This window comes from Tetrao urogallus (genome assembly GCF_951394365.1).
Source record: "Tetrao urogallus genome assembly, chromosome: 20".
Lineage (NCBI taxonomy): Eukaryota > Metazoa > Chordata > Aves > Galliformes > Phasianidae > Tetrao > Tetrao urogallus.
Window position 1 is genome coordinate 8892692 of NC_136833.1, and position 70257 is coordinate 8962948.

At 51.2% G+C, this 70257-nt stretch overlaps 4 protein-coding genes across 4 annotated transcripts; 2 read left to right on the forward strand and 2 right to left on the reverse strand.

The window, feature by feature from the left end:
- Positions 1-248: 248 nt before the first annotated feature.
- Positions 249-14322, reverse strand: HEATR6 (HEAT repeat containing 6; the record flags this gene model as incomplete). Its single annotated transcript, XM_079545322.1, has 20 exons — positions 249-799; positions 1282-1486; positions 1646-1742; positions 2404-2528; positions 3497-3619; positions 4798-4932; positions 5935-6021; positions 6597-6719; positions 7457-7812; positions 8018-8117; positions 8658-8864; positions 9154-9331; positions 9441-9724; positions 10542-10679; positions 10754-10855; positions 11116-11230; positions 12208-12323; positions 13299-13439; positions 13830-13937; positions 14113-14322. 20 exons carry the CDS (start codon positions 14320-14322, stop codon positions 249-251), a joined length of 3501 nt encoding a protein of 1166 aa, XP_079401448.1.
- An 8568-nt stretch (positions 14323-22890) lies between these two features.
- Positions 22891-24847, reverse strand: DYNLL2 (dynein light chain LC8-type 2; the record flags this gene model as incomplete). Its single annotated transcript, XM_079545110.1, has 2 exons — positions 22891-23028; positions 24695-24847. 2 exons carry the CDS (start codon positions 24845-24847, stop codon positions 22891-22893), a joined length of 291 nt encoding a protein of 96 aa, XP_079401236.1.
- Positions 24848-36754: 11907 nt separating this feature from the next.
- Positions 36755-38701, forward strand: SRSF1 (serine and arginine rich splicing factor 1; the record flags this gene model as incomplete). The annotated part of the gene is made up of 5 exons (XM_079545158.1): positions 36755-36948; positions 37227-37411; positions 37633-37805; positions 38076-38262; positions 38679-38701. 5 exons carry the CDS (start codon positions 36755-36757, stop codon positions 38699-38701), a joined length of 762 nt encoding a protein of 253 aa, XP_079401284.1.
- A 10288-nt stretch (positions 38702-48989) lies between these two features.
- Positions 48990-59609, forward strand: VEZF1 (vascular endothelial zinc finger 1; the record flags this gene model as incomplete). The annotated part of the gene is made up of 7 exons (XM_079545324.1): positions 48990-49022; positions 53278-53975; positions 54458-54521; positions 55479-55662; positions 56471-56535; positions 56590-56683; positions 59182-59609. The coding sequence occupies 7 exons, from the start codon at positions 48990-48992 to the stop codon at positions 59607-59609; spliced, it is 1566 nt and encodes a 521-aa protein (XP_079401450.1).
- Between the last annotated feature and the right edge of the window lie 10648 nt (positions 59610-70257).

A 70257-nucleotide genomic window follows, 5' to 3' on the forward strand; every position in this document is an offset into this window, starting at 1 on the left:
TTCAAGGGGTAACACTGTTACAGGTACAAACAAAACCAAGTGAAAACAACTGCCAGAGTTCATTGGCAACAAAAATTTCAAGAACTGTGCAGTGAGGTGCTATGAATGATGTAAGTTTGCAATCCATTGCTTAACAGCCTCAACAGGAAGCCATTCTTTTGGATGCTCTGCACAAATTAAAGCAGCACATTTCCTCTCTGCGCACCATCGAAGTGCAAGATCCTGGTCACTGCAACAAGCTCTCCTTTTTAGGCTTCTGCTAATTCAGTGGCACCAGCGTGGTTTGTCAGGACATCTTCTAGATAAACGGACACTCTCCCTCCAGTTTTGCACTCTGGATGTTTCTCTACCCCGTGCAGATGTTCAATGGCTCCTTGCAGTAGTCTCTCTCTCTCACACAAGTCTGTGTGCGTCCCTGCTTCGTTGTCTTCTACTCCAGATTTCATATATTGCACCACATAGCATTTGATGGCATCACCATTTGCTCTGATGGTTTCCCAGATGAGCGGCAGGTCTGTGTCTGTTGCCAGACTCAACAAATGAAGCAGAGCCTGGCAGATCTGTGTCCTGAGGCTGGCGCTGTACTTGAATTCCAGGAAGTCCTCGGTGTCTTCGCTTTTCTGCAAGGCTTCCACCAAGGCACCCCAGATCTGGCAGAACTGCTCCGTGGCTCCGTAGCATTCCCTCCTGCTGGGGATTGAGAGGGCCATGGCCGATTTGATGCGGACCTTGAAATTTTTGCATGACTTCACTACCGAGGAAAGCACACTGAACGCCTGCGCGGCCCAAGCAGCCTCTCCTGCAAGTAAATGAATACTAATGATAAAAGCAAATCCACAAACCCGTTTCAGTCTCTCAAAATATAGAAGAAAATGGTGACTGTGACACCTAAATATTTAACAGCTTACGTGTTCTGTATTCTGTAATTAGATCAGTGCAAATAAGGAGCTATGAAAATAGTTTTGAAGAAGTTAACCTGCTGACGCTTTTCCTAGAGTAAAAACAACATTTGGTTTTCTATTTTCAGTCCACAGCCACGACCCCATTCCTTTCTAACATGACACATCCAAGTGAATGTAGCACAGTGATGACCATATTAGCATTTTCAGGATCTGAACCTACTTCACTGGTCAGAGTTCTGGGAAAGATGCACCTCTGGGTATGACAGCACAATTCAGCTCGGTTTGCTTTCTCCCCTCTTCTGCAACATTCCTAACAGAGACCTCATCAACCCCACAACCTGCTGTACAAAGACCGAGCCACGGGGACAAGGCTACTCACCAAGTGGCAAAGCACTGTTCTTAAACACGTTGCCCAGTGCGTAACAAGCATTCCAACGCACTTTCATAGTGGCTTCACTCTGAACAGTGGAAACAAGGGCCTGGAGAGACTCCTCAATGGCTTCCCTAAACCTGGGGTGTGCTACGTGACAGGGCTGCAGGAAGTGAAGCAGATTCCCAAGGGCCCTGACTGCATTGCTCTTTACCTGGAGAGAAAAAACAGACACAAACATCAACTCTCAAAGGAGGATGCTGACCCGCAGCTCCCTGCCTGCTGGGGCAGAACACCCTGCAGGCAATGCAGCCAGTGCCCTTCTCAGTAAGAACGCAACCACGATCCTCCACCCTCCTTCCCTAAGCCATACCTTGTCTTTGTCCTTGGATGCTTCGGTCGCAGACCGTAACATCTTCAACAGTAGGAGATCAGAGAATTCCTCTTGGAAACTTTGTCCCATTGTTTCCCTAGCAGAAGAATCACAGTGTGAAAGACTAGCTCTGAAAATCCACTCTCAAAGATGATACAATCCTTTGTAAACTTGTATGAACAACCTTCACTCTTTAGAAGGCTAATATGTAAGGCAAACCTTACTACATGTGACCACTATGTTTATTAATTTAAAACCAAGCTATCAATGCAAGAAAGCCTGTTAGCAATGCATTAAGTCTGTAATAAAAGACAGAGGGCAATGAATTGCTCAGAGGCAATTCATTAGCAGGAATATATGATAACTATTTCTCCTGTTAAAAATGTAACAGTTGGTTGGACATCCTTCAGTCTTTGGCTTGAGGAAGTGTTAAATATTCATCAATTCTACTTTTGGGTTACGTTGAAAGTAAAGTTATCAAGGAACACACAGCTACACAAAGTGACACACAAAAACCAGAAAAGTAAGCTTGGCATTATACTTAGGAACTAATGACAAGAAAGACCTAAAGCCAAGCAGTCGAGTCCAACAGCAAGGGACAGGGATACTGCTACCACAGCCCTGCACACAGTAGAAATGCTGGCTGAAGGGAGGTTACAAAGCGCTCGGTTTTGACACAGCGGCTGTAGATTTTGTCTTTTTGATGCTAACTGCCCTCTGGCACTGCAGGCACTGAGAGGAGCTGTGCTTCTGCTTACATGTTGACAATCAAAGTGTCGGTGAGGTTGCCCAGGGACCAGGCAGCTTTGGCACGGACGCTGGGAGACTTGTCGTGCAGGGAGTTCAGGATAGCATTTGCTGTGTCTGCTACAAACATCACATCCTATAAGAGAGAAAAAAAACTGCAATTTGAAAAGTTGTTGGTTTTTTTTTTGTTGTGGTCGTTGCTGCTTGTTTTAAACAGGTGATTTCCTCAGTGCCATACATGTTCTGAGCTTTGATAGGGAAAATAGGATCTCCACAGAAATCGCCTCTATTAACATTTGGTTTTTGTAGGTCACAACTTTTAACATGTTTACTGTGCTTTCTGCACAGCTTTGTTTGATCTTTAATTAACGGTCCAAGCCTCCATGGTGACCAAGTTCACCACTCTCCTGGGTAGCAGTTGCTGAAAGGTTTCACTGTATAATTTAATTTCATTGGTGCTTTAGTTACTTTGGATTTTAGCATAATTACCTGGACTGCCATTCTTACACTCATTAAATCCCACTCTTAACTAAGTAATTGCTTTGCCAAGCTCCCTGCTGAGCTGCTTGTTTAATCTTCCTTTCCACAGCACTACAGATTTCATTTTCATCCCTTTGCCCACGATAAAGGATTTTCCTTTCAAAATATTTGGACTGAACTCTCAACAGCAGCTACTGCATAATTTTCTGTTAAAATCACCCATTTAAGGCCACATTGCAAAAATGAGTCTGCTACCCTAAGTGAGCTCAGGCCAAGTTGCCGTGGAAGCAAACCAGCTTGCTCCCTTCTCCCCAGCATTACTTCCTCGCTGTTCCTTTCCTCCTTTCCCACTTTGGTCTCCAAGAGCTTGGTGAAGGTCCTCTCCTCCTTTTGGGCTCCCTGATGAGGCAATCTGGGTTCTGCTTCATCTCACAAAGAACTGCACTGACTTGTGTTCCCATACCAGGCAAGGGACAGATTGGGGTAGTAAAGAAAAACGACGCATGCCGAAGACCAAAAGAATGAAGGAAGGCTCATTGCGAAAGAACTCGTGTCCCCATCTTACGGTTCATCAAACTCATTCTGAAATGGTTCACAGTAAGAAAAAGTTTAACTAGTTCTGACCTGACGAAGGCAAGAGAAGAGGATGTAGACCCCAAGGGCACGCACGGCAGCTGCTTTTACCAGTGGGGTCTCGCTGTGGTTCAGGCCAAGCAGCAGAGTGATGCACAGAATCTGCTGGTCGTTCTGAAATGGCAGACGGTTATGGCAGCAGAGAGGAAACAGAAAACAAAACTGTCCCACAGAGAAAAATAACCAACAAATACTGTGAGAGACCTTCATAGACAGGATCTATAGAAACTGTCATTCAGAGTGCACTCTTTTCTTCAAAGTAAATTGATGGGCATTTGAGGATGCCACGCAGGAAACTGGAAGGCTTCCAGAGAAAATGTTATCTGGTTGCTGTTAGATAGTACTGTGAAGGAAACTAAATATTAACTGTCATCCAAACGCAGAAGGTAAATGGCCCATCAGAAGTAAAACAAACTGGATAGGTTGCTTTTTCCTGTCTTACTTCACTCTTCCCACTTCACAAACAAGGCCAACAAGGTGAATTAAATTCATCCTGGACAGATTGTCAGCTTACCAGCCCGCAACAAAGATCTCTGTTTCATCAGAGCAAAGGGTCAGAGTGGGCACTGACTTGACCCCACGTGGCCACAGGGACAAGAGAGTGTACAAGATCAAAGTGCAGAGTGATGAAGCACATGCTGTACTTGGGAGAAGCCAGGCTGAGAATTCCAGAGGTACTGCTGCACTGGCAATTCTTGGGCAAATGAGACCTGGCAGGGTGCTCCCCATCAAGAAGGGCACAGTGACACAAAAGGAGCTGCACAATGCAGTGGTGGTACACTGCCAAGGCTTTCATGTTTAAGAGCATATTTCATGCTGCAAAAGGAGAGGAGGGCCAACACATTCATTTGCTTCTGCCAGGGCAAACACTGCAGCTTAATGTTTTAAAAACTAGCCAAGAGAAAAAACATGCATGTGAATTGATGAACAGCATCAGTCCATGGCTGTTAGGTCAGCTGTCCCTTCAACTGCTTAACCAGCAAAATAGCAACCCTTCACCCTTCCCTCGTGCAATGAAACTCCTGCCCTCCATCCCATGCTTCAATAGCCAAGGCTGAGCATTCACAGCAAGGCCAAAGAGCTTCTGTGACCCACAGTTTAATTGTTTTCTGAGACCAATTACTCCCAATACTGCCTTTTCCAGTCTTCAACGGTCACCGTTTACTCAAAATGCAAAAAACATTCTCTACCTTCTCCCTATAAAAGTAAAGGGTTTTAGATTTCCATCGTGCAGTAGTCAAGAAAATATCTCCATAGGTAAGAATGCCGGGCTCACAGGAGTGCTTAATTACCTGCAGACTGCTGAAAGCTTCTGGCAGGATGGAGGACAGAGCATCACAGGCACTTGTCTGAAGAGTTGCATGTTGAGAATTCTGGAGAGCACCAGGTAAAGGGCCATTCAACATCATAGTCCAGAAAGTTACAACCTACAGACACAGGTTTACCTAATTAAACTCAGCAATTTTGCCAAAGTTCTATAAGATTTTGTCTTTTTCTACCGTCATCCAGAAGACATACTTACAGCAGGTAGCATAATCTCACCTGAAAGTGATTACAGGTGTTTGGAACCCTAAAATAATTAGCACCAAAAATAAAACGTTTTCAAGACATTTTAGTGGTGCTATAAAGCACTTATTCACCAAGTTGTGTTTGTTCCTTCTCAAGGGCACATGCACACTCTTGGACTAGATTGCATGAGGTAGAACTACAGTTCCATTCTCAAAGCCACACAGGTGGGTATTTTCATTTGCCTGACAATTTCCATTCATATCAAGTAACAGGAAGCCAGCACTGCTGGACACATTTCCCACCTGGGAGAGTGACCAGTGACAAGCTTAAAGTTTAGCTTACTCTAAACAACTTTATAGCATTTCCCTATTTCACAGACACAAGTCCTAAACAGGTCTACATCACTACTACAATGCCAGTTCCTCGGCTCCAGCAAAGCTGTCTAAACAGCAGCCTCAGGCAGTGAACATCTCTGAGGTCACACACATGGCTGTGGCCACCCCCTCTCCGCATGTGAGCAGACAGAACATTTAGGCAGGCTCCAGTAGCAGTGCAAGCTCACCACAACTCTAACCGTGCATCTGTAGGTTTGATGTGACAGTAACGACACGTGCAAAGCCTGAACTGCTCTTCCAGCTTGCTGACTTATGTCAGACAGGAAGAAGAGGAATAAGGACAGGCAGAAAGGCAGTGTTAATATCATGTGAAAAGATCACTTGCCTACCAGCCAAAAGGAATGTCAAATTAACACAGAAAGCTGCCGAAATTCTACACACCAGCACCTCTAAAGCTGCTGGGTACTTTACTTCCTTTCTTCTTTCCTGTGATTGGTTTATCAGTTTCCACACCAGAAACTTTGCAGGGAATTCAAGAAAGGAAGCTCAGTGAAGCCGAATCTGAGCGGCAGCCCACACACTCACCATGCTGACTGGCACTCTCTTCTCAGGGGCAACAGCAGAGTCGGGTTTGTGCTGCTGTACTACACCTGTGCCCAGCTCCTCCAGAAGCTGCAAGGAAGCAGAATGCAATCAGGCCTTTATCACAGTGACTCAAGTATCACCAAACTACAGAAATCTTTATCAAGGACTAAACTTTAACTTTTGTTCCCTGGGTAAAGAAGATCCAGTATTAATTTGGGCTCTATTCTGTCTCTGCTAGTGAAGGAACCAAAGGAAAAGCCCTTCTTAGATGAAGTCTCCAGCTAAAGAAGCATAACAAATAGCTGGGCAAAGAGGAAATCTCTGAGCTTTCCTTTGGGTAACTACAGTTACTACAGACTACAGTTCAAGCACAAAGTGATGATAAATGAGGGAAGGGCCAGTGTTGTAGTCCATGCACTTCCCAGACCTCCTGGTGAACTCAGCCGAGTACCAAACCTCTGCTCAGAGTTCAAGACTGGAAGGTCACAGTGCATCTCTGGGAACGCAGCAGCCTGCCACTCTGGAAGGCACCGGCTCAGCACAGAGCTGCTGCATGGAACTTGCAGACTCTGAATATGCAGCATGACTCATCTGTGTTTGCAAAGCACACTGATGGACACAATTGACTGACAGAACAATGCTGGTCTTTCCTCAGCTCTTACTTTGGCTCCATGAAGCTGAATGGATGGATCCGTTTCTTCCATGCATTTGCAAGCCACTTCTCCAAGTTCTAGCAAATAGCTCTGAGCCATAGAGAAATACCCTTTCACAAGAAGAGCTAACACCTAAACACAAGCAAAAAATGAATGCAATTCAGCATTTTTTTCCTTCTATTAAAACAAAATACCCTAAATACAGAGAGCATGTTAACAGGCTAATCAACACAGCAATGACAGCAACATTATACTAAAGCATAATGTAACAGATACACCTCACAGCACAACTTCTAGAATACTAGAGCTAAATAAAATCCTTCCAATTCCATTATCCTGTTCAAAAGAGAGCCACAAAAGCACTATCAGGTAGCAACTCAATGAATTATTTACTATAAGAGAAGTCTCCTGTAGTGAAAAAAGCTACTGCCTGTAAGAGAAATACATTCTGCATCTCCTGCAACACTGCTGCTGTGCTCTGCAAAGCTGGATTTAACAAATATGCACTGTTCCAGAAGTATGAGACTCTCTGTGATGCACATTACAAAATATTACTATTTTGTGTGGTTACACGAAGAAAAACACATCCAAGTCCCAGCATTCACAAGTACTTCTTTAGTCATGCCCGTGCCACCCCACAGCTCTCTGCACCCTGTTCACCAACTGCAGAATTCTGTGCCACAAGCACAGAATCAAAACGTTAGCATTCTTTCAGTCACAACAGAACAGAAATGCTGCTCCAGCAAATGCTTTCGCCTACAGCACTCTGCATGAGGTAGGAGCAAAGGCAACCCACGAGACTCAGCAGGCCTGAGGCTATGTGATATTGTACAGGATGGCTGCTTTACAAGCTAAATGTTCATTCTCACCTGCAAGGATTCCAGTCGAACAGGAGATGGTTCATAAACACTCCCAGATGGAAAGTTAGCATCGCTGTCGGAACAGGGATCCTCTCTGGGCAGAACAATGATGGAAATGCAGAGACGAATAAGCCAGCATGGTTCTGGAGGCAAACATCCTGATGGATTCTCTGAAGGTCCCCCTTCCAAGGGCAGTGCTTTTCTCCACTGCTCAGAAAAATTAAAACGATGAGGGGTTGCACTACCACTGTTGCTTAGCCCTGAAGAGCTGGGCTGTTGTAAAAGTAGCTGCACCTCTGGTAAAGGTGCTTGGGCAGATACCACAGCCCCTAATAATGTGAGACTAGAAACTCGAACATTAACATCTGCAAGAAAGAACAGGGGGGGGGGAAGAGAAAGCCAGTCCATTAGCACCTCATTGATGCATCAGGATCCTTCAGCCATTTTCAAATGAGACGGATTGTAACGCACAATTTGGTAGTGCTCTAATTAGGTATTTATAACGTTGTAATTAACCAGTGCTAAATTAAGGACTAACCTATACAAAGAGGCACAATGCAGAACACAAACCTTTATGGCAAATGTATGGCTTTATCTGGTTCCAAACTCTCGTCAGCAACCCGGGATTTAAACGGCTGTATGGTGCATTTGAAACCAAATTTGCAAGGCACTGAAACATAAAAGAAGATACGTGGCATGGTGGGTAAGGTGTCTGGCCTCCAACAGATTTCATTTAACATTTGTAGTTTAGGTCATTTTTGACAGCTAAATGTCTGAGGGCAGCTGAACACAAATAATCCCAAATTATCTGTTGTCTGAAAATTGGTTGCAAGCTTCTCCTACGTGACCTGGCATAAAGATCAAGACATTCCAACAGCCCATGAAAAACTTTTCAAGAAGGCTGTCTGGATTCAGGTTTCAAAGCCAGGGGGAGCCTCCAGAGTCATTTCTTAGGTTCACTCACCTCAAAAAAAAAAAAAAAAAAAAAAAAAAAAAAAAAAGAAAAGCAGAACAAGAAAAATGCACTGAGAAGAAACTCTAGGAGTTTGTAGGAAGCCTCAGTCACTGTTGCCATGATATCACAAGGCTTCGGTCTATTTACCCTCCTTCACCCCGGTCCTTCCTTAGCAGCCACAAGAATTTCCATGCAATCTTTCTTCAGAAGTCTAGAGGCCAATTTCAGCTCTTGTGCAGCACTTGAAATATTTACCTTGATTATTTGAGTTAGTGTTTGAGAAGACGATTCTGCCACCAGGGCCAGCAGCAGGCAGCGGTGCAGCTCCCGGATGCTAGAAGCAATAGTTACAGAGAAGGGAGTGAAAGCTCTCTTGTGATCATTAGCATCTTCAGCAATAGAAAGAAACTGCTTAGAACCTTCCAGAATAGCTGACAGAACTTGAAGAGAACAGGCACGTGTCTGAAAAAATAAAACATCTTTGTTAGCTACAGCAGAGCTTCTAAGAATCCACTATTTTCTCGTAGGCCCTCCTAAACACTCATCTCAAGGATGGCACCACATCCTTAGTATGCAGTGTAACTTCAGGAGCTGTTACATCAGAAATGAGTAATGACTGTCATTGGTTTCCTCAACCCATACAGCCTCTTTGATTTCCTGTGGCACAGAGAGCAAGCAGCACAAATACAACTACAGGCCAGAGAAGACAATTCTCACAATACAACACTTCACCTCTTCAGGACCGTCTCACCTTAGGAGAAGGGTCCTTTAAAGCAATAGTCATCAGGGACACCGACTGCGGGCTGCCGATGCCAGGTGCATCAGGAACAAATGCTGACCAGTAGCCATAGAGAACTCTTTTTTCTACTGACTTTATAGCAGAGAGGAAGCACGCCAGCGCCCCTTGACGAACTTTGGCTTGATAAGATCTTAAAAAAAATAAACAAAAACATTAATAAAACAGCAGAAGTGTAAAGCAACGGATTTAAGCCAGTACTGCATGCTGCTCTGCTTTATGTTTACGTGAAGAACAATAACCTCATTTTGCTCTGCATTCCGCCTTCAGCATCAGAATATTCCGACTCGCTGCTGCTGACTCCTTTCCAGGCAGCACCAAGTGAAGGCAGGGGATCCTTTCCAGCAGGCACACATGCAACACCTGATGCACAAGCCCGAGGATCTGCACAAGGACTGCTCTCCACATTCAGTTTCAGCACGTCTGCTCCATGGTTTGATTCATTTCCTGCATCACACAAATCTTCTTTTCCTTCTTCTGCAAACTCTCCCTTTTTTTGTTTCCCTTTGGGCTTCTTTCTTCGGTTCTGTTGTATGAAGAAAGCTAGATTTTATGTAGATGTATATATCCAGGATGTGCAATCATTTTATAGTGGTACATCTTTTACAGAGGGAAACAAAATCCCAAATGAAAACAAAACTGCTTTAAATCCAGAAGAAAAGCAGAGTTCCATATGGTAAATCATGCCCTGCACGTAGAACATTACCATGTAACAGCTTTAGTTTTCAAGTGAGAAGTTTTGACACGAAATTTAATTTACCCAGAAGAGTTATCACAACTATTTAGTATCTTCTGTGCAACAATGTATGACTGCACTCACCTGCAGTCCGTGCAACACTGTACACAAAAAACAACCTGTGTAAGGATTAAGCAGAACAGATGAGGAAGCAAGGAAAAAGAGGGGAAAAAACCCACCAAAATAATGATAATTTTAAAAAAATAATAATAATTTTTAAAAATCAGTCAGTAGATGAACCTGACTTCTCTCAGAAGAAGTCAAATAATTGTCCAAGTGCCAGGAGACAAAATGTAATTTGTAAAAAACTCTGTCTGCAAGCACCAATTCCATGCCTGCAGGCCAAGAATTCTTGGCTGCAGGAGAGTAAATGACACACACAGCTTAAGTCAAGAAAACCCATCTCTGCAGAGCCATTTGTAAACTCAGGTGACAAAACCAAAGCATTTTAATTAGTTCAGAGATGTATAACTGATACCATAAAAGCAAAAAAATTACAAAATGTATCACACAGAACACAGAGAGCCTGTTAGCACCAATGCCACTCAGGTAACACGCAACCACAACAATCACATGAGTACAGTAAAGGAGCACAACTTCAGCTTACCCCTGTGGGCTTAAAGGCAGCTGGCTCTGGTTGCTCCTCTTTGACAGGTGACCTTTTGTCATACTGAGGTAATGGAGCTGGGTACAAGGCTGCAGGCATCTCTATGCTCAGCCCTGGCAGCCCGTGAAACATGCATTTCTGAAACAACAACAAAAATGTTGGTGTATTTTTCCCTTTCAGCACATGTCCTCAGTGTCAATTTAAGTAGTTACCTTTAATACTGCAAGGAGAGATCCAAGCTGGTCAGTTTGCATTATCTTCATCTTCCCACCGTTCAGAAGTGACTGGATTCCTTTCAGTGCATTCTGTAGCAGCTGAGAACAAAAACAGAATTATTTACTTTTCCTTCCCAGAACACTGAAGCTTCACATCTTTCAAGTGATTTTTTAAGCAGTTATGGCTTCGCTCAACATAGTTGCCATGACAGTTATTTACTCTGCCCAGTTAAAACAAATACAAAAAATAAACTATTTAAGCAAAATCTCAGTTGAAAATAGTCCAAACATCATACACTCCAAATTGCAGCATTCCAGCAGCCAATTTCCTAACCAGAGTATTCCAGACTCACACTTACCATGCAAAAGACAATGTCATCTACATTAGAGGTTTTTGAAGACTGCAGAACACTTAGGAACGTTTGAAAACAGACACTTCTGTAGGGCTCATCCAAGCACGGCTGTCCAGGCACACTAAATAAAAGTGAGAAACAAATCAGTGCTTCGCAGCTTTATAAAGCTACAGACTCAGATGCAAATTCCCTGCTAAGCTGAGGAGGAGGGCCTAAGACAGACCCATAGCTCTTTGAAAAGGATCAGCTCTACATCTAAAAAGAACAAAAGGAAACCTGCACAAAGACTTCCCACAATCCTAGCACACCTTACAGCTCTCTGCTTCTGTGGCTACCTTCTCAATTACTATGAATCTCCAGGCACAGCTCAACAAGCTTCCATGCCTACAAATGATGAAAGGCAAGAATTTGCATTTAAGGGCACCTAGTATGATTCTGTCAGTTCCCACATCTCTCAATTTTAATGTGCTGAAACATTTTAATGTCTGCTTGATTTAATGTACAAAGAGAGGGCAACTGCATCACTTTAATCTCTGCTGTCTTAGGTACCATACAGTAAAAGCTGGCCAATGCTGCAGTAGCTTTTGTCATTAAATACAATCTTTGTAATGGATTCCTAAGCATCTGTCTCCAGCACATTTAATTACTTCAAGCCATTACTGCATGTTTGGTAATATTCACAGGACAATTCAAGTATTGCAACTGATTTTCCTGAAATCAGAATCACAGAATAGCTGAGGCTGGACAGGACCATCTAGTCCAACATCCTTGCTCTAAGCACAGCCAAGCAGAGCAGGTTTGCACAGCACCGTGTCCATTCAGATTCTGAGCATCTCCAAGCACAGAGATTCTACAGCCTCCCAACAATCATTACAGGACCAGACAAAACTTCTTATTTCCTCCCCTAAATATTTCCTTCATAACACTATTTCTGGAAGTCTGAGACTTTACAGTTTCTATCCATACACGATATGGATTTATGCATATGTAGCTTACTGGTCCCCATTTGCCGTTCCTGGCACAGAGCAGACGGGTTGTCTGTGTTGTCAGACATCATCTAAAGCATCCACTTCCCCACCTGTAAGAGCCTGTATGCACCTGAGACACAGGTTTGCCATGCTGTGTACTGCTGCCCTCCTGAGTTCCACGTCGGACTGAGCAGGATCACTGAACTGTACCAGGAGTCCCGTCTTGCCCAGCAAATCCTGCAGGTACTAAAACAAAGCAGCCAAAGTCACTAATGCTCTTCCCTCAGCCTGCTGGCTCTGGTTGGTAGGTAAACATATCATATCTACGCTACAAGAAAAGACTCATCAGCTGCAACTTCAAATTCCACAGACAGATTGTGTTTACTAAAACGACACGATTACTATTTCCAAAGTTCTCCTGTTTTGTATTTTAAAAAAGCACCAAGTGTGAGCATAGTTCAGACTGAGTCACAATTTATGCCATCTTCCCAGACATAATTCTAAGTTAGTGACAACTGCTGTACCAAGCTTCTGCCATTTTCTAGGCTACAAACCCACGCAAGCTGGCAGCTCCAACACCGCTAGCATCACTACTTTGAGCTTTAGCCAAACTGCAGAAACTGCTCTGCAAACTGCCAAGAGCTGGTGAGAGCAAGAGAATTCATCATATCAAACACTACCTTACTCTGCAGCAAGAAGAAGCTCTGTGCAAACTTCAGCTATAACACTGGACAACCTCTGCTTTGAAATGGCTTTGAGACCACTGCTCACTGAAGACCAGATCTGGCTGCAGGACAAATTTCGGGATCCTCAATGGAGACTGCAGAGTGTCTGCAATTTGAATCTCCCCACGTTCCTTCTGGCTGTCACACAGACAGACCACAGTGCTTAGTCTGCAGACTGAGCCTGGTGCCCTCCTTCCATTGTGTGCCGCTGGCTCAAGCCAGATCCTGGATGGATCCTACTGCTGCTGCACGCAGGGACAGCATCAATGAGCACGGGAAAAATCTTGTTATATACTGACTATTAAAATACTTACCTAAAACACCTGTAATTCAACTTTTGCATAAATACTAGGCATGATTCTAATCTTAACCTAAAAGCTATGGTGATTTGAGAACAAGACACATTTTTATCTAAAAAGAAGAAGAAAAAAAAAAAGAAGAAACAGTAAAGGATGAAAACCTTTCCTGCCTACTTTCTCTTAGTTTGTAAACACACCTTCTGACATTTAGGTCCATTATTGTAAACAAGAGCTGCTAAGGCTTGCAGAATTTCAACGTGTGTCCAAGAGCTGCATTGCTTAAGCGCAGAGATGCAGTAAGACAGAAGAAAATTCAAGTTCTGTTCATCAACTACCACCTGTCGTAAGAGAAAAAGGATTATGGTCAAGAAAATAGCATTATCCTGTACTGATCAATGTATTTATATCTCCATGGCTACAGACTTGGGTAATCTGGCTGTTAAAATTACACATCATCACAAAATCAGAAATTTACATTTCAGAAACAGATCGGTGCACATGAGTGTCCTGTAACCAGCTGCACTCCCCACGAGAGCTGCCTTTCACAGTCACACTGGAGTCACAGGTCAGAACCTCGGCTAAGAGCAAATAAACACTGCACTGAAAATCCAAGCGTCCCCACATGAGGTCAGCTCCACAGCCCCACAGAAATGGCAAAAGGCCCCTCTGACTCAATGGGGGCCCAGGGAGATTGCACAGAGGGTTAAGGCACAGCCAGCTTCCCATACCTGGAATCTGTTAAGCAGGTGATGGATGAGCTGACAGACTTTGCTGACGAGATGCTCCTGATCGAAGGGAACCAGCTGGCAGGCCTGGGCGAGCAAGACACAAACGTCCTGGGAAAGAAAGCGCGGGTTTGTCATCGAGAGGCCGCAAGGCACGTGCGCCGCCGGGCCCCGCTCCGAGCCCCCGGCTCTCATGGAGTCACGCCGGCTCCAGCAGCGCTCGGGACCCGACACCGGACGGGCCTCAGGCGGCTGCAAGCCCCCCGCACGCGGCGGTGTCCGGTACCTGAGCGCTGGGTCCCACCGCCGGCGCCGGCCCGCAGTTCTCGGAGATAAGCTGGTCGAACAGCAGGTGCAGCTCAGTGCGACGGCCGCCGCCGGAACGGTCCGCGCCGGGCTGAGTCCGCAACGCACCCAACCGCGCCATGTAGCGGCGGAAGGAGCCGCCCGGCCCCGCTTCCCGCACCGGGACCGCCGCCGCCGCCGCCGCCGCCATCTTCCGCCCTTCCGGCACTGTCGCTATGGCAACGCGGAGCACTTCCGGGGATGCTACGGCGGCCGGGAGGGGCGGGAGGGGCGGGACGGGGAGGCCGTGGCGGCCGTGGCGGCAGGGGGCAGTGCTGGGCCTGCTGGGCGGCCGTTCTGCCAGGGCCCGTGTTTGGTTTTGTCCCTTTTGTCACCGCTTCGTTTTTTTTATTATTATTATTTATTATTTTAGAATCTTGTTAGCACATCTGTAGAGCTCTTCCTTTCGCGTTGCCTCCTGCTTCTGAAGCGCTGCTGCAGTTGGCGTTCTGGCAGCCCCTGCTTTACGAGCGTGACCCAAACCGCTGGGCCGCAAATGAGAGCTGAGCGAAACGCCGCCGGGTTCCTTCAGAGACACCTCTCAGCTGTGCCCGCGGTGGGCAGGTGCTCGGCCCCGGAGCCCCGCACAGCACAGAGCAGCCGTGAGGGAGCACCGCGGCAGGGCGCCGTGCAGATCCCTGCTCACAGCACAGAGCCTCAGAAGGCTGAGAAGCGTCAGAAGTGCAGCTCATAGAGAGAAGCACACAGCTGGGTAAGGATGGCTGGGACAGGTTGGAAAACGGCCTCTTTCTTCCCAGTAAGTCTGTGAAATTGTCATTAATTGTAGAGATGTGTTCCAATGTTATTTGACATCTTGATAAACCGCAAACGCTCACTGATAGGAAAATGGAGTGGCTGAAGTGTGGTGGGTTCTTTGTCCACCTGTAATTCTGTATGCTATAATTATGATTTGACATCGGTATTTTCAAATTGAATCAGTGGGAACTGAATTGCTCGGCTCCTTTGAAGTTTCCAGGGAAGAATGGAATGGGGCTCTCTATACTGCAGGGGAATCTCCTTCCCTATTGATCTCAGCAGCTGTATTTGGCTTAAAATCATGGAAACAAGGTGTCCTCCCCCCACTGCAGCCCCAGGGTCAGTTCTGGCTGGGTCCCACCAGCCCTGCTCCAGGTGACCACCAGAGAATAACTGGCCCATAACTCTCCTCAGAATTTCAGGGGGTTTCTTTGCCAGGCTCTCCAGGTCAGTCCTGCCTCCAAACTTACTGACATTTCACTTCTTATCAGTGTGATTTCAGAACGGATGAAACCCACGAATCAAAAATATCCTCCTGCCCAGGGAAGCAAACGCAAAATGCAGATTCTCCTCCTTAGGATGTTCATCTATGGAGATGCAATGAGTGCCCAACCGGCAAGGTGCCGCAGTTACCATTCTCCAAAGGCATGTGCAGATTCAGTACAGCACTTAGCTTTATCTCTGCTGGTGCCAAAGGTGTCTCCCACCGCTTTGTGGCTGTTTTCCCAAGCTGTGGGCCAGCTGACGGACAAACAGTGCTGGCTCCAGGCTTGTTTGCCCCTGAAGGACAGACACAGATACTTCAAATATTTTCCTAATCTCGTTTTCTCATGCAAGCAACTGCTGGCGCTGTCAGGGATGTCGCTCTGTGGCAGGATGGGGGACAGCATGTGGGATGGCCAGAGAAGCCCCCAGCACCCAAGGGCAGCAGGAGGGAGACCACCCATGCTGCTGGGGTCCTACTGTCCCATCAGGATCCTCTGCTTGTCTCCCTAACTGGTTCATCAGGATAATTCCTTCCCTCCAGTGAGGAGCATTACACCTCCTTCCAAATGGAAGCGCTGCACTCTGAGGTCACCCAGCCCTCCTGAGAGCCGAGGCTCAGATTTCCAAAGCTATTTCTGGGAAGGGCTACCAGACTTATTTAACGTGGCATAAATAGGCTGTGCTGGGAGCCACTGCTGAGGCTGGTGCAGTGATTCAGGGGCACAACAGGTACTGGTCAGCTGCGATCCGGCCTGTGCTCCTGCTCCCCAGCCTTTGTCTTTCCCAGATCTGGCAGAGGCTGAGACATCCCCATGCCACGTCTGCAGGTGCTCAGAAGTACCATAAAGGAACTCTAAGGAGCAGCTCAGATCACTCTTGTCTGCTGGGAGGGGAATGTGGGATCCAAAATGCAGCAAACAGCTGGGGCTGGGAAAGCGCTGTGCTGGCTGCCAGGGATGCACACCAACCATGAGCTAATCCCAACAAAAATAGGAGTGAAATCATAATTCATCTGCATAATTCATGTGCATAATTTTATCTTCGCTGTATTTTCTCTAGGGATGTATTCTAGAAAATGCTTGCTTTCTCCTCCCCTCTTGTCCTTCCAAAAAGTGCCATACATACAAATCATTGGAGACAGCGAGGGGTTGTAGCTTTGCTGGGTTACCAAATAAACGATAGATTTCTCTTGAGCTCCTGGCCTACGTCTTGGCAAGCGATGCAGGTTGAAGCTGTTGTATAGACAAGCAGGCTTGTAACAATCACAGGATTTTAATTGCTTTCATTGTGAACCCTGGCTGCTGATTGTATCTTTATGAAAAACTAACAGTTTGCGCTTGAAAATGCTAAAAATGTAAAACAATAATGGCAACTGGAGATAATTAATAGTTATTCTGAAGCAAGGATTAGACTCCAAGAAGACGCTCAGAAAGAACAGAAAGCATTGCCCTGTTTACTACACAGATTACAGCCTGCTTTTCACATGATGTCAGATCTGCCAGTTTAATTGCTTAATGATTTTCTGTAAAATATTTTAGCACCATGATGCCTTGAGCCAGCCCAGCTCTGCTGGAACTGCAGGTGTCAGCGCTGCTGGGGACAGTCACGACACAAAGCCCAGGCCTGGCACCAGGGCTTGCTGAGTCACAGCCGGCCCTGCGCTGTGTGAGCCACCAGGGACACGAGGGACACAGCACCCGGGACCTCACTGGAAAGGGCCAAGCTGTACCTGCCCTCAGCCCCACCGCTTCAGGGGATCCTCAGCAGCACAGGCCTGGATGGACCCCTCCAAACTGGCTGATGGGCCGGGTCAGCTGCTTCTCTACCAGGTCAGTGTGATCCCTTCAAGAAAAGAAGACTTTTAGAACTGGATCGACAGAGAGGTTTTATCTCCATCAAAGCGTTCTGGGCTTTCCTAAAAAATAAAATGCATTTATTTCTTCCCAGTGCTGTGCTGTGGGCTGGCTGCCAGCCATTGCTGCGTTCAGGCTGCAGTGGGGCCACATCCCACCTGCACCCAGACCCCAAAACCACCAGCATGAGATCCTGAGCTGGAATAAAACACGTAGCCTCTTGCTCATGGAAAGATGTCTGTGTAAGATGGGATTTCCGTTCCTCTGACTCAGCTTAAGCAGCACAGGGCTAAACCATGTTGTGGCAAAACATTGGGAAACACTTTTCCCAGGTGTGGTTTGGATGCCTGTGTCCCACAGCAGCCCCCAGCTGCTCTGCAGCCCCTGGCCCACACACACTGGTCAGAGGTGCTGCTGCGACTCTGGGAACAAAGGCCGCTTTCATGATGCGAGAGACTGCTGTGGCAAATTCCTGGGATGTTTTTATGGGCTGTAACCAATGCGACGGGAGAGAAGAGCTCCCAGCAGTCTCCTCCCCCTGAAAGCACTCAATTCACACCAGGCTGGGAGGAGGTGAAAGGAAAGGCCATGCACGTGTTGAAATGTGGGGGGATCGCAGCTCTCTCGCAAACTCTTTCAACCACTAAAACAGCTTCTGCAGGAAGTAAGATGAGGCCCTCCAGGGCCAAATGGAGCTGCTCCCGGAGCTTAACACAGGGCACTGAGCTGAGCCTTGGGCTGCTCCCCAGCCTCCTGCAGGAGAAGGGATGGGGCCAGAATGTGGCCCTGCAGGGTCAAACCCAAAGCTGCAGCCTGGAGCAGCTGGACACGAAAAGGAGGAAGCCTAGAAACCAGGAGAAATCCATCTGGAGGCTGCACAGGCAATCTGAATAGATCGGCAAGGACGTGACATGTTTTGAGACAGTGCAGATGCTGCGTTCTGCTTTACAGCAATTCCCACCCAGCACAATGCCAGAACAGAGGGACGTTTCAATCCACCCTTCCCCAGGCACAGCACTGGGCAGGGGAATATCTCCCTTGTTTCCCCCACCGGTGCTCAGTGTAGAACAGCCCTCAGGGAAGCTCGCAGGGGGGCTGGAGAAGTTGCTGACCTGAGGAAAAGCAGTTTTTTTGTCTCAGCAGTAATGAGTTATTATTACTTAGCCTCAGCTAGATGCTGCCTTAAGGGAAGAAGCATCTGATTGTCTTTTAATAAACACAGTTTATCCTCCTGTGAGGAACCTGCAGCTCCCATATCCATCCAGCGCTGAGGCATATGGCTTCAGCACAGGCTTTGTTGCTATGAGTCACAGTCTGGCAAAGGGTGTGGGAGATGCTGCTCAATAAATAGAACAAAGCAGGGAAACCTCGGGTGGGCAGGGATGGCACAGCCCTGCTTCCCGCACCAAGTGGCATCGGCTCCTCAGGATTCACCAGGCAGGGACTGAGCATGAGATAAAAATGATTTCCATGTTTTTCTCTCTTCATCTCAAACCTCCCACAGAAATGCTGCAAAAAAGGAACACGTCCTTCGGGTGTCAGGTTTATCAGCAACAGGCTCTGCTCCACGTGCTCGGGAAAGACTAAAGCTGCAGCCTGTGCTGCAGAGTGATTTTGTGGGCTGGAAGGACGGAGAGCAGACAAGCAGTCCTGGGCATCCCACAGGAATAGGCTGCAATGCCCAGCCCCTTCATGGGTGCACAGAGCTAGGAGGATCTCACCATCGCTGGGACCCTTAATAGAACACAGGCAGACACAGAGGAGAATATTGTGCCCATGCAGCAAGGAGGCAGGGCTGGCTCCTGCACCTTCTCCAGCTGCTTTACTCCAGGCTCCCTCCATAGAGAAATAATTGCTAGGTAATGACTAATAGCTACATACATGGAACACAGCCACCAAAAAGAGCCTGCACAGTGTTCAGTGCCACAAAACTGCTTTTGCAAGGCCACATCTGGAAGAAATACTCCATGCAAGGAATTTAAAGTTCTGGTTTGTGCAACAAAAAATAACGTGACACACTCCCCAGCCATAAACCACAGTTATCCACAGCAAATGCACACACATCTGCAGGCCTCGGCCCTGAGCCCACGAGCAGCAGCCAGCAGCACAGACCCTGCTGCCATCAGACGTCTTCTGAATGCCCATAAAGCAGAATGGTAACATATACTGAGTTCACGTTTAAATAGTGGGGCTTTTTTTGTTTTTTTTTTTCCCCCAAACATCTGGAAGCAGTTTATTCCTCCAGATGTTTCCCCCACAGATACATACCCTCCACTCACTGTTCCGGATCCAGATGCTTCCAAATAGCTCTGTGTTCTTGCTGAGGCTGAGCAGGCACCCCAGCTTGCTGCTGGCCTCTCCAGCACAGACACAGTTAATGCTCTGAGGCATAATGCAGGCCACCTGCACATGGTGGAAACTGGAGACGAATGTGGAGCACAGCAATGGAAAAATTCAAAGCCAAAAGCTGTGTCAGGCAGCGTCTGGGGAGAACAAGGGAAAGGCAGTGGGACACAAAGCTCTGTGTTAAAGCCTCTTAGCTGTGCAGGGACAGGTGAGCAGGGCTTGGTTTCCCTGCTAGCCTCACCACTAAAGGTGCAAGCTAGAGCTCCTATTAGCCTGAAGGGGGGTTTCTGCTGCAGTGACACATCTAAGGAAGCAACAAACTCATTTTCTACTTGCATGTGTCAGCTCCAAGGTATGGCATCACTCCAGGATTCCACTTTCCACCATGGACCATCGTACACCACACAACAACCATGGGATGTAACTACATGCAATGAAATAGGCTTCCCCATCGAATGTAACTACATGCAATGAAATAGGCTTCCCCATCGACAGAATAGCCCTGGAAAAGTTCATCAGGAGTTCAGATTAGCAGCCTCCTGGGCAGCAACTGGCATTCCTGAGTCAGTTTTTAACCATTAGGAGCCCCATGCACCAATAGGGATCAACTTCCCCAGCCCCACAGGGCTGCAGACGTTTTCCTGGAGTCGCAGCAATAACTCAGAGCCAGGCACACCAGGAATGCAGAGCCTCAGCACGGTTTAGCTTAAACTATAATTCCAGCTAAAAGGCTCACTGGGAATGCAGAGGGAGGAGCAGCACTCCCATCTCCTCCCAAATATAGAAACCTCCTCTGTTTTTCAGCACTGTCAGGTACAGGTTAGACAGGCTGCCTGTGTGTAGCAAACATACTGCTGCTTGCTTTGGAGTTCTTTCATTTTGTAGCTACTTAACATAAGCCTCACGCTTGTCTACAGCTCAGCTTTCTCTCATTTTACATGCCAGTGTTACAGTCCTGCAGCATAGCTGTTATACTGTTGGAGCTGACAAGAGCCCACAGATTTGCCAGTACATCAGGAAGACTACATGCTCAAACTGAGGTTGGCAGGAACAAGCCAGGGAGGCAAGGGCAGTATTGAACATGGCAGCTCCAGGCAGTTTGCAACACTTCCAGATTCTGCCTTGCTATGAAGCACAGAAAGGAACCCACCTTTCCTGCAAAGCAGGGCAGACACCTGAGTACACAGAGGAGCCAGAACCCCAGCTGCTACACTACCCCCAGTCTGCCTGAAGCCATTAAGAGGTCAGACTTAACGCCTTCATATCTAGGTTACTTGGCACAGAAGCACCTTTTAGGGCTGCAGCAGGATGCACTCCCCTCCATCTCTCCTTCTGGCACAGTGTTTGAGCCAGACTGGAGGTCAGTGCCCACACAGATGGGCCACATATGCTCCCCCGACCAAGTTACTTGCTGGTCCACAGAGCTGCCTCCTTTGGGTCATCGGCATCTTCCAGGGCACAGAACCTGTCACTCACCTTCCCCAGACAAGAGCAGTTTTTGCATCAGACAGCTGGCAATGAAGAAACCAGAGGCTGTTTAAATGTGTCAATTCACCTTTAATGTTTGAAAAAAATAAATGGTATTTGAGCCATTGCAGTTATGAAGGGAACATATCTTGCTCCACAAGAGACCGTGAACAGGTTCACATTAGACTCATGCTTGGAAAAAAAACAAATCCAAAACATTCTTTCAGTTCAAGAGTGGAGTTCTCAACAGACAAGACCACAAGAGTGCCCCAGACAGCCCAAGGCACGTTACCCCAGTGCAAACATTTCCATCAACATGAAGTAATGACAGCTACATTCTTTCTAGTTACAACATTGTTCTATCCATATTACAAAATTAGGCATACTTTGGATTTTGCACAGAGACAAGAAAGACTTTTACTTCAGGAAGTAGTCAACCTGGGTCATCCAGCCATTTCACAAAGAATAGCTCCCTTCACTCCGCCTTCCCACCCCACCAGTGACTGGTTACCAACACCAAACTTGTCCTAGAGACACAAGCTAGGCTCACAAGCCCAGTGATATTGCCTATACATCAGTCAACAAACCACTAATAGACTTTATGACAAGCACTAAGTATTTACTTGCCATCACACTGCCCTTCAGAAGGATTTCTCCCACCCAGATAAAAAACACTTCCTGCAGTTTTATCCAAGAGTCAGTACATACTAAGACAACATCACCGCTGAACCTATTGGAGACCAAGACATTTTTCTGCCATTGAAGCAGATGTCACATGAGTTTCCTTCACACAAACATCACATGTAAATATAACTTCTTGGTACTGTGCTTTAAGAACAAAAGCAGATATCAGAACATGGAGGACAGCCCTCCAGAAATAGCTTATCAGCTACAGAAATTAAAAAAAGGAGACAGTGGCCACTTACAAATCTTCCACATGACTAGCTTGTTTTAAAGGAGAGCATCAAGTTAAGGCAGTGTTGAGACAACTGGCTAAAAACATGCCAAATAAGTTGTTGTCAGTAGTCACCAATTTGATATCTACTCCATTTCAGGGATGGGCCACGTGGCCAACTTTAGATCTCAGCATCCAGGTCTAAAGACTTCAGGCAGAGGTTGCTGCTCGCTGCAGGAAGCAGCATCTCAAGGGGATGCTTCTTGAAGTCTTCTAGACCAGGCTGAGGTGCTTACAAGCCTAGGTCAATGTTTCAGCAGAGCCAAAAAATACAGTGATGGGTACTGAAAGAACACTGAGGGTGCCAGCTGCAAGTCTGTTTTTATCACAGTCCAGGGTGGAGTTCAACATGTGTGAAAGCCACAGAAATAAGAGCCACCCTACCAGCTTTCAGGTGGGTTGAGTACCTGCGCTGAGGTTACTAGGAGAGCCAGCTCTCTACAGTCTGCAGGGTGGGTACAGAGGCTCACACTGGCTTTGCTCCTTATTACAAGATTAACAGTCTAGTAAAACTCCATAAGGAAGTCAGGGTCTTTTTGGCCTGCCCAAAGAAGTTTTCCCAGCCTCAAAGAAGGAATTACCACTGAGGGAGCTGTTGTGGAACAGTTTTATTTCTTACCACGTAAAGGCCATTGTTTAAGCATTTACAGGTTTCCTAGTGCAATACAACCAAAAAAAAAGCAGTAACAAAAAAATGCCGCCTTCTTCCCAGGCAACTAAACAGAAGTAGAATTTTACTGCAACATATACACATTAAATATAGTATACAGTCCATGCAGCGGCATAGCCATGTTAAGGGGAGTCGTGGCTTCAGCCATCAGTGCATTACAGTCCAGATTTCTCTTGCTCCTACTTCCTATCCAGACTTGAAGAGAAGAATTGCAACCTGACCCAAGTAAAAATAGATGAAGTGCTTTGTCTCATGTGTTACGTAGCTGCCAAAGTTTCTGCCAACAATGCAGTGCCAAGTTGGGTTGTATTTCTTGTCAAATTCCTGAAGAAACAGAAGAGAGGCATTAAGGCCAAGAAAGCCCACATGAAAATAGCTCTAAGTACAAATTCTTAGCTGGTTCTGTTCACACTAACTCCTCTCCTCCCACCTGCAGCATCTTTAGATTTCCCACTGCAAGATGCCATTGTATTAAGTGAAGCAGTGACCGACACAAGCCAGGCCTCTGCTCTGCACCGGCTTGTCTGAAGGATCCAACACAAGCAAATTATCTCCTGAGATCTGGAACATGCATCAGCCTTGGGCAGAATGAGCAGACGTAAGAGCTCTCCTCAGTACAGCACTATACAAGCCCTTCATGTAGGTAGCTCAGGGGAATATTTCTACTCTCCCATTCCAATCCTACTAAAAAAAGAAAAAAAAAAAAGATTTTGGCATGTCTGCTCTAACAAGGCATTTGAGCTTAAAGGTCACCTAAGTAAAAGAAGAAGTCTGGTGTATGCTGTTTGGGACACTTCCTCATTAACAGGAGAACATTCCAGTGAAAGTAAGCAAGAAGATTCACAGGACACAGCTAAGATCTTTGAGGTAGAAGGTAGGCAAAAGGAACACTGGTTATTAATTTTTTTTAGTCTGTTTAGCAGGTGAGAGCACATTTTCTTCCCTCTAACAGGTAACACCCAGGAACACCCTTCCCTCGCCCATACAGAGCCAGAAGAGCACAAAGATTAAAGTGAGCCTTAGTCCTGAGACTCCTGCTGCTGTCTGAAACTCCTTGCAGGTAACCTTTGAAGTAGGTAAAAGCTTTCTTGTCAGGGTGTGAAGGTGCAACAAATAATTTCATCCAACACTCTTAGGAAATAAAGGCCAACTTTTTGGATTCTCTGTTGCATTCACTCACTTTGCACACTGCATTGCCTCAAGCACTTTGAGATAGGTCTTGCTTCAACAGATCAAAGTGATCTGAGAAGTTAGGAAACATCTTTGAATCCATTCAAGCTTAGATTACAAGCAAGGCCCAAAAGCTAACCCTGGAGCCAGGACTGTATTACCTACATAATCATTTTGCTCCTTCAAAACGACTTTGGCCATTTTTCAGAGAAGTGGCTATAGATGGAACTGACAGCTCCCCAGATGCTGTCAAGCAAGAAACAGAAGTTAATGGGCTCCCGCAAACAGGGAAACTTCATGAGCCAGGGGAACTGCCTGCACTGCTTTTAAAGCAGCTCGTTTGTACATTCCTGCCAGGCAGAACGACATTGCATCCTCCTCCACACCCACCACCCTGGAGTCTGGAACACTACAAACAGAACTGCTCATGCAGGGCTGCCCACTTCTGCGTGAAGCTTCGGAGTAATCCCATCCTGCACCTGTACTGCCAGTCAAGCAGAAGCAGTCAAGCAAAAGCAGCAGCATCCATGGAGCAAGCCCTAAATAGAGGCTGCAGCCAGCTCTTAAGGCTAGCAAATTGAGAGGGAAAGCACTCAAACTGCTTGCTGAGAGCAGCAATACACCAGGCCCTGCTCTGCCACAGTCTTTCTCTGACCTTGGAAAAGTCACTCCATCCTCTTGGGAATAGCAGTGAAGCAGCAAAGAAAACATCTTCTTCCAAACACTGAAGTGTGAAGTGTCAGACACTCAGGCTCAACACACACATACTTAAGAGCTGCAGGAAGTCTCAGGCAGAGCACCCCCCTCATCCCTTAGTTACCTTCTTTATATACGCTGCAATGTCCTTTTCTATGTTGTACTTCTCCATTGCCTGTGTGGCACAGTCAACAGCATCCTGCTGCATGTCCTCGGACATGTCTGCATTCTTGATGACAGCCTTTCTGTCAGACATCGTGAACCTAAGGCAGAACATAGATTCCTTTAATCCCTTCCCAAGAAAGGAGCAGCTGCCCATGCTCAGAGGTTTTCCTTTATGGCAAACTGCATCACAGGCCAATACTATGAAATCCGTTACACCCAGTGCGAGTTTATCAGGGAGCCTCTCACAGTCCCAGGCTAAGATCCTTCACAGCTGGAACAGTGAAGCATTGGCAGTGTCTGGAGGTTAGATCAGAGATAGCCCAACACCATCACCTGCATCAAACAGGCAAAAAAAAGCTGGTGTGGGAGGAGACAAGATCCGCAGAGACAGAGCCCTCCTACACATCAATAGGCTACAGCCCAGTCTGCCTTCCAGGTGCACCAACAGTTTGGAGCATCAACCTGCTTGGAGCCTCAGGAGCTGACCCCAGACCTGTCCCCAGCAGCAGCTTGCTAAGCATGACAACAGTAAAAGTACTTTCATTTTGCCCTTGACCAGCAGCTACTGTTGCTCGTTCCACTTGCAATGAACACTGTTCCACAGTCAGCCTATCACTTCAGCATTGCTGCTAAACCCCAGATTTCAGCTACTGCCACAGGACAAAGCAAGTCTGACAAACCAGAAACACCACGCTACAGCCTAACAGGGAAACAGGCTGGAGAAGCCAGCCACTGCTAGGGCCAGGGAAGGGTACCTCATCTTTCTTCCCCCACCTGTAGATCACAGCACAGGTGTGAGACACCAGCACTGCCCATCACCTCTATAAAGCAGGAAATGGTAACTCCAGTTGAGCATTTACCTCCTTCACTGTGAGCTAGTTGACATGCATGGAGCCACTGACATGCAGACTTACCACGGCCTTTCTATGAGGCAGTCAGCATTGGGAAGCCTCCTGTATGCAGTTCACATTATCCTAGAAAGCAGGGTCTGGCAATCCCAGCCCCACAGCCTTTCTTGAAGCAAGGAAAGGAGCCCAGTGCAGCGCTGCTGGCTGGCCTGCTCCAAATCCCACTCTGGACACCAGAGGCACCATCCCAGGGAGTGCCCAGTCAGGAAGCAAGCACCATCTGTGGGGCTGGTCAAGCAAAGGCCTATGCTGAGAAGAAGCACTGCTGCTCACCTCAGCAGCAGCTCTTACCAGAGTGCACTAAAACTTTGTGAAATAAGCTACTTACTGGCAAGAAGTACCTCCAATTAAGCCTGCAAAACACCCGTAAGTTTACTAGATCTCTCTACAATGCTGTGAGCCCATGCAATAGTACCAAGGATATTTTTAAGTTGTGAAACTACACATTCATAGCTTTACCAAAGAGTGAAGAAAATCTGCTGCATGCAATGATCGCTTCCTGGAACAGTCCCAGAAAACTGAAGGAGTAGCTTTGTTACAGCAATTAAAGGAGCCTGCTACCCAGAGAGAAAGAGAATCCAGTTACATAATTGCAGCCCTACAATTACAATACTTCAATTCTTTACTCAGTCTGCACTTGAAGTCTTCTACTGCAACCTTAATTTATACTATGTAGATGTGGTGCTTAATAGAGCACTGCTATTAACATACACTAATAGCACCAAGAGGAACGACAGGAACTGAGCTCAGACAGCAACAGAGCACACGCCTCTATCACTGCTCTGCCACTTGCAGTTTGTTCCCCTCTCTGCTGCGGTTCGAGACAGCAGGCTCTAGCATGGGGCCTAGAAACCCTGACAGGGCAAGACATGACTCAGAAGAACCAAGCTAACAGCCTGCAGGTGTGGATTCATTATCCAGGGGGCTGGCACCCCCTTGGAAGAGCCTTCTGCACATCCACCCCACAGGAAGTGACATAGCAGAGATTCACTCATGGATATTTCTCCCAGGAAAGCCTCTTTGAGGAACACCTGGCCTTCACACATCTGCGACACACAGAGTTCAGAGAACATCTGCCATTACATAAGCAGGCATCAAGCGACCTGCAAAAAGCATCTTCTGTCTTCATCATTCTGGCAAGGAACATCTCAGTGCAGAACAGTGCCTTCAATGGCCAACAGCACCAGAGTAAGAGCCCACCAGCCTTCAAGAGAGCTGCAGGGCCAGCCTACCTTCTCCAGTACCACTGCTCCAGGCACAGCAGCCTCCCAAGGGCAGTAATGGCAGGGCTGGAGGCCAGACCTCTCCCCACGCACCCACCTGAGTGCCCAGAACCGGGCCCGGGCCTCAGCTCCCTCCCCGGGTGTGACACGGGCATCCTTCCTGCACGGCAGCCCAACAGCACGAGAACACGTCTCAGCCTTAAGGCACAGCCGGCCCTCGGGGCCTTGCACCCAGCTCTGTTTGTGAGGAGACGCAAAGCAAGGCGCTTAGCGGGGCAGGACGGGCCCCAGGAAGGCGTAACGGCACAGCTCTGAGAGCCACCCCTCCAGGTGGAGTCTTCAGAGAGGAGCAGACCAGGACAGGGTGAGGCTTCGGGACGGGGTTTAGGCCCAGGCCGGCACCCAAAGCACTTCCTACAGGGCGGCAGGACGAGGCCCGGCTCGCAGCCCTGCAGAAGCGACCCCGGGCGCGGCGCGGCCCCTTCCCCAGCGAGAGGCGTCCCCGCGGCCTCCGGAGCCGAGCGCAGGCCGAGGCACCGCGTGACCTTCACCGGGGGGAGCCCCGGGGGCGGCGGTGACCTTGCGCGGAGCGAGGCCGGCAAGAGCCGCCCGGGCGCGGCGGCCTCAGATAATCGGACGGAGCCGCCCGGATCCGCGACCCGCCCCGCCGCACGCAGGGACCGGGCGGCACCGGGCGAGGCGCGGCGTTTTCCGCAGTCCCAGCCCAGCAGGGCGTCGCTCACCTTCACAGTGACAGGGCCGACCGGGGAGAGCGAGGAACGGCACCGAGGAGGAGGTGGGAGGAGGCCCGGACCCGCTCGCCTCTCTCTGCCCGTTCCGCTCCGCTCCCTGCGTCGCGCCGAGCGCTCTGCGCCGCGCCGCCGCGCCGCGCTCAAATACCGCCCCGCCCGCTGCGGCGCACTGACCGCCGCGCCCTCATTGGCTGCGCCTCGCGCCACGCCGCGCCCCTATTGGCTGCGCCGCAGCGCTGCCCGCCGGCCCGGCCCGTCCGCCCGCGCTGCTCTGCCTACATCCTGTTTCATCCCACAATGCCGCGCGCGGGCGCGCGGGGCGGGGCGGGGCCAGGGGCGGGGCGGGGCCGTCCCCTCAGCGTGAGGGGCGGAGTTGGGCCGCGCCGCCCGCGCTGGGGTTCCCTGGATCTTAATCGCCTGCTGGGGCACCTCATCCCGCCGGGGGTCCGTCACGCCCCGGGAGGGACGCCCTGTGCCGCGGAGGGCTGCTGCTGGGCGCAGAGACCAGGCGCACTTCGGCGGGACCGGCCTTCTGCTCCATGGGCCTTCTGCTCCTTGTCCTCAGGAAGATGCGGGTGTGCTCTGGTGACAGGACTGAAAGCGCCCTCCATCAACGCGCTCTGAGCATACGGGTGTCCTCGGGGTGCCCAGTGTGCCGGGATGGCGGCCCGCCAGCCCTCATTCTGGTTGCACCCTCTCAGCCGGCATGGGTGCCGAGGAACTGCCCGAGGGAGAGCCAGGCAGGAAGGCGTTCCCGCTGCCACGCCGCAGGGCGGGCTGCGCCGGCTCCCATCCCCGGCACTGGGGCTCGACGTTCCCAGGCCGTGTTTCCAGAAGCTCGCCGTACGCCCGGCCCGATCCTGTTGCTGTGGCTCAGCGGAGCTGGGTTTCCCGGTCCGTACTGCTGCAGCATCCCTTGCTAAATGAAGGAGCTTCGTTAGTAGGGAGGGTTCTGGAGAGTCAGCTCTCCATTCCCACCCCTCCTGCTGACATGAGTATCTGCTTAATCCTCATGTGCAGTAATGACACCCACGAAGTCAAGGTAGCTGCGGTTTAACGTAATGTTAATCCTGAACTGAGGCTGGGGTAGATGATGGGGACAGAGGAGATCTTAAGACTGGAAGTGGCTGCTGAACCGTGCCTGTTCTGTACAGCTGGAGCCCTGGACCTCAGACCAGAAGCAGGAGCTGGCCACAGCCCAGCCAGTAGCAGTGCAGCACTGGCTCTGTGGGCTGGGCGTTTCTGTGCACGGGAAGGAGCACGGCCTGCACAGGAGGAAGTGATTCAAGTGGGAGATGCGTTCCTAAATCGTGACAAAAAACATTTATTTATAAATTGCTCTTGGTGCACTATATAAGGCACTTCAGAGAGATGAAAAGGGCCTGGCTGTGCAGAGCTGCTTGCCATCTAAGGCTGTGCTCATCCGCCAGTCCAGCTTTGCCCTGCGGCCAGGCACTTCCTGACCAGGCACATTTCCAGCTCCAGCCGTGGCTCGGCTCCTCTGTTCTCAGGGATGGCCTTTCTGCCTGGGTCTCTGTCCTGAAGCCAGGGAAATATCTGCAATGAAACCACACTTCTACAGAGATGACTGTACAAGCACTGCCTTCTCTCCCTGCAGCAAGTCCTTCTCTCTTCCTTCCTCCATCGCGCCTCCTTTACCTGCTTATCTCCAGACTCTGCCATCAGCTGCTCTGTTTGCCAATAATCATCAATAAAAGCAGCAGCAGTGGAAGAGCAGTTTCTTTTTTTAACTCATCTCCCAGCTCTCACGTGGCTCGGGGATGTGGCATGGTAGAGACACCCCTGACATCCTGATGGCACCATGGCAGTGCATACAAGGGACACTTGGCCATTCACTGTATCAGCACAAAGCCCCTCTGCCAAGAGCTGTCTGCTGTGGTCAGAGCACAGATATCCCAGCGGAGCTGCTGTGATGCCTTTCCTGGTCCGGAGACATTGCCATCACAGATAATCTTCCTTCTGGGGCTGGTACCTCAAGCAAAGGGCCCGGCAGCTCAGATCTCCTCAAAGGGACAAGCTGCAAAGCACCTGCACAGGAACAAAGTGCTAATGTCAGGGATGCTGCTGAGCAGTTTATGCCCCACATCTGGTTTCTGCTGAGGCTCGCAGGGCTGCCTGCACAGCTGCAGCGTGACAGAGAAGTCGCTCCCACAACCCCGCCTCGCCCCCCCCGTCTGCCCTGCAGCAAAGGACACCTACAGACGTATCTCTAAGGTAAATGGTCTTAAAAATGTGATGAGCTGTAGATGGCTTTTTGTCTAAACATTGCTTTCCACGAGGTAATGTGTTGCCTGCAATCCCATAAGCATGACAGAAAACTCTTTAATACTAAATGGCTTGTGAGCCTTATTAATATGTATTCAGGTCACCTGCTTGCTACAAGTTTTTGCAACTGACTTGTGGTGTGCAATTCATGCAGGATCCATAAACAAAAATACCTATCTGGAATCTGGGCAGGGTCACGTTAGCACAGGAATGCAATTAGCACCTCTATGTACACTGCAGCAGGACCAGGGCAGCTCCAGCATCCCAGGCAAGAAACAGGCTGGAACCTCCCTCGGGTCTGTTCTCCTCAGAGGTGAAAGGCAGGCGTAGAAGGGCCTTTAACACCAAAGGAAAAGTTGTTTCAGAGCCATGTGCCACACACTGCTCTCTCCTCATCCTTCCATGGTCACAGCCCATGGGAGTCCCCACTCAGGGAACACACAGTGGGCTCACATGTAAGTTCATGCATGAGTTAAGTGAACAGTCATGCACACACTAAATGGGCATTAATATGCAAAGTAACTGGGCACTCGTGCAAAATACTTGTGTGCTCATTCATGCATTGATTGGGTGCTCATGTGGGCAGTAATTAGGCATTCATGCATGCAGAAACCGAGCATTCATGCATGGGCTGATCCTGCACTTGTGCAGGAGCCAGTTGTGACTGTGTAAGTCCACCAAGTGCACAAACAAGAGCCCGCTGGCTGCTCACATGGGCACTGTTTGGCACTCAGGAATCTTCCTAGCACTCACCCCCGAATGAATCAAGTGCTCCTGCACAGAGATCCTGGGTGCTCACACAGAAATGTGCTCTGCATTCACCAAGGGGGCTCTCATGTGTGCATTTGTCAGGCACTCATGCCTGAACTGGGTGTTCATGCAGGCACTGCTGGCCACTCGCACCTGGCTAATTGGACACTCATTAATAAAGTAATTGGGTGAGTGAGCTAGTTCAGAGTAATGCAGGATTGCAGCAACCCTGTGACTGATGCCCTGCAGGCTTCCATCAGCAGTGCTGCACCCACAGCCTGGCCAGGAACCCCTCAGCCCTCCCATCGAGCTCCTGGGGCACAGAACGGAGCTGCTGCCCTCAGTTGATGCAGACCTCACTCCAGTACAGCAAGGATGCACGGTGTTCCAAATGCAGGTCTGTGATGTAGGTCAGCAGCACTTCTGTGCTTTACTTAGGCTCTAGCAGTTCCCTAACTGAGTGAAGGAAAAAGAGGGAAAATAATGGAATCTGGAATCACTATTCTTGACACTATACTGACGCAGCTGCCCTCCCACAGCCTGGTCAATCATACTGATGCTCTCACTTCACTCTGCAGAAGGAGCTGCAATACTTGGCCCAATCAATAAACACACATTTTATGCATCCCTTAAGCCTGTAATACATCTCTGGGTGTAAGAGCCCACGAGGGATTTGGTTTTAATTAGAGAGATGCTCCAGGCTGCTCCGCCCAGGTGCAGGGGGGCCACTCGCACTGCTCCAGCCCCGCCTCAGCAAGAGCAGCCCCACATCCTGGGGTATGCCAGCATACCTGATGGCAACTGGGATTTATTTTGAGACAGGTGGCTGAAATCCTGCTTGCATCTCTAGCAAGAGGGCAAGGCAGCTCTTCTGGTGGGATGCACGTGACATTTGGGCTTTGCTACCAGTGATGTGGCTCTTTGTGCAGACAGCAATGCCCTGCACAAGAAGGGCACCTGAACATTGCCTTCCACGGCCGGTAAAACCAGCTCCAAAACCCAGAGGACCTTTTGGAATCATTTCAGCACTTTTGTCCAAACAAAAGGCAGCTTTATCTACTAACAGAAGTGCTGAAGAGACAACTCGACTTTGTGTAATTTACTGCTTCTGGATCCCATGCTGTCCATCCCCACCCTCTCCCCTCAGTGCAGCCCATGCAGTGCCGTGCCCAGGCAGGGTCTGGCTGTGCTCCCTGGGCCACAGAGCATCACTCTGCTGTGGTTTGGAGGTGCTGAGATGGAGTTCATGGCAAGGAAAGGGCACAGGTTTCTGTCCATCAGCCCTGGCACGGCGCAGCATTTGGTTCGTGTTTGCTTCCAGCAGGCAAGCGGTCACAGTGCATGGCTGCTCTCTGCTCAGTGGGGAGAGAAGAAGAAGGTGAATAAAAAAGAAAAAGAAAAAAAAAGTCCTGGGGGAAAACAAATACTTTCTGACGTCTTTTATGCTCTCAAAGAAAACAAAAGTGTTCTGAGCCGCTGCTTTATGTTTCCCCCAAGGGCCAGCAGCGTGCATTGGCTGGTTTGTTCCTTTTGCTGTGGACACGAGGTCCGTAATGGAAAATAGCACTGCAGCGAGGTGCACAGCCCCGTGCAAAAGGAAACAAATCCATCTGCTGACCTGGTGAGCAGGGCCCCATGCCTTTGCAGCTCAGCTCTCCCGGAGCCCCCTGCACCTCTCCTGCCTGCCCATGTCTGGCATTTCAGAGAACAAAATGGTAATATTCTGCCTGGGAAACAACGTAAGGAATTGCTATGTAAGGTAGCTGCTCTGGATACACTTTTCTACAGCTTGTATAAAAAGAAATCACCAGAACTACATCCATGTGGGGTCACATTCTGCCTGAACACCCCGGGCAGAACACAGCACAGACATCACTGCTGCCTGCAGTCTGACTGAACACTAATGGAAAACCTCCTTTACAAACTACTGAGGCCTGAAAAATTGGGGCTATTTTTGGAGAGCAAAAAGCCTCAGATCTACGCACACTCCTGAGGGAGACACAACCAAGAGGACATTGGTACGCATGGACCTCGTGTCCCTGCTGGACAGACAGACGCTGAAATGAGCACCCAGGAGATGGCTGTGCCTTTTGTTTACTCATTCCTTGGCAGGAAGGAGAGGGCTCGTGTTTTGTGTTCATTACCAGTGTTTCTGTTCCTCATCCTCCAGAGCACCCGGCAGCACAGTGTGAGTGCCCAGCGGGGACCACAGGGACAGCAACTGCCACAGCAGCTTGGGGCTCGCCAGGGCCTCTGGGCTCAGTTCCACCCACATGGTGAGGAACCCAAGGGAACCTCACCTTGAAGTCATGGCAACGTGACAACAAGGCAGCGCATATCCCACCAAAACCTAATTTTGTTAATGAGCTTTTAATTGTTGCTAGCAAGACAAATAGAGATGTTACAGTCACGGCTCTTCTGAGTAAGTCGTATTTAATAGCTTTGGGGGCGTAGGTGTTATTATGATCAGTGTTCCAGGATTCCTAAAACCCAAGCATCTCTCCCAACACATCATCCTCGTGCTGTTAGCTCACAGGCATCACGTGCGGGAGCAGCAACAGAGCACGGGCAGTGCCCCATGGCAGCACTGTGACCCTTCGCACCGTGTGCCCTGCAGGCACGCTCAGCCTAACTCTTAGCAAATAACTTCCATCACCTTTCAAGTCGCATTGATGACTTTGGTATGACCCTGGTCCTAATGCACAGGGGCTGCATCTCTGCCCGCTCTTCTGGTGGCTTTCCTCACCCTGCCCTCCATCCGTGTTTTTCACCTGGGTTGGCTTTCAGGTAGAATTTGCACAGCCAAAGTGTGCATCGGGACAAGCCACAGCATGTGCACACCGAATCTTGTGGCTTATGCATAAATCTAAATAAATAAAATGAGCACAAGTAAATGCATGGCATGGAGACACCTCTGGCTCAACATGTAGAGCTGCAGAGACAGTCTGTGCAGTTTTGCGTCACTGCTGATCTGCCAATGAACCCAGTTCCCCAGAGCCATTGTCACGGATCGGGAAGTTTGGACAACTCAGTTCTACAATAACTGTTCCAGCTCACAGCACTGCTTAAAAACAGCCCTTTTCTCCCAAACAATCAGGGCTTTAGGGGTTGTTATTTTGCAGTGCAGTGTGACAGGATTAATCCCTGCCCAATTCCGCAGCACTTTAGGAGCAGTTCTCTCACCCCAGCCCTGGGAAAGCCACTGCTCCTCCAATGCTTCTGTTTCATCATCAGTAAAAGTGAATATAATGAGCTCGCTGCAGTGTCTTCACGCCAAGAGCCATCTGTGGCATCACACGGCTGTCTGAGCAGAGCGAGGGCTGCTTAACAGCGTGGGAAAAGGTCCCAGAAAGAAGAGGGGAGAAGGAAAGCTGTGAGGATGCCAGCGAGGGCCAAACCAAACCTGCTGGGCTTCGTTTGCAACATGAGAAGCCGAGAGCAGGCAGTGGGAGCAGGCTGAGCTCCGGCATAGCTCCACCCAGAGGAGCTGGGTGACTTGGTTCATGTTTGCTTTGCTGATCGATTCTCTGCTAGAAAGCTCTGTTCTTGTTGTGAGAACAGAAGCCCATCATTTTACAGCAGCTGGTTGACATTTTTGGTTGGTTTGTTTGTTTGTTTTTAACTATTTGCCATTTCTTACCTAGTAATTTATTTTCTATGTAATTAATGTTTAATGATTCTCCACAAATACATTTTTCCAGAAAGCCAAAAGCAGCTCTGAAAAAGCAACCAAACATTCTGCAGCTTACCCAAATGCTTTCAGTGCTCTGCTGATAACACGGAGCTAAAAAAGGTAATGAGAAAGAAAACATTCAATAATTCTATGAAGAGACACTTCATTAAAGTAATTAAAGCAATCACTTAAAGTAGTTATAAGGACTATTAACACACAAAAGAAATTGTGTGGCGGGTTTTAGCAGACCAGGGAGATTCACCATTATCTTATGATGCCTTTAAGAATAACTTCCAGCAGTTTATTAACAGTCATTCCCAGGCATAGGCTGGAGCCTTCTCCACACGTGTGAAGAGCGTGTTTGGGGTCTTTGCAACGAGTTCACGCTCTGGTTTCAAGAGGATGGTGAAACCATTAGAACTCCTTGAAGGTGCAGGAAATCCCCAGGAACCAGGAGTTGTATTTGGGTAAAGCACCGCTTCTGATGATGGGCTTTGCTCATCACATCCTTCTGTGATTAACGGCAGTCTTTAAACCACCAGCAATCCAGCACAGGTATCACCGACGTCAGAAACCATTAGAGCAGAGGGCATTACTGCACTTTAACCCACAGAAAGGGAGATGAAAGGCACTGATAATAATCAAGCACATTGAAACTTCATAGCGAGAATGTTTTCGCTACAAAACATTTTCTAATGCCATGAGGATCACCGTTTGCTGGAGGAATACACTCTTTTAATTAACATATGAAAATGAAGTAAGCATGACAGCCACTACCAAGTGCTAGGGCATTTCTCAAAATCCCTTAATTAACTCAGGAGCACAAGGGGTTTTCTCCACGCTGAGTTGCTGTGTTCCCCCATCCCCGTGGTGCTGTGATTCAGTCTTCCAGCACCAGGCGGTCTCAGCACTGCTGCTGGCAGAGCCAGCCAGGCTGCAGGCAGCCAACCACTGTCTGCCCCAGTGCCACATCTGACCTCATAACGCATTGCCATCTCTGCAAAAGCCAAGTGCAATCTCCAGGAAGCCAAGCGTGAGCCAACGGAGCGGGGAATGCTCTGCCCTCCCGAGCCGGGCAAAAGTTTTTGCTGTATTAAAAAAAGAAAAAAAAAAACAAAAAAGAGGATGTGTGACTTGCCTGTCACCAGGGAGGAGCTGCCGGCCAAAATAACGCTTGTTTTTAAACCAAAGCTTGGCTCATCTAATTGCAGCCTCATTAGCGAAAAGCAATTTATATGTTAAAAATTACATCTGCTGCCTGAAGAAATGTCAGGGATGTGTGACTAACAAGGGTAACATCCTGGTGTTTTAGTGACTTCATATAAATTCCAATCTCTTAGAGAAAACAAACACAGCAGGCCGTTATTTCCCTGACGGCTCTGCTCACACCTTCACAAAGCACCCATCGTTACACCCAATTCCGCCTCCATCTGCCGCCAAGTTTTCGTGCTTTTATTTTATTCACTGACGCAGACGCAAACGGCCACCGACGTTCGGTTTGCCCTTTATTTGGATTCCCGAAGCCGCACTGCTGACCGAAGGCAGCCAAGCGGCTGTGCTGTGCCCGGGGAGCCCCGCAGCGGCGCCCGGAGGCGGGAGGTGACGCCGCCCCGCGCCCTCGGGCGGCCATTTTGCCTCAGCGCGGTCAAGCCCGCCCCGATCGCCTCCGCGCGCCCTCGGCTGAGCGGCCGGGGAACCGCTCCTCCGTTCCCACGGACGCTGACACAGAGAGGCCGGGCCGCAGCCCTCTAGGCGGCAGCGGAACGGGGCGGGAACGGCCGGGAAAAGGACGCGACGTAACGGGCCCAACTGCGACCGCCGCCGCGCACGGCCCGCGGCGCCTCGCGCTGCATTGTGGGCAGGGCCACGCCCCGCGCCTTGGCGCCAAGAGCCCCCGCCGCCGCAGCGCACTGTGGGACACCCCCAGCCCCGGCCGGGCCTTCTTGGCGCGAGCGCCGCACCGGACGTGACGTCACACGGCTCGGCGCCCCGAAAACGGCGGCAGGGAAAAAGCGCCGGGCTAGCGTGGCGGACGGCGGGGGCTTTCCGAGGGAGAACCGAGTTCGTCCCGTCCCCGCGGGCGGGAGCGGCGCTCCTCACCCGGCCTCAGCCTCTTCGGCGGAGCCTCGGAGGTGAAAGACAGAGGAGAGGAACTACTTTTCTGCAGCACCGCGCGTGCGCGACGGCGAGGGCGCGGCGGGAGACGAACCGCCGCAGTCGAGTCGAGAGCCGTGGGCGGCGCCGCGCCGCGGGGTGAGATCGCTGCGCGCGCTGCGAGCGCGAGGGAAGCCGCGGTCGCCATTTTGAAGCGGCGGTTGGGGGAGGCGGCGTGTGCGCTCCTGTCTGCCCGGCCCGGCCCCGCGCCCGCCCGCCCGCCCGCGCTCCGCGCACCGGCCCCGCACCGCCGCAGCCATTGCCGACCTCGGCATGTCCGGAGGGGGCGTGATCCGCGGCCCAGCCGGCAATAACGACTGCCGCATCTACGTGGGCAACCTGCCCCCCGACATCCGCACCAAGGACATCGAGGACGTCTTCTACAAATACGGCGCCATCCGCGACATCGACCTGAAGAACCGCCGCGGCGGGCCGCCCTTCGCCTTCGTGGAGTTCGAGGACCCCAGGTGAGCCCCCGCGGGGCCTTTCGGCGGGGGACGGGAGCGGCCCTGGGCGCGGCGCCGCCCGGCTCCGCCCGCCCCCCCCGGCGCTGCGCTGCGTTGCGCTACGCTGCGATGAGCTGCGCTGCGCTGCGCTTCGTTGTGCTGTGCAGTGCTGTTGCGCTGCGGGCCCGGCGCGGGGGGCGGCGGGGGCGGGGTGGGGCCGCGGGGAATGGAACAAAGGCGCTGCGGGGGGCGGCGCGTGGCAAGGCGCGGCCGCGCTCACCGCCCGTCCCGACCCGCAGGGACGCGGAGGACGCCGTCTACGGGCGGGACGGTTACGATTACGATGGGTATCGCCTCCGCGTGGAGTTCCCTCGCAGCGGCCGGGGCACCGGCAGAGGAGGTGGCGGCGGCGGAGGGGGCGGAGCCCCGCGGGGCAGGTACGGCCCCCCGTCCCGGCGATCGGAGTACAGAGTGATCGTATCGGGTGAGTCACGGCTCTCTGCCCCCGGGTCCTTCCGGCCGCCGTGCGCGGGGGGCGACGCGGCTTCGCTTCTCTCGGGAGGGGCGCCGGGTGCCGCGGGGCAGGCCGCTCTCGGCCGAACGGTCCTCGTGGCCGCGGGTGGCTCTCGGCCTCCTGACTCCGTCCTCCCCGCAGGAGAGGCCCGCGCGATCGGGTTTTAAAGCCGGGTGTTGCTTTTTATCTAGGGCTGCCTCCAAGTGGAAGTTGGCAGGATTTAAAGGATCACATGCGTGAAGCAGGTGATGTATGTTATGCTGATGTTTTCCGAGATGGCACTGGTGTCGTGGAGTTTGTACGGAAGGAAGATATGACCTACGCTGTGCGAAAGCTGGATAACACTAAGTTTAGATCTCATGAGGTAGGTTTCACCCTTACTTGGTTTTGGCCAGAATTGGATACAAAGGGCTTAACAGTAGGATGTGAAGGTAAGGAACACGTGGTGTTCGTTGCGTTAATACACAAAGCAGCTAAACTGAGTCTGCTGTCAGTTCGTCACGGAATAGACTTTATTAAGGGCTTGGTGTCTATTTCTGTGCTTTAGTAAACGATATCTGCAGTCTGTCAGCATGCCTAAAACGACGGCCCTGAAGCCTAGACCTTTCAATCGAAAGTTCTGTCTATTCAATAGGGAGAAACTGCCTACATCCGTGTTAAAGTTGATGGTCCAAGAAGTCCAAGCTATGGAAGATCTCGGTCACGCAGCCGTAGTCGTAGCAGAAGCCGTAGTCGAAGCAACAGCAGAAGCCGCAGTTATTCCCCACGGAGAAGCAGAGGATCTCCACGCTACTCTCCCCGCCACAGCAGATCCCGATCTCGTACATAAGCGATCACTAGCTCTGATCTTTTTGTAGAACCCCATGTTGTACACAGTTTTCCTTTACTCAGTACAGTCTTTCAATTTATTTTTTTTTTTAATTCAAACTGTTTTATTCAAATCGGCTGAAGTGTTGAATTGCATTCTTGTGTAAAATCCCTAGTGAGTATTTGCTCCGTAACAACAACATTCCCCTCATGTCTTTGGTAAACTGTATTTTAATTGATGTCAGTCAGGATTGTTTCAATTTAGTTCTAGTTAAATACCACCATTCTTCAAGCTGTGGTATTGCTGTGTAAATGTCTCAGTGTTCAGCTATGGTTTATGCGAGCTGGGGATGTTGGGATGTTTGTGGCTAACTTGTCTCTTCTGGGGGATCTTATATTTTATCTTGCCTTTTCGTGTGTCTTTCTGTAGACATATCTGAAGAGATGGATTAAGAATGCTTTGGATTAAAGGATTGTGGAGCACATGTCAATCATTTTAGGATTGTCAAAAGGAGGATTGAGGAGGATCAGATCAATAATGGAGGCAATGGTATGACTCCAAGTGCTATTGTCACAGATGAACTTGGCAGTATTGACCTTATACTGAGACAGGTGAATTGAGAACGTGCGCCTGCGTGTCACTTCTTCAGGCACCTCTTGGTCTCTGCAGGCTACAATTGCTCTCCTCTTTAAAGCCCTCTTGGCAATTGTGGCTCAGTACTGGCTGTTGTAATTCCTTATTCCATTCTAGTTTTTTTTTTTTTAAAGGAGTAAACCGGGTAGGGGGGGGAGTATTGGTTTACTTTGTCCTGCAGCATTTGGTTACAAGCGTTAATGTTCCGTGGTACTTCTACTCTTGCAGATCAAGGGTATCTTTAAATCGGAGTATAATATCAATACTGCTAAAATCTGCATGTCCTCTGTGTGACTGATACAGCGTTGCTATTTCATTTTTTTAAAGTATCAGAATGAAAGAAAAAAAATAAGAGAACCTAGTTGGGAATAGTTTGTCAGCCCTTCCCCCAGACTAATTCAGATTTGACTCACTGGTATGCTTGAAAACTGCAGTTAGTTAACTTTGTTACCTTCCAGCTAGGGGTGCTGGCTGTAGCTTAGAGGCGCAGTAGGCGGATAGCTTTAGCAGTAAACTCTTCCAATTTCATAAACATTTTTTGCAACCACAAAACCTGTAGCACACCACCGTACGAGCGATGAGTATGTTGGCATTTTCCGTTGGCATATGTAAATATTACAGTGTTTCCTCCGAATAATTAACATTTCTTAAAAAAAAAAAAAAATAGCATCACCATTCAGAAGCTTGTTTTGGGGAATTGATAGTTATTAATGTACATCTGTATTAATTGATGGCAAACATAACTGATCATTCCCCAGAATCCTATTTTTTCATTGCAGTATCTAACTTTTTGCCTCCTCTTTTTTGGTTTTGCTGGTTATAAAGGTTTGGATTGGAGAGGGCTCACTGGATCCCAATCCTTGGAGCTGGATCATTGGATTCAAATCATAATGTGGATAGGATAGGGAGGCTGAATGGCAAGGATTCATGGAGCGGGATCAGATTACCAGGAACGTAGGAGTGGATTCCTGCCCCAACCAAACCGCATTCGTGTGGATTTTTTTATTCAACTCAATTGGCTATTCCAAAGATTTTTTCTTTCCTATTTTTGACGATTGGAGCCCTTATGATGCACGATGGAGTTTTTCATTTTTTGGTAAAAGGAGCAAAGCGAGGACCTGGAGAGGTACGCTGGAGCAATCTCCTTGGAAGGATTCAGCACGAGTAGATGGTAAACGTTGAATGGGAAAAAGGGGGGTTTGTTTAAACAAAAAAAAAAAGTCATTTCTCTAAATTTAAAGTCAAAAAATTGGAGTTTAAGTAGGCTTTCAATTGGCTATTGCGTTTTTTTTTCTTTGACAAATAAAATTTTTTAAAAATCACGCATGGTTGTCATCATTTGCTGATTGCAAAGCCTGCTCACCGCCAGGAGCTGCAGCGTTGTTCACAGCAGCAGACAGAAGGCTCCTGTGTTCAACAGCAACCTGCTGCTCCGCAGGAAGCGCCGGCCTTGGAGCTCCTGCGTGGAGGATCAGGTGCCCTGTGGGACATGGATGGGATTTATTGGTTGGGGGAAAAGGAGTTCTAACCGTCACCAAAAGGTGCTTTGCTTCTGGTACTGATAACAACTGCAGTGAGCGTGGAAGCGTGAGATGAGCCGGGCCCAGCGTTCCCCTCTGCCTTCCTCAGAAACTGCTCTGACTGCAGGCTGCGTCCGCACACCTGGCTTCTCCAGTACTGGCAGACTTGGAGGCTGCGTGCAGGAGGCACATCTAGCATGAAGGATGTGGATGTTCCTTCGGTTTCCTGATGAGGTAATGCTGAACTTGGTTCAGTTCACAAGGAATTCAAGTGTTAACACAGCGAGTGGGAAAACTTTCCATAGGATGTGCAGTTGTCTGCCAGTGTCTGAGCGTCGGGCTGGTGCTCCAACAGGAAGCTGCTGTGTGTGCAGGAATGGCTGCCTGCTGGAGGTTGCTGCGTGGCTGCGCAGGGCAGGGCAGAGGCGTGCTGTATTTCCAGGCAGGAACACGGATGTGTTCAGGGTGAGATGAGCAGCTTCGGGTTGGGAAGCCGCATGATGCAACGTGTGACGCTGTACAGCTTGCTGCATGTGGTGAGTTTGGTACAGGATGCTGCATCCGTGCAGAAGTACTGCGCTGCAAGGGATGTGTGTGTGAGATGCTCTTTTTTTTGAGATACAGTTGCTTTTTTGAGGGGCTGAGCAGCAGAGATGAGAGGTGATCTGGGGTGCACAGAGGTGTGGTGGCTCTTGCTGGGAGGGTTAAGCTGTGGGGAGGGAGGGAGGGGAGCACACTGCTGTCAGAGCACAGGAAGGTTGGCCCCAGACCCAAACCCTCATGGGAATTCAATCTGTTCTGTCACCTGCGTTCAGGAAAGGAGAGCCTGCAACAGTTGTATAGCAAGGAAAGCAAAACCTTTTGTATTGCAGAATTAAACCGTGAAGGATTTGGTTTAACTGGAAAAGGCTGCTGTGAATGCACAAGGATTGGAAAGAAAGCAAACTGCTCAGGAGAGGAACTGGGACCTTGAGAAGGGGGTTACAGTCCTGTAACTGTGCTACAGGAACCGGTGCTGAGCCAAGCAGTGCAGCCCAACCAGTGGTTCTCAGCAAGCTAATATGTAGCTAATTAATGTGCTGTAGTGCTGAATGGAGGGGTGCTTGGCTGACTTCGGGACGTGGGAGGTACCCACGCAGGCTGTAATGGCAGAGGTGTGAGGAGGCTTTCAGGTGCCCAGCCGGGTCCTCCAGGCTCTCCCAGGTGAGGGCAGAGCTGTGTGCAGGGAGCTCTGATCCGCAGCTGCTCCATCTGCTGTGCGGCTCAGCCGCCTGGCTGCAAATCCTGCGGGATCGGCTGCTGCCGCGGGCATCTCGAGGGCTTCCCAGCGGCAGTAAGGCTGTGCAAGGCTGGTGCTCCCGAGGGGGGGGGGGAGAGCGCGCTGGTGTCGGTGTGCCGAGGCACGGCTGGGAGCAGCAGTGCTTCAGGGCTGCGGCGCTCGCACACTGCAGGTGGGTTTGGCCCTGTGGCATCCGCCGCTGCCGTGCTGGAGGCTGCTACCTGCTGGTGCGCTTTGCAGGCAGCCGTGTGATGCCAAAGCGCCGCTCTGTTGGTACACTGAGGGCAATTGTTGGCCTCGGGGATGTGTGGCCGCTCTGTTTCACCCTGGGCCCCGCAGCTGGCAGCAAACAGCGAGCCCATACTGCGCCCATTGTGCGCCGCGCAGGGAGGGAGGGCTCTGCCCTCAACTGCGCGCGACGCCGATAGCGTTGATAATAAGCGTTGGGTTGATAATAAACCCAACATTAGCACCAAAATAGAAATGGGTAGAAAGCTTGTGGTTTCTCCTATAAACCGCAGTTTGGGGTTTTTTGTTGGTTGTTTGCTGTGTTGTTTTTTTTTTTTTTTTTTTAACAGAAACTTCTGCCTTAGAGCAGCAGAGCCTCCCTCCCTCCTCGCTCTGGTAGCGGCAGTCGGGGCTCCGGGGCTCTGTCCCACCTGCGGCAGCTTGCTTCTCCTTCCATGGCACCGTGCTAACAATTCCTGGTTCTGCCAGGCGTAGCTGCAGATGAGGGTCCAACTTACCCCTCGAGTGCAGTGTTCCCCATTGCCTTTGCACGAGGAAGAGCGATTTGTCTTAATTTGCAATTAAAACAATTTCAGGTAGAAAGCTGAATGAATAACAAATGGGATTCCGTGCAGTTCCTAAGTAAGGACCCTTCCCTCAAGTCTTTCCTATGTGCACGAGGGCAGCAGGGGCTCAGGCTGCAGTGCTCTGTGTGCAGCTGCTTCAGGCATGCTTTGTGCTGCCTTCATGCAGCTGCTGTGCAGCACGTGGCCGCTGCCCAGCACGGAGCAGGGGCTCCGTTGGGATGCAGCAGGAGCAGGGCTGGAGGCACAGCCAGGGCCCGTTGGCTTTGCCCATCCTGTGCTGCTCAGCCTGCCGCGTACCGGAGGACTGAACGTCTGTGAAACAGTTGTGGGGCTATTAACATAATTTTATGCACTAATTTGTGTGATCATTAAAGAGTTGAAAAGGCCATTGTTCACATGAGTAATTACCTCTGTGTTCTAATAGCTTTAATTCATCCTGTAAGCGAGTTTCATATTTGTGTGACTCAGCTGAAGGTTCATGCTTTGGGTATAATACGATTTGAAAGTCCTCATTGCTTGTGGGGTGGGTGGTGCTCGGCTGTGACCCCACACAGCTGCGAGTGCAGGCTGTGTTACCACGGGGTGGGCTGAGGTCCTGCGGGGAACCTCCTGCCCCTGGGGTGGCACACGTGGCCTCTGGGAGCGGAGATTTCATTGCCCGGCAGTGTGCTGTGCCCCAGCTGTGCTCCCCCCAGCAAACAGCAGGGCTGTGCTCTTCTAGAGACTTTTGGGACTGCGTAGCAATGGGGAAAACTTCCTGTGCACCGCTTTGCAGCAGGTGTGGATCTGCCTTCTTTCGCTCTGTGTGTGTGTGCATCCCTGAGGGGCGGCTGCAGGTGGAGGAGCTGGAGGCAGAGGGGCAGCGGTGGCACGGCGCGCCCTGACCTCGCACAGCCAGCACTGCTCCGCAGCTCAGCCTCCAGCGGAGGTCTCCCCACGTACATCCTGTGCCCGCACGCAGCAGCCGCCTCTCAGCCTGGGGTTGTGCCCCCGCTCTGCACATCAGAGCCTCCCCGGCACGGCGCACAGCAGGCAAATGCACCAACATTGATTACTCTGAGAAAATCCATAGCTGCCAAATGAGATTAACCCCCCCTACGCACACGGGCACAGGTCCCACTCAAAGCAAACAGCGGAGAATCAACAACGCGGGTGCACGGCACGAGTGGGGCTGGAGCTGTGCCTGCTGCCCACAGCGCCCGGGGACGGCTCTGTGCCTGCGGGAGGGCAGGAGGCAGCAGCTGCGGGGCTGCGTGGCTGCTGGTGTCGGAGCAGGGATCACTGCTCGGATTTCGGCCGCGCTGTTCTGCGTGGCGCTGACCCAACGTGCGCAGCCGCATGGCACTGCTGGCCAGGCAGATGCTGGGAAGGGAGCGGGGCAGGAGAGGATGTTTCTGCGCAGCCCTCGGCCCCAAAGGAATTATGACTAAAAATGGTCACTGGTGATGAAGCGGAGGAGCGCGCTGCTGTGCGATTGCTTCTCTCGCTGCCGCGTGAAGTTTCAAATCAAGAGCAGAGCTGGGAAGCAGCAGACGTGGTGCAAAGGCAGCATGGTGGGGTCGGGGTGCAGGCAGAGGTCTGAGCTGCAGGCGATGAAGAATTCTGGTGCACCACGTGTACGTGTGGAGCCGAGGGATGGCAGCAGATCTGATGTTAAGTGTGGGTGGGTGGCACTGCCAGCACCGTACCGCTGGGTGTCCCTAAGAAGTGCCACTGCTGCAGCCTTTCCCTGGGGCAGTCTGGGGGTGTGAAATGTGCCAAGGATGGCAGCGAGGCTGGCAGCTGACGTGGTGGTTCTGAGCAGTGTGGATGGGACAGCAATGTGGCAGCAGCAGTGTGGTGGGAAAGTTGCGGCGGAATAGGCAACGTAACAGTGCAGGACTGTGCAGCACTCCCAGCGTGGGGCAGCCCCAAGCTCAAGGTGCTGAGCAGAGATTAGTGAGCGCTCAGCTGAGGGCAAGGAGGTGGAAAGAGATAACGCTGCTTCCCCAGCGCAGGGCTAAACATAGCTGTACTGCTGCTTGGCCGCAGGCACAGCCAGGGCCGTGCTGGGCACAGCGTGGGAGAACCGTGCTGCCATTGGAAGGCTGTGTTAGCATCTGTCACTCACGGGGCTGCAGGGATGTGAGTTGGTGGCACCATAGAGATGGGAGCCATTGGCATTGGTGAGCCTCAAGGGCGGCCCATGATGCGCTGTGATGGGGGTGGGAACCTCGAAGTTTGGTGCTGACAACACGAAAACAGAGTGGGAGAACACGGAGATCCCCGCTGAGGACTCGTAAGGAAACTCCCTCATACTGAGCAGCTTCTTACTGCTGCTCCATTGATAGCCACAATGCCTGGCTGCGGTGATTCAGCCTGGCTGGCTGCTGATTTCCGGCATCCTATTTTCCTCTTTTGAAAAGTGGAGTGATCTTTCAGATGCGCTAATTGCCAGGCACAGAGGATGCTCTGCATGGCGGTGGGAGCTCCCTGCCAAGCAAGCACTGGGACTGAGGAGTACCAGCACCGGTGCTGCTGGCGGGCACAGGCTGGCAGAGGAACCACAGGGGGAGATGGCAGTGGGTGTCATGATGGTGACGGCCATCCACCTGCCCCAGCAGCTTCCCTGGGCTCTGCTCCAGCACAGGTGGTATAGTGGGAGCTCCTTGGGGGATGCCGGGACTCCCAGTGCTGTGTCCTGTAGCTGTGCTGGGGATGACCCCCACAACCACCCGGCAGCCCCACAGCGACCGGTGGCTGTCACAACATCCAGTGTACGTTTCCCAGTTTCATATTTTGCTGTCTCTTTTTAGCTGCCCGGATCTGTTTGAAGAGGAAGTCGAGGCTGCGTGGAGAGCGAATAGAGAAGGCACAAAGTTGGGAAAGCAGCAAAAGGGAACTGCCCCTGGCAGCGATCTCAGTGACGCCATCCCCGCTTATTGACACACTCGAGGGCTCTTCAACCGCTCAGAGCTGTGAAATTCAAAGCACGCTGTGCCGCCCCAGGAGCAGAGCATAAACAGAGCGGGGCTCCTCCGAAGCCGAAATATTTGACAACATTTTCTATTCTTAGCCATCCAAGCGCACGCTCACGAAACGGAGTCGGAGCGCTGCGTGTCAGCGGGCAGCCAAGGGCTGGGGAAGCGCTGCGGCTTCGGCGCACGGCTGGGGACGGTGCGGGTCGCAGCGCCGGGCTCGGATCCGTGCCGCGCTCTCGGAGCAGCGCGAGAGGCACGGAGAGCGGAAACGCTGATCGCGCTTCGGTGTCTCACAGCCCACGATGAGCGCTGACACCCAGGGCGCTGCAAGGGGACGGCACGGAATCGCTGCCCGGGGAGGGAGGGAGCATCCACTTCCACCATCCCCGCGCACCAGCACAGGACGGGGCAGCTAATGGCGCCCGCACACTGCGCGTCGTTAACTGCTTCGTGGCTGCCACGCTGCCGGGAGCCGCTCGGCTCTGTGGGTTTCACGAGTTCTCCACGGTCGTTCCTTCTGCCAGCCCCGGGGACGGGCGCGCTCCCGGCTGAGGGCTGTCCCACCCTCCGCTCCCGGGGCTGCCGGCGGCACCGCGGCGCTGCGCGGCTTTGGGGGTTTGGCGCGGTGCTGCTGGCGTTGGGCGCGGGATGCGGAGCGGGTCAGCGGCAGCGCTCCCGTCCTCTCGTGCCGTGCGGGAAGAAAGGGGGAAGGATTCGTTCCGAGAGGCAGGAAAAGCTGTGTGAGGCGGGCGCTGAGTGGGCCGGGGGATCCCGCTGCCCCAGGAATTCCCGCTGCGCGTTCGCTGCGTACCCGGGCGGCGGCGGCTGCTGATGTTATCGCTGTCCCGGCTCGGTGACTAAGGCAGCTGGAAGGTGCAAGTTAAACAGCGCGGCGCGCCGAGTCACCTGCTGCGTGGGTTTGTCCAAAGCGGTGCTGCGTTAATTAAGACAGAGAGTTTACAAATCTATCCTTTGTTTATTGTGCTTTGGGGCACAGAAAATGTAAATAGGTGTTTTCAAACACTGTGGCTTTTTATATTTCCAGTTATAATTCTGCATAAAGGGAAGTCTGTCAGGTTTGGCATGGGCTTGCCCTTTACCAACACTCTCCTGCAGCTCACGCTCCCCTTGGGGCCATCTGCTCTGCTCTGCTCTGCTTCCTGCAGCTTTCTCCTGACTCTGGGACATCCCGGGTGTGTGGGGCTGCCCCCTGTCCCCCCGCTCAGGGCCCAGCCACACTCATCCGAGAGGAACCCGCTGCTGCTCCCCATTCCCTCCCCTTACAACTGAGTAAGGATGTGCTGAATGTCCTCCCCACTTCTGTTTCTGAAGGTGCTTTATGCCCTCTTGGTTGTTTAACTGTAAAAATAACCAAAACATCAAGTTTGGCCTCCTGAGTACAGATCGGGATTTCTTCGATGACTCAGTGATACGCTCGGGTGGTTCCCTTTGCCTTTAATTGAAGTGAGTGTGAGCCCTCCACAAAGAGCCCTCTCCCAAAGCCCTATTAATGAGTGCTAACGAAAATAACCCAGCAGCCAGAAGAAAAGCACCGCCAGCAGCAGTGATTTCCCTCTCTGTAAGGGTGGGGTTCTCTCTCAGCTCTCCCTGTGGCAGACAGGAGTGCAGGACAGGAGATGACAGCTGCCCTGTGCCCCATTTGGGCACAGCATCCCCAGCAGGAGCTGCCTGGGTTGAGCTGAGGGGACACCTGTAGTACCGACCTGTGGAGTCCTTCATTTGTATGTTTGTCTCAGCTCAGGGCTCCTGCAGCCCAGGGTTGGTACTCGGTGTGTTCCCCCTTCATCTGTGTGTGTGTTTGTCTCAGCTCCTGCAGCCCGCTGACAGTACTTTGTGTGCTCTGTGCTGGATGTATCATAGCAGAGCTTTGCAAAACTCTTTTGATTGCAAACAGATTTTGGCATTACCACTCAGCTCCTACACTGGGGTTTGGAGGAAAAAAATGATGGATACCTGAAGGTGCATGAAACAGCTGCAAGGACAGATGCTAGCAGAAGTGCTGCTGTTTCGCAATAGGGTTGGGAGGTGAAGAAACACAGTCGGTCCTTTACACCACCATGAAGCGCTGGGGTCCCAGCCACATCTCCTGTGCCCCAGCACATTGCTGCTGCAGCAAACCCAGCCTGCCCAGTGTGCTGCTGGGCCCGTCCTTCGTGTTACCGATCATCCAATGCCCAACAGAGTGAAAGAAGCGCCCAGCTCCCCAGCGAGGGGGGAAGTAATACGGGACGCATCAGCGAGGTGAGGCAGATGGAGCCCTGCATGCTGAGCTCGGGCTCTGTGGAAACCAAGGGTGACCAACATCACCGTGTGTCTGTGCACGCAGTGATGGGGCAGACGCTCCCGCGGCCAAGGGCTGCGTGCGGTGGTGTGGGGCTGGGCCTGGCAACGGCAGAGAGGAGCTGCGGGCAGAAAGGGAAAGTGCTGCTCTCGCCCCGGGTTCCTCGTGTCCCCGGCTCCCGGACACACAGCCCTTTCCCTGCAAGCAGAGCCGCGGCTCCGAGCCCCTCGCACCGCCGTGTCGGACCCACGCGTGTGCGCTCCCGTGGAGCAGCGGTGCCCCCGGAGCGCGGCTGAGCCCCGATCCCTTCGCTCTCGGGGCTGCGCTTGATGTGTGTAAACACATAATTGAGGGTAAGCGTACGCTTAATTGTTTGTGGCTTTGATTTGCATTCGGGTGCCGCGCGGAGGACGCCTCAGCCGCCGCCGAACGCGGGCAGCCCGCTCGTGGGAGGCGCGGGGGGCGCCGAGCCGAGGCCCGGCGGGGAGGCCCGGGGGCAGCGGGGCGGCGGCGCGGCTCCGGGCTCCAGGCGGGGCGCGGCCCGGGAGCGCCGAGGGATCCCCGGGGCGGCCCCGCGCCCGCCCTCCGCCCGCACCCGCGGGGCGAAGCCGCCCCCCGCCGCCGCCGCCGCCGCCCCCGCGGCTCCTGCCGGCTCCCTCCCCGCGCCGCGGGCGGGGGCGGCGGGCGGGGAGAGCGGGGAGGAAGGCGGGAGGGAGGGGAGCGGAGGGCGGCGCGGCCGGGCCCCCGCCCGGGGCCGGCAGCGGGGCAGCGGCCCTGGACACCGCGCCCGCTCCTCCATCTTCTCTCGCCACAGCGCTCGCCTCGGCTTCCCCAGCCCGGGACCGGCCCATTGCCAGCCCCGCGGGGGGGGGCGGCCCGCCCGCCGCGCCGCCCCGGCCCCGCCGCCCGCCCGCCGCCGCGCCGCGCCGCCCCGGGCCCCTCCGCCCGCCCCGAGCCGAGGGAGCGGCGGGGGCGGCGCCGCGGAGCTCCGGGCCCGCACCGCCCCGCCGGGCCGCGCCGCCGCCGCCTCCCCCCTCTGGGCCGCAGTGGTGCAGCCCGGAGGTTAGCGGAAGCGGCCGCTCGGCGCTGCCATGTTGAGCCGCCGCCGCCGCCGCCGCTTTGTTGTCGGCTCCATGTAGCTGGGGCCCGGGGGAAGGAGGGAGGGGGGCGCCGCGCCGCCGGAGCCGCCGCCGGAGCCGCCGCCGCCCGCCGAGGCCGGGACGCCCCCGCCATGGAGGCCAACTGGACCGCGTTCCTCTTTCAGGTGAGGCCCCGCCGCGGCCGCCCGCGCCCCCCCCTCCTCCCTCCCTCCCCGCGGCCGCCGCGCTCCGCCAGGGCCCGGCTGTCACTCAGCGCCGCCGCCCGGCCCCCGCCCGCCTCCCCCGGCCCCGCGGCGCGGCGCGGCCCGCCGGCCTCCCTCCTTCCCTCCCTCCCTCCCTCTTCTCTCCTCCGCTTTCCTCTCCTTTCCTCCTCCTCCTCTCTCCCTGTTACTTTTTCTCCGTCTTTATTTTTTTCCTTTTTTTCCCCCCCTTGTTGTGATTTTTTTTTTTTTTTCCGTGCGTGTGTGTGCGGGTGGGGGGAGCAGCCCCGCCGTTATCACGAGGATTATCCCCTTTCCCGCTGTTATTTTTGATCTTTATTCGAGTTTTCCTCCCCCCGCCGTTCCCCCCCGCTCCCCGCCAAAAGGACGCGCACGGCGCAGCCTCCGGCACTGCGGGGCCGTTAATCCCGCCGGCTCGGGCCGCGTGCCGCCTCCGAGGGCGCCGTGGCCGGGAGCAGCGCTGCCCTCCCGCCGCCGTCCGCCCCTCCCCGGCCGCGGTGCGGAGGGCGATGCGCGGCGCGGAGCCCCCAAGCCCCCGCCGGGCTTTGTCAGCCGCATCCCCGCACGCCGCGCCGTTGTTTTTCTCGCTCTTCGATAAGCATAAAAGGTGATAAAGCGCATAACCGCGGCGGCGTTGCAAAAAGGGGAGTTAAATAAATCCGCGCGCATCATCGTCCTCGAGGTGAAGCGCTGCCGGGCCGCCGTGCTGCGGGAGACGAAGCGCCGCTCGCGGGCGGTGCGGGGCGGCCGCGGCTTCCCCGGGAGCGCCGGGCGCTGCCTCGGAGGTGTCCGCGCGGCCGCTCGCTGCCGTTTCTGGGGCGGCTGCTGTGCTCCCGAGCGGCGGCGACGCGCTGTGATGTAGCGGAGGGTTTTGCTGCCGTAGGTAGGAGCCGGCAGTCCGCCTGCCCGGCGCGCCCGCTGATGGATGGCGTGGAAGCGTCCTCAGCCGACTTTGGCCTGGGAGTTTTCCTCCGATACTTTTATCTTCCCCCGGAATAATAAAGCTTTCCAACCTCCTAATAAATGCCGAGTATCGTTTCTGGAGTCGTTTTGTTAAAGCCGGGGACTTGGGATGTGAGCATCCTAACGGGCCCCGCAAAGACGAGCATCATGAAGTGCTCTTCTGCTTTCCGTTCTTCTCTCCGTCCTTAAGCATTTCTTCTTTCTGTTCTCCCCAACACGTTGGCTCAAATGAGTGACAGAAAGTACATTTTAACCCCCTCCTCCTATGGCTTAAATAACAAGTACAACGGAACAAACGTCCACCAGCTCTTTTTGGGGGCTTTTATTTCAGGTGCTTTTCGGATTTCTAAGGGAAGGTTCAATGTAGGATGTAAGTTAGTTTACAGCTGTAAATTGTAGCAAAATGTTTCTAGAGGAGGTTGCAGTGTGTCAGCAGGGCTGTGCTGGGGAGCTGCTGTTCCCAGTCCGAGCTGTGGCTGCTCTGGGCAGCCGTCACTGCCTGAAGCCATGGTTATGGTATGGAATGAGCCGTCCTTGTGATTTTGAAACCCACTCTGAGTATCAGCCCGGAAAGCGAAAGTTGTATCTGCTCCTGTTGAAGGACTCATCCATCAAACAGGGTATGCGAGATATGACTCACGCTAATTTGTTGCTCTCACATTAAGGCTTGAGCACAAAAATCTCTTCGCCTCTGGCGCTGGAAGTTCGCAGTGCCGCGTCTTGCGGCCCTCTGTCACAAGATTGTTTGTTTGCTGTCCCCCCGGAAAGGAGGATTTCCTGATAGAACGGGGCTGTTCTGCCCAGAGCTGTCCCAGGCAGTCGGAACAGCAGCGCTGAGCGTTTGGAAGAGTGAAGAGCTCTGTGCCAGCGCAGCACAGCCGTGTGAGGGGCCTCTGTGCGGCAGGTGCTGTGTCCCTTTTCGAGCAGCAGGGCACAGGCTGCTCCTTTTAGGATGGCCCTAAGGGCGAGCGAGGGGCAGCGCTGTGTAGGGCAGTGCTGTGTGCCGGGCTGCATGGAAAGAAGCACTGCTGCTCACCCGGCCGTCAGCCCTTACGTAAGCGGCGGCCCCGCAGCACGCAGCCTTATGAATATACATTGGTCTGTGGCCAGCAACTGTGTCCCTTTGGTGGGAAGGAGTGCCTCGGTGCCTCTGAGTGCTGGTGATATTGTAAGGCTTAAAAATAACCATAAACTGCGCGAATTTGAACCCAGTCCAAAGGATTTGGGCTCCTATTATCCGATCTGGTAGCTCTGCCTTTGAAACAGTATCTCAGGAGCTATCCTTAGGTGCTCTTAAGTGTCTCCTGCTGCAGTTAACAACATTGTCGAATGCTTATTTAAAGTCGGCTGTAAAATGTGTCAGTTGGTTGTTTTTTTTCCCCAAATTAAAATTGTATTCGAGTATGCAGCTTGCTTAATATGGTGCTTTTGAAGCGTGTTGGTCCTATCTTTTTAAATGCAATGGAGGCGTCCCATCTCACAGCCGTAGGGAAGTTCCTGGCAGCCGCTCGGCTCGGGCAGGAGCTGTGAGGTGAGGAGGATGTGTGCGGTGTTGGTTTGGCAGCACGGCCACCGGGACAGCCCTGTGCTCTGCTCTGTGCTCATCCCTTCTGCACACAACCCTGCTGCTGCTGTTTGCAGTGCTGCAGCGGTGACATGCGGGCACCCAGTGCATCCCGCGCTCCTCACGACCGCAGGGCTGTGCTGGCTCCTTCCTACAAATTTGCTCTCCTGTTATCACAGCAAACCTGCAAACTATTTTCCTGTCAGATAGGCTCGGAGTGTTACAGAGCACGTATTCCTTCCCACGTGGCTTGGTGTTTGTGTCCACTGATGGCTTTTATCCAAAGGCCGTCGGCCCCGCACTGCGAGGTGTGAGTGGAGCAGGGAGCAGAGCAGGGGTGTGCGGGGCTGAGAGCTGCTGCTGGGAAGTGCTGCTGCCTGCGAGGGGTTCCCCACAAGGGGCACGGCGTGCTTCTAAAAAAGCTGCCTTCTTGTGAGGGCACCATGAGTTTGAGCGTTAGCCAGGCTGCGCTTTGTAAAGCTGTCTGTCTGCCGCCAAACAGAAGCAGATGCATGGGGGCTGCAGTGTCCACCTTTGAGTGGTGAGAGCACTGCATGTTGCTTTGGGGAGAAAGCTGTAGGAAAGGAGCCCCAGAGGGCTGTGGCACTGAGCTCACACCGAGTGTGAGTTCCCCAGGCTTGCCTTCACACCGGGCAAACTGCGCTAATGCCCAGGATGATCTGAAACTGCTCTGATCAGACCGAGATGCATCTTGAATACAGATGCGCTTAAACTGGCTTAAGGTGCTAGAGTGATTTATTTTAATGCTCCATTAGGCTGAATTGCTCTGTGTTGTTTCTGAACCACTTTAAGTTTGTATCTGCTCGGGCTTTGTCCCCATCTGACGGGCGAGATTTGATGTCGGTGTTTTCTGCCTTAGAATGAACAGCGCTCGGTGCCCAGGGGCTGCCGCTCGGCCAAGGGCCGCCTGCCATGGCACAGCGCCGGTGCCCCTCTGCCTTCCCAGGGCTTCTCCCAGCCCTTCTGTCTCCTCTCAGCCATTGGGTCAGCCTCGAACTCTTCCCCTGCCCGTGCTCTGTGCAGTCCCCGGTCCCTGGTAGTTCCCAGCTGTGCAGGGCGTCGGGCAGCGCGGGCGCTGCTGAGTGCAGCAGTGCAGCTCCTGGTTGGGTTGCTCTGGTTGCTCAGTGCTCCGCTGGTATGAACGCGTTGTTTGAACAGGATGGGTTATCGCAGCTCAGCTCCAGGCAGCTGCAGCCGAATCCCCGGCGTGCAGAGAGCTGGGTGTAAGTGGAAAGGTGGGGCGGGATTTTGCAACTGTGACGGAGTGCTCAGAAAGTCCTGCTGGGGCACCCGATACGATCGTTAGTAAAACGAGTTATCTGCTATGTAAAGATCAAGCGATACGGCAGTAAAAGATCTGACGGGCGCCTCGTTGTTTTCCATAAGAAATGTTGCCCTCCGGAAACTTAATAATGATTTGATTGCTACGGTGTGTGCCTCGCTGCACTTCCTCACCGCAGACTCCGCGCCGTGTGTGCATTTGAAGCGTGTGTGAGTTACCCTGTTTGAAACCAAACTTACGTAACCTTCTCCAGTTGGCACTTCCACGGCCTTCGGTCTAACATTTGCTTTCCCGTAGTGTGTAAATGTTCTCAGCGTGTCAAAGGGAGCGTCCCTCCCGGGAACTGAAGTGTGACTGTTTGGTTTTAGGCACACGAAGCCTCCCATCACCAACAGCAGGCAGCGCAGAACAGCTTGTTGCCTCTCCTGAGCTCTGCAGTAGAGCCACCTGATCAGAAGCCGATTCTGCCCTTACCAATAACGCAGAAACCTCAGCCCGCACCAGAAACATTAAAGGATGCTATTGTTGGGATTAAAAAGGAAAAACCTAAAACCTCCTTTGTGTGCACTTACTGCAGCAAGGCTTTCAGGGACAGCTACCATTTGAGGCGCCACGAGTCCTGCCACACAGGGATAAAATTGGTGTCACGGCCAAAGAAAACTCCCACCACAATGGTGCCCCTAATCTCCACCATCGCCGGTGACAACAGCCGAAGCTCCTTGGTGTCCACCATCGCCGGCATCCTGTCCACGGTCACCACGTCTTCCTCCGCCACCAACCCCAGCAGCAGCGCCGGTGCCACGGCCATGGCAGTGACGCAGACGGTGAAGAAGCCCAGCAAGCCCGTCAAGAAGAACCACGCCTGCGAGATGTGCGGGAAGGCCTTCAGGGACGTGTACCACCTCAACCGGCACAAGCTGTCCCACTCGGACGAAAAACCCTTCGAATGTCCGATCTGCAATCAGCGCTTCAAAAGAAAGGATCGCATGACCTACCACGTGAGGTCTCACGAAGGTGGCATCACAAAACCGTACACCTGTGGTGTTTGTGGAAAAGGCTTCTCGAGGTACCATGTAGAAAATCCCAGGCGAGCTCAAGTATTGGCTTTTCATAACCAAGAGGGGTTAAGCTGTCATAGCGAGGGGTGGGAAAGGGGCGAGGGGATAAAGAGCCGTGCTCAGCTCCGGAGCACAGGCGGGCAGCAAGCAGTCGATGTTTTGAAATGATTTCCTCACCTTGGGTACATCGGTGCTGCTGGTGCTCGCAGAGCCACGCTCAGCCGTCGGGCACAGCAGGCTGTCACCCTGCCCCTCAGCAAGGCCGTAGGGCTGTCGGTCTGTCACCTTTACACGAGGTGCTGCCCTTTCCAGATGTGTAAGAAGAAGTAAGTTTCACGCTGCAGGTTGGGGCTCCTCTGCGTTCCTCCATCTAGCAGTGTGTAGGTAGGGGGGGTGTGGGCTGCAGAGGGCCGGCAGCGCGCTGTTCAGGTGTCATTGCTATGTATTTGTAACAGTGCGCGTTTTCTTTTCTCTTTCTCTCTTTTTGCAGGCCTGATCATTTAAGCTGTCACGTTAAACATGTTCATTCAACAGAGAGACCCTTCAAATGCCAAGTAAGGGCTACCATTATTTGTTAAGAACAATATGTCGTTGTATAGTTAGAATCTCAGGGGAGTAATCGTTGCAGAACTGCATTTGCTCTTGGACTTTTCTGTGGAATGCAAGTTTGGGAATAAAGTCTCATCTGCACTACTTAGCAGCTGCGTGGCAGCAGTTTGAAAGGCTGCAGGGGCTGCTCCCGCAGGAAGATGAGAGGCTTCTTGCTTTGCTGCAGAACAACAGAGTTGTTTCATGGTGCGCTTAGCAGGAGGATTGTAACATCCTCAGCTCAGTGCTGGTTACTGCAGTCGTGTGTGTGATGTGTTTCTCAGTATATCCTTCACAATGCATTGGAATAGTTGATTCTGGATGTGTTCTTTTGCTGGAACATGAAAGCACGTTGCCCTAAGTTGATGACTTAGTGTAAGAGAAATAACCTGAATACCTTTGAACAATTAACTGTTTTGCTTGGAATATATCTGCATGTTCCAACCTGTGTTTTAGTGACTCATCGTATGTATGAAAGTTTTGTGTAAAAAGAATGGCTTTAGAAAAAGGTTTTGTTTCCCTCTTCTGATTTGGTTGGAGACAGAAGTAATTGAACACTTCACCTTTGTGTAGTGGAATGGTATCAGGTACCAACGGTGCCTGTGCTGGGTGGGTTTCTGTAAATCACCTCTAGCTTTGTTAGGGAAGGCAACCCACTACTTTAGGGCAGCTCAGATAGTGGAGAACGCAATTTCTGTCCTAGTCATCTCTGAAGCCAGCTTCCATGAAGCTCCTGGGTAATGCTGAGCTCGGCTCAGCAGTTTGATTTTGGTCTCTCTATAAATGTAGGCAAAACTTGGGGTAGTCAGTACGCCTAAGACACCTCTGGCACCTGGAAAGTGGAATAGGTTTGCAGGGGGCATGCAATTCATACTGTAACCATACTGTCTGCACTTTGAGTCTAACTGTTGTCCTTCATATAGACGTGCACTGCTGCCTTTGCCACCAAAGACAGACTGCGGACACACATGGTGCGCCATGAAGGAAAGGTATCGTGTAATATCTGTGGTAAACTTCTGAGTGCAGCATATATCACCAGCCACTTAAAGACACACGGGCAGAGCCAAAGTATCAACTGTAATACCTGTAAACAAGGCATCAATAAAAGTAGGTGAACGTTTTAAAAGCATTTCTAATACCAATGTGTTTGCAAAGGGAATTGCCTTTGATTACATTAAAATGCAAGAGCGTACCCGCCTCTGTGGGTATTCGCACCTATTAAAATAGATATTTCATAACAGGTTCTTCTGTAGCTCAAGAACTTGGCATATGTGGAATTGGTTTGCTGCTAGACTGGGCTGCTGGGAATGTCTAAAATGCCTGATTGTTGAGCTTGGAAATTTGGATGTGAGATATTTTTTGAGGTGTAGGGTTACAGCTCTGGCTTTGTAAGTCAGTGCGGCGGTGCTAAGCCAGTTCATCTGAGGCATTTACAGCAGTTGGTAGAGGTGGAAATGATGAGCTGTAATGTGGCCAGGGGGAAGTAATGTGCTGTTCTGTGATGCAAAGGTAAACTGAAAATTTGAAGTCATGCTTGGAAGAAAAAGTAAAAAGGCCTTTAGGAAAAAAAATGGAACTGAGGTTTAAAAGAAGTGGAATCTGCTAACCAGCTTTTGATTCTAGAGACTCGCTGTGGTCTTTTATTTCAGTCTTTCTAAAATACAAATAAAATAATGAGAAAGGAGGTTCGTTTTTGGCAGAGAAGGCAGATGTTCCTGATTTGCATTGTGTTTTAAACATTGGAAAAGTAGTTGTATAAAACACAGAATTAATTACATGGTTTTAAGCACCTCTGTGACTTTTTGCTCCTGGAATCCTACGAGATTCCACTCTTTTTGGAGGAAGCCTTTGTCATCTCAGCAGAAAACAGAGTAAATTTTCAAGGTGAATTTGTGTTCTTACTTAATTGGCATAGCATGCATGAGTGAAGAGACCAGCAATCAGAAGCAGCAGCAGCAGCAGCAACAGCAGCAGCAGCAACAACAACAGCAACAACAGCAACAGCAGCAGCAGCAACAGCAACAACAGCAGCAGCAGCAGCAGCAGCAGCAGCATGTAACAAGTTGGCCTGGAAAGCAGGTAGAGACCTTGAGATTGTGGGAAGAGGCCGTCAAAGCAAGGAAGAAAGGTAAAATGGAACAAAACTTACTTGGTTTTATAAGATAATTGAGTTTATGGTTATATGGGGAGTTTAAGGAGTCAGAAAAGAGTGGTAGATAAAAATGTCATTCTCGGAAGCTAGAAGGTATAGCTGAAAATGAGCAGGAGGATACCATCACCAAAATTAAGCTCGTAAAGAATCTCTTTATTGCTTGCTTCCCCTTGGTCTCTGTGATTCAATGTGTGTGTGGCAGTCATCAATTATAAAGGGATGTTTGTATCTGCTCCAAGGCAAGAGTGTGTTTTTCCGCTTGCATGTGGTTTTGAGCTGTGTTTATGTATATTTACCAGTTGTTAACTTGCGTGCATATATATATTTATATGTATATATATACACACGTACAACACCTCTGTCTTTGCATCATCAGCTTGCATCTGAATGCTTTCTGTGTTCCTTCCAGCCTTTCTCTCCTGACTTATGCAGTTCACTTTGTGATTGTATTGCATGAAGCTTTCTGAAACTTGTGAAACTTTACTCTTCCATCTCTTTTTTTTTTTAATTACAAAATTAACTTATATGTGAAAGTGCTTTTCATTATTGCTAGCGCCCAGCTTACACGTGCCTGTCCTACTGTCACCAAAGTTGAATAGCTTCCTTTTGTTGGTCAGTGCGTCAGCTCTGTAGAGAATAGATTGCTTCAGCTTAGTGTCTTGTTTGGTGTACAATGGTTTAAAGCTTCCTGCTACCGCTAGCTCGTTCTTTTTGCATCAGTTTGCTTTCTAATGCCTGTCGTTGACTCTTGTAGATTACGTGTTTTAGAAGAAATTCTTAGTGACCACTAACTGCTTTTCACTGTCTGTTTTTAGTAATAAATGTTCTCAACTCACTTTTTTTTCCCCTTTTTTCTCCTAATTTCCTTTCAGTTTTCCCTCTTTTCTAGGTCATATTTGTGTATTAGGCTGCTAGCTCCTTTCTCCTTCGCTGTTATTTCAATTGAATTGAATCCTGTGATTTAAAGTTTAGAAACAGCTTGTTTGTGTTAAAACGTAGCAATAGCAGACATTAAATATGATGAGGCCACCAGGTGGATAAAGCAAAGGGGTGCTGGATGTAGAAAATCCGAGTAACCTTTTTCTGCTTGTTCCCGTTTCCTGTTCCCTCCTTTCTTATTGCCATTATGTGCGCTGTAACAGAATCTGCTTTGGGACGGACTGGTGGGTGAGGGAGGGGGGCGGGGAGAAATGCGGTGGAATGGATGATGGTCGTTAATGAGCTGAACTGGGGAGGGGACGTGGGCGGGCTGTCGGCGTGTTACTGCGCGTGGAGGGCGAAGCCGGGCCAGCCGGTGCCGTGCCTGTGTGCTGCTCTTCTCATGCCGGTTCTCCTGCGCTGGTGCCACCTGTCGTGTTGGCTTTACAATAGATGGGATCTTTTTAGTCTAGTACTATTTCATTTTCACAGTTTTTTTTTTTTTTTAACTCTTTCCCTTCCCTCCCACTCCTCCTAGATATGGACTTTGAAGAACCAACAGTAACCCTTGAATGGGGCTAATGTTGCTTTCAAAGTTAACTCTGTCTTGGTACATTTGTATTGCCCGAGTGGCAGCAGTGGACTCTTTGCTCCTGGCTTACCTCCTGACACGTGGGTGTAGACTGAGCTTGGTGTCCTGCCCTACAAATGTGGAATAAGACACGACTTAGACGTGCTGTAACCTTGACCTAGCATGTATTTTTGTCGGTTTCTCTAGCAGCCACCCCCTTCCTTCACCCACGGCCATCAGCCCGCTTCTGTTTTTGGAGCCTCCTCAGTGTGGGCAGCCGGCAGGTGGTGCTGATGCCCAGCGATCCCCGCGGCAGCCCGGCAGTGCCCAGCAGCGGGCACGGGCCCCTGGCTCTTCCTTGTCTGCCGCTTAATTCCTGCTTGCTGCAAAACCGAGTCACGCAGAGCTTGGTGCGGGGCGGTAGCTTTGTGTGAGAGGCGGTGGGGTCGGAGGCTGTCCGGACTGGGGAGCCTTGGAAATCGCTCAGTAGGAGCGCCGCGATCGGTGGAACGGCCTGGTAGAAATGATTAAGTGTGAAGTGAGCAGGTAAATATTGCAATGAGCTGTGCTTATCAGTCCCTAATAACGACTTTTTAAAACCTTCACAGAATGTCAGTTCACCTTTGAGAAGGCTATAGAGTACGTACCATTCGGTATGTACACTCTCTCCTCTATTTATAATGTTCCTCTCGGGAGGATTTTTTGATTGTACGATGCTGTTTTTATGAACATCGAAACCCTCTTTAAAGACCTCGTTTGATTTCCCGGGAAAGAATGCTGAATTCAAATGAACTGCATGAGTTTGTATTTCTCGTAGGCTATCGAATGTTAACAGATTTAACTTAATAGTAATTCCTAACAGAAAATGATTCCAGAATTTGTACTCTTGTACTTGTTTGATTTTTGTTTTTGTTTTTGTTTTTAGATCTCGTCCATGGTTTTTTATGTGTTAAAAACTTTTTGTCTTTTTATGTCTCATTTTTAGAAGCTGCTAACTTGTGCCAAACCTCCACTGCTGCTACTACGCCTGTGACTCTTACTACTCCATTCAATATAACGTCCTCTGTGGCTTCTGGGACTATCACAAACCCAGTCACAGTGGCAGCTGCAATGAGCATGAGAAGTCCAGTAAATGTATCAAGTGCAGTTAATATATCCAGTCCGATGAACCTAGGGCATCCTGTAACTATAACCAGTCCATTGTCCATGACATCTCCATTAACGCTCACCACACCAGTCAATCTTCCCACCCCAGTAACAGCTCCAGTGAATATAGCACACCCGGTCACTATCACGTCTCCCATGAACCTCCCCACACCGATGACGTTGGCTGGTCCCTTAAACATAGCGATGAGACCAGTAGAGAGCATGCCTTTCCTGCCCCAGGCCTTGCCCACGTCTCCTCCCTGGTAAAGAATTTCTCAACAGTATTAAAAGGATTAAAATGGAATCCTTACCAGCAGTTCTTTTTTGGGGTTTGTTTGCTTGTTTTGTTTTGGTTTTGTTTGTTTTTTTTGTTCTTCTTCCCCCTCCCCCCCTTTTTTTTTAAGTTAATAATAAATCCAATCTAAGGCACCGCGGTGACGCACCATCAGAGAGCGTAGTAGCATCTTCCCCTGTTGATTTGGCTCGTGTGGTTCAATCTTGAGTTTCACTGGAGCACTTCGTTTAACGTGAGTTTTACCTTTTAGCTGACTGATGACGAATTAGAGCAGATTCGTATTTGCCAGAGGTTTTCTGTTGTTGTTGTTGTTGTTTTTTTTTTAAGGAAGTCATTAAAAACCAGTTTTATGTTTTATCCCCCGAATAACTTAGAAAATTATTTTAATCTAAACACTAGCAAAGACCCCCTTTGTATCTTTAAGAGGGCAGATGGCTAAATGTAACTTGCCAGTCCTTAGGTCCGTTTTTTTGGGCTAGTGTAGAATCTTTGTCTGTGTTGATGGTTTTTTTTTTGTTTTGTTTTGTTTTCGTTTTTTTTTTTTTTTTTTTAATGAGTAAATGAATTACAATGTTGTCATTTATTAAAAAAAAAAAATGCATTTTGGATGAAATATGCATTTTACCTTTGGGAATATGATAATTTCAGGCAGCATTCCCTATGGGAAAGGTGATACCAGCTCTGATATGCAAAGCATATGATAACTTATCATTCTAACTTCAACATATAATAGGGATTGTGACCTGATATTTGGAGATGTAAATATTACCCAACATATTACCCTAAGGGAATATAGCATTGTAGTCAACATTTTTTAAAAAAACAAACTGTTATTGTTTGGCAAGAGACAGCCAAGGCTGACAGAAGAGGAGTCGCAATGTATGTAAACATGGTCTCTGAGCAGTCAGACCCCTATGGGACTCTTACCTAGGAGCAAAAGGAGTGCTTTGAAACTTAAGAAACATTGCTTTAAGCTGGAAGATTCTGGAGGCGCTGGGTGTGATTTTTATGCCCTCTGCCTCCCAATCAGAACCTGCTGGTGTTACAGCAGGGGACAGACGTGTTAGTTGTTCACTAGAAGTTTTGTCTTATATTAAATTGTATACAGTTTTTATTCTAACCACTAACTAGGTAGGATGCCCCTTCAGGACAAGCAGAGAGCGTCTTTTAATTTCTCCCCTATTTCTTAATCAAGTGTTGTGCAAATCTGTTCAACTTTGTAAATATTTGCAAACATCATCATTTTTACGTTATTCTTCTATTGTGTTAACACATTTCTATCAATTTGTGGGAGTTCTGGGTTGACGGCCTGAACTGTCTTGCCCAGAACTGCTCTACAAATGGTCACACATGTTTAAGCTACATGTGCTTTTTATTTCTTAACCTGTTTATCTGTACATAACGTAGAAAGCAAAATCTAGGGAAACAGATATACTTTTTAGACTATCATGTCACATATTCACATTTTTAAAACTTTGTTTAAAAAAAAAAACAACAAAAAAAAAAACAACCCACCCTAAAACCAAGACTCTACATTAAAAAAAAAAAATAATAATGAGTTGAGATGTTTTTATTTTAATGAAGCTGAAAGCTATGGAGGTTAGCGTGTGCGCATTTTCACTGAGTGCTAGCAGGACTGACTAGTCACAATGGACTGCTTCCGTTCCTACCCTGCCGTGTCAGTACAAGCAGTGATTGCCAGACTTCTGGGTCAGGTGACAGGTATCTGTATCATTACGTGAAACTGTTCTAGGGGCTTGGACTACATAGTAAACAAAAACAACAAAAAAAAATAGAGCTTAGTGTAAAATAATTTTATAAATGATCTTTTGTACTTTAGGACATCAAATTGTACAACTTTTGTATATATAAAAGCTTAGGAACTTTCTGTTTAGCAGAAAGGAAACACATTCCTACACTTTTAATGTATATGTTTGTTATAATGTCCATGTAAACATATGCCCTATGTTTGTGCCTTTTAATTAGTTTGTCTCAATAAACAAAAATGTAGAGAAGAATATGTAGCTATGACTTTGTTACCACTGTTCTTACTCCAGATGTATAGACGTCTTCGTTTTTGCACTGTGTAGAGCGTTGCGTGCAGACAGCTGCATGACTTGGGCTGATACGGCCAACATGAGGCATGTGAGTTGAATGCACCCCAGCAAAAAACCTTCCTCCCGTAGCGTAGAGCAGCCCGTGCTGACGGGCGTTGCATGTTGGGTTGTGTAGTTTCCAAGCCATCTCTGTTACCCACCTCAGTGATACCAACTTGCACCAGTTTTACGTAGTAGGTATGGCATTCTGGATCTGGGTAAACTGCAGAGATGACCCTTAGATGAAGTTTGGGTGTCCCTGAGCTTGAAAAACAAAAGCATTAAAAGCCAATGTGAAAATGTGTACGAGAAGTGGTTATCTATGAATTACTTACAATAAACAGGTGTGAGACTTAATTGTATGTTGTCAATTACTGTAGTATTGACAGGGGATCCATCGTCCCGCCAGCGTGCCCTGCTGGTGTTATTTTTATCCCGGCAGAGTAGCAGTAGAATAAACACATTAAACACTGGCACGGAAATTTTTCAATGTACCAGAGACTTCCCTGACCACTCACCGTGGTGCTCTTAGCACTGGATAGGAAAAGGGCTGCTTCCTTTCTATTTTATGTTGGTTCTGCTCAAATGTACCTGGTTTATGTCCACAAAGCTGCATTAGCTAATTGTCAACCTGTTTCATTTGTACTTGGGTAAACATTTGCTTTGTACTGTGCATAAATGGTTCCGAGGTGTGCTCCTCAGCTGTCTCAACGCAGACATTAATTTCACTTGTAATGCCATCATACGAAATACGTTAAGCTGTTTTCTGACAACCTGAGGCTGCCTGCTCAAGTAGTTTGTGCCCCGTGCACGCTGCCTTGTGAGAATGGTTCGTCCGCAGCGCCGACGGCAGCGAGGCCGGCTGCAGGTGGGAGGCACGCGTGGCCACAGCAGCGCCAGCGATTGGTGTGGCAACTCGTGTCCCCTCAGCCATGGGAAATGGAGGCTCTCGGCAAACCGTAGATGTGAAGAACAGATGCTCCCGTTACACCGAGTGTTTCTGTGCAGCCGATGTGCTTAGCCTAGTTTATTTCACGGAAACTTTTAAGCTGGATCTTGTCCAACGCCCAAGGAAGCAGATCGCTTCTGTAGGTTTGAGTTGGTTTTCACATCAAGTCCATTCGGGTCTCCAATTGCAAGTGGTTCAAAAGGGTTCTGATTTTTTTTTTTCTCCTGACGTTTTTATAAGCGTTCGGCGTTAGGGGCACGGCTTAGCACTGACCGGTAGTTTTACAAAGCTGAATTTTGCTTTGGAAGGATTTGTGCTGCGAAGGGCAGAGCAGGCAGCTCAGTGACACGAAAACTCACCTCTGTGCACGGAGAGCTGCGGTGATGCTTTGGTGCTGGCTGGATGCTTCCGGGGAGGCGGGCCAGCAGGAAGTAAGTACTGCAGCACGGCTGCCAAAGCTGCCGTCAGGCCGTGCCAGTGGCCTTCCCGAGGCCATCCCTTCTTTGCTTGGAGTGCCCACAGCCGTCTGGGGATGTTTGGGCTGAGGAGAGATGAGGGGTGGGCCTTCTGCGTCCTGCCACTGGGGAGTTATACCTGAGTGATGTAAATTGGTGAGGATTTTTCTTCAAAGGTAGATCACAGGCAAGAGAGAAAAATGCATGTGTTATTCTCTTAGCGCAATTAAATTGTGTTTCCCGTTGCGTTTTTCCCCTCACAGCAAGGGCCAGAAGAAGGGTCTCAGTCAGAAGGAGGTATCTGTGTTTAAAGAAAAATCACCAAAGAGCAATAAGCTGTTTTAGCTGAAACAATCCATGTTACATAAAGGGGCAGGGCCTCCTGGGGATCAGCGCGTGGCATTAACGGTGCCGATAAGCCTTTGTATTTCTGTTCGCTCTTGGCTGACTTTTATTTTAGAAATGGTCACCGAGACGTATTTTGAAAACTGCTGAAGACAGTCAGAGCTGTTAGATTCCCGCCAAGAAGGAAAATTGGCATTTAAAGAACAGCCAGGTCTCTGAAAGCATCGCATATTCTGTTTGTTTTTAACCCTGCTGCCCAGGATCCCCACATGGGAGCTGAGTGCTTGAGGGGCGGACCACAGTCGTTCAGTGCAGAGTCCTCCTGCAAACTGCCTTGCTTCCTCGGTGCCTTAGACTGCCCATCTCACAATCAGATGTAACAGTATTTCGGAAGGCAGCTATTAAAAGCACTTTGTGTTTGTGAACGTCTTTCAGACCTGTTTCTTTCCTCGTGCTTATGTGGACCTTCTAAGCAGTGCTGCTTAGGAGAAATAGTAAGTGTAAAAATGAATCATCTCCTCGCATTATTGTCAGGCTGAGGAAAACTTAAACTAAGTCCCTTTCTACCCGTTATTTAATGCATCATGTTTATACTTGCTGCTTATCCTTGATCTCTCACTCACAGCTTCCAGAACAGCAACTGAAGGGTGACACAGGAACTACGTGCTAACTTTTATGTCAAAAATAGCTTTCACCTTTAAATGCGCGAGGCTCAGGGACTGTTTTCTAATTAGAAAAAGAATGCCTGAGCTTCTACTGTGAATCCATTTTACGGCTGTGTTAAAACTTGACTGTCAACTCCTGGTTAAAATTTAGTGCTGAGGTCTTGACCTAGAAACAAACCTTTTTTGGTATTGGTTTGGAAAAAGTATTTCAGTGCTAAGAAAAACTCAGCCGTGCCGTCCAGCCAGCTCCGCCATCACGGCTGGCTGAGTGCTCTTGGTGGATTGCTTCTGCTTGCTTCTCTCTTAAGCCCAAGTCAGGCTGCTGGGAAAGATGGGCTCATGTTCTTCAAAATAATAACAAGGTGCGGTTTTTTTTTTTGGTTTTTTTTTTTTTGGTTCTTCAGGTTTATGGGCTAATTTGAATCATGCCAAGAAGCCCCGGGTTTTCCTTTACAGATGCTTCTTCATGTGTAAAACATTTCAGCGTGGGCATCTGATATTAGCTCACATCAGAGAGCACAGACCTCTGCTGTCCTGACCTCCAAAATTAATCCAACCAGTAAAAATGACACAGGGGACTTTCAGAACATATGGAACCTTTTGGTTTTCAGAAAAGGCAGAGATACTGCCCTCATCTTCTCACAAAGTTGTTATTGCCAACTGTCAAAGAAAAACTTGTGTTCTGTGTTTTCCATGACAGTTTTGTTTTGTTTTGTTTTTTCCCCCCCAGGGAATTACCAATTTAGTTGGAACTGGCTGAATTAAACTCTACTTTATTTCTTAATAGTTGTGCATATCTTTTCCCATTTCTTCTTCCTTGCTAGTGTCATTTGCAGCAAGGATCCGTATCAAAGGACAGCAAAGAAATTTGATCGCCCGTTTCCTCTGAAGCAAGGCTGGATTCGAAAAAGATATTTCAGTCACAAAGCTCGCTGCAAGGCACTGAGGATGCACCGATCTGTATTTAACTTTGGGGAGGCAAATGTTGTGGCATATGTACTTGTACTCACTGAAAGCCAAAGATTTGCCTCTAATGTTTTTGCTCTCACTGCTGTGTTCGCTGTCAAAGCCTTACAGATTTTTACACAGGCAAAGGATTGCTGAGCTGCCAGACGCGGATAAAATGACTGAGTGGGGGAAAACCTCTGCACAGAGGGCTGAGCTACAAGATCCTCGGACCATCCCAAGCGCACGTTAGGGTCCAGCACCCCAGCCGTGCTCCCTGCCGCTCTGGCTGACCCCGACCCTGGCGGGTGCCCTGGGAGACACAGCTTTCCTCCCTCTGGGAAACGCCAGCACGTCGGGAAGGGTTCGGAGAGCTGCGAGGTGCTCAGCCGCTGCCTTCGCGGTCTCACCCCGGTCTCTACAAAACGGAAAGCGTTTGCCCCATGTAAATTCACTCCTGTAATTTGTAAGAGGAGATCGCTTCCTGTCCTAAGCTGTTATGTGGTATGGCTGCAAGCTGTCAGATGCTGTAGCAATGGATCTCGGAGGCGGCTGCTTTCTGTTTGTGGTTGAAGTGATGCTTTGTTATAATCCGTATCTCATGTGCAGCCCTCGGGGCAGGAGCGCCGTCTCGTCTTCGTGGGGGCACTGCGGCCTGGAAGCCGGGATCCGTGCCGCCCTGCAGATGCAGAACGGCCCGAGAGCAGCGGCGGGGGCCGGCAGCCCGCACGCAGACGGTGCCGCTCCCGCAGCCGAACCGCCGGGCGCAGCGGGGCCCGCACCGAGGCCGGGCCCGCACCGAGGCCTGCGCGGATCGGGCGGCGCCGCGCCCTCGACGCCCCGGGCGGGCAGAAGGGGCCGCGGGGTTCTGCGCCGGGGGGGGGGCGGTGCCGCGCCCCGGGGTCGGAAGGGTCCCCGGAGCCACGGCTGCGTTTCGGCCGGGCCGCCGCTAGGCCCCGCGCCCCCCCCCCCCCCACGAGCCGCCCCGGCCCCGCCGCGCCGCCCCCAGCTGCCGGGCACGGCGAACGCCCCCGCCCCGCCCGCCCGCCAGCCACGTCCGTCTCCCGTCCCGGCTTCTTTCCATGGTTCCCGGCGTGGTCCGCGCCTGCCGCCGCCCCCGCAGCGCCGGTAAGGGGGGCGGGCCGGGCCGGGCCGGGCTCGGCTCTTTGTGCTCCGCGGTCGGGCCGAGCGGGGCGGGCGGTGCCTCCCGGCCTGTGCGGGCCGTGGCGCGGAGCCTCGGCGGGGCCGGGCGGGAGCGGGAAGGTCCGCGGCCCCGAGGAGGGCCAGCCCGCCCGCCGCCAGCTGCCCCCGGCTCCGCCGAGCCCGCGGGAGGCGAGGGACGGGGCCGCCGGTTCGGCGTCCGCGGGGCCCGGGCGCGGCTTCTCGGGGGCGGCCGGCCGGAGCCGGGCCGCGGGGAGCGGAGCGGCGGGAACGGCCCAGCGCGGGCTGAAGCCGCGGGGGGCTCCGGCGGCGGCGGCCCGGCCCCGGGGAGAGCCTCCTTCCGGCGGTCCGCACCGCGGCCGGGCCCCGACCGCTCGCTGCCCGGAGCGGCCGTCCCGTTGCCGGGCTGCGCCCCTCGGGCATCTCGGCCGTCCCGCATCGGGAGAGCCCTGCGAGGAGCGGCACGGCGGGCCCTGCCCGGCGGCCGGGCGGCCTGCGGTGCTGCCCCGGCGTGGGGTGCCTGCCCTGGGGCCGCGCCGCGGTGCTTTCCCTCGGGCTCTGGCGGCCCCGTGCGCGGACGCCGTCCCGTGCCCCTGCTCCCCGTTAACAGAGCGATGCGCTTCAACCCCGGACGTCGCTGTTGGGGATGGATCGAAGAGCTTAACGAGGGAGGTGTGTCAGGCCCTGCGAGCACCGATGTGCCGGTGGTCTTGGAGCTGTTTGTGGCCCTCGGGCTGAGTGCTGAGCTGCCCTCCGGGCGGGGATGGAGGTTTCTGGGGCTCCGTGTGCCTCCGGGGCCCCCCGTGAAGTTACCGTGTGTGCGAACAGCAATAGAAAAGAGCCAGAGCTGCCTCGCCCCTGGAAATCACCACTTCAAAGCAGCACTGGAGAGTTGTCAGCCTCCTCAGGCAGTTTGGAAGATTCCTTTTTATTATTTTTAAAAAAGCAGCAGTCGCACCTCCTCCTCACACCTCCTCCCGCTGCTGCCACTGAAAATAAACGTGGGGGTGACAATGTCTGTGAGGAAACCCAGCTATCCTGGACTGACCCCCGGTTTGGGGATGCCTGGCGGGGGTGCCCAGGGGCACATGGCACCCAGAGAAGCCTTCTGCTCCTTGCCTCCTCCATCACACTCATCTTGAACAGCCCCTCACCCAGACACCAGCACCCAGCGGGATCTGTGGTGTCACGGTGTGGGGTTGCAGGGCTCCAGGCCGTGTGCGTGGGCACCGTGGGGCTGGTGGGGGTGTGCAGTGATGTGTGGCGTCCCCCAATGATAGCGAGCTCTTATCAGCCTGCACCAAAGCATGTTGTGCAAGTAAAGATAACAGGGATGCCGTGTGTGGCAGGAAAGGCTGGGAGGAGAGCTGGAAGGTGGCTTGTACTCAGTTTGTTGCCATGAGGACGAAGTCTCAGGGTAGGAGCTGTGTGCTGCTGTCTTCCGCTTTGGGTTGTGTGCGCTATTGATATCAATGGGTGCTTGTGGGCATGAGCGGCAATGCTGCGACTCAGGCGGCTTTTGGTGGCTGTTTGTCCTGGTTTGCCTGTTACTTGGAGCTCAGAGCCTTCCTATTCCATCATCTCAGATACCTGCAAGTTAGGTTTAAGTCAGATTTTAGTGCATGTGATCTGGCTGTGACAGGGATGTGGCAGCTTTTGTTGGTGCCCATGGCACGAGGGGTAAAAGCTTGTGAGAACAGAGTGATCAAATGGCAGTGGTCATGGGGAACTTAAAAAAGGCATTACCAAACTGCTCCAAACGATTCCTTGCCCCTGGGTTTCCTGCTGAAGGACTGTCAAGCACAGCACGCCGTGGGGCTGCTCCTGCCCTTTCCCTCGGGCTGCTCCTTGGGAGCAGGAGTGGGGCTGCTGTGCTGTGCTGTGCTGTGCTGAGCTGTGCCTTGTTCAGCCCTGTGGATCTGCGACACTGCGACTCTCAAGTACTACAGAGCAAATCCCCCTTGCCACTACCTCACCTACTGTGGGTGCTTTGCTGGTGTGGACCCTGAGTGGCTGCTGGTGTGAAGACGGCTGCTGCTGGGCTGAGTTCCACGTACAGTCAGGACAGAAGGTCAACCGACAATTTATTTATTCAGCCATTCATTTGGTGTGGTGTAACTTGAGAAACTTGGGATCTGGTCAGTTGAGACACTTTGTTTAAATTTCAAACTGCTTTTTTTTTTTTAAAGCTTCTTTTGAACATCCGTGCTGTTAGCTGTTCCTGACGCACGTATTAACCACCAAAATGCACTGACTTTTCAACTGGAAAATGTTAAAACAAGGCTTTTGATTAACTTCTCATTTTGGGAATGGACTAAGAGGTGCCAGGAGGCCCTGCAGAGCCTTTCCTTGAAACCATCAACCTTTAAAAAAACCCAGAAACTAACGACCCAAGCAGCTGTGGTCGGTGCCAAAGCCATTGCTGTCCTCCAAGCACTGCCCACTCCAGGGCTCTGTGGTCTGGCTCTGGCAGTGCCGGGGGAGACGTGGTGGTGCCCCCTCCCCGGTGCCTTTGATGCTGGTGAGTGGCAGGTCCATTGTGGCCCCTTTGTGCCCTCCTCAGTTCTCCTAGCCTGCACAAAACCTGCCATGGAAACCAAACCCGGCCGCTGTCCCAGGAAACCCGGAGGTGCAATTAGGAAATGCAAATATGAATGCAAATTCCTTCCCTGCCTTCACCCCGGGGCCACCAGCCAGTGTCCCTGCCTGTGGGCACCAGGAGGAGGATGGGGCACAGGTCTGGGGGTAGTGCTGGTGGCCGTGGGGCACCTCGGGCTTTTCTCCCCTTTCCTCAAGGCTTCCCCAGCATCTTGGGGGAAGAATGGGGCATTTCAGCAGCTGGGAGCAGTGACTCATAGGTGACAATGTGATATTGATTTTTTTTTTTTTCCATCCTCTCTTGGTTGCCCAGCGACAAACAAACAAACAAGTGTCTTAAAATCCAAGCCAGCAGGAAGGGTGAAGCCCTGGTGGCTTCCCAGTGCCATGCTGCCATGTCCGTGCTGCAGGCAGGATGCATGGGCAGGGTGCTGTGCGGAGCTGCTGCTCCTGCCTGGGCTGCTCCATAGCCTGTCATGCTGCTGGGCACCGTGGAGGTTTTGGCATCTGTGGGACTGACCCTGGGAGCTGCCCTCGTTGGCATTGGTGACAGTCCCACAGTGTGTTCGGCTGCGAATGGCACTGCTCTCCTGTCTGGCTCCAGACAGGGTGGATTTTGTCGACATCTGGAGGTATTTTACACAAATGGAGCTGCTTCCTTTGCCCTGAAGGAGTTCATCCAGCACTTTGCCCCACGGGTGCCTGACTGTACTCCCATGTCTCTCCGACACCCTGTGCTTCCCCCCAGCCCTGTTCCATTGAATTGCTGGAAAATGAGCTCCAGATCCTGGAGGTGGCATTTCTTCCTTCTCCTGACATCTCGTCCATCCCTCCCCTCGCCTACATTCTTGGGGCAGTAGTAGGGTAGTGAGGGAAAAAGAGTGGATTGTCTACAGAAAATGGAGCAGGGCACACCTGCGGCTCACTTTCTGTGATGTTCCAACCCTGACCTGATCTTAGTGTTTGACTCAGCTACAGAGCCCATTCTAACAGTGTTTTTTCTCTCCCTCTCTGTTTCCAGGCGGCAGTGGAGCTCTGGCACGAGGACAGCGTGTGCAGGAGGTCCGGAGCTCAGCGGGAGTGCTGCAAGGTACCGGAGTGGGGTCTTGCTGGAGGGGCTGGGACATGGGGACATCCTATGGGGACAAGTCCAGGCTCCCTGTGCTTGGGAAGGAATGAGAGTGGTGTTGGAGAGGGGATGTGGAGCTCTGGGGTGCTGTGAGGGCTTACAGCTCTGCTGGGGGCAGACAGACGGACGGCACAGCTGCAGCGCCACGCTAATCCTCTTGTGCTGATGGAGTGTTCTAGCTTGTCCTAAACCACTGCTTATAAAATCCTCGCTACTTTTAGCTTCGCTGGCTGATAACTGCAGCTGTCAGATGAGCCCAAAGCAACTGGGACAGCGC